Here is a 72,089-nt window from a genome sequence, read left to right as displayed (position 1 = left end):
TCCAAATCAATTTTTTAATGTACATGTGAGATGGTTTTCTTTTTCTTTTTAGAAGCAATGGTAACATATCTAGAGATAAGCTCTTCTAGTCAATTTGGCTTTCTCATAGTAAATGGGTGCCTAGCATCTTTTCTGATCTTATATGATATGTTTATTAACAATCAGCAATGGAATTTGTGTGAGACGATTAATCTAACAATCCCTGCCCGCTCCCTTCTATATTAACTATTACTTCTTAATAACCAAATTCAATTAGTTTAGGATTATGTCAGTCTCTTTAGTTTGATTTTCCAAGTTTTGACTAAAAAAATGCACTAGGTCCTGTTTTAAAATTTACTCAGGGTAGTTGCTTTTTCTTTATTTTGGACATGTTTATATTTGCTGGTAAGTATTTGACGGAGGGAAAGTGTTAGACTTTGGTATTCTTGAGCATGTACATTACTTATTGGCATAATTTTATACTTTCACATGCCTGATTAGTCTGGTTCTAATTTACTTTTGAATATAGCAGTTGGTAATTTATGATTTGAATTTTGATATCAAAAGTGTTCATACATTATAAAGGTTATACAAATGAAATTGAGTATTTTAGTCTAATTTATTCTATCTTGCAATAAATTACAAAATTATTGGTTATTTTAGCTTTTATCTCATATAAAATGTATTATTTCAGGTACTCAATCATTAACACTCCTTTATGTTGTTTGATGAGTAAATATTCGATAACTCTAATAATATGGATAAGAGTTGGATGTGGAAAGATAGAAGAAGTGGTGAATTTGAAAAGGTTTTGAAATTATTCTTAAACTATGCCTTTAAGTATTCAAGTCATGGGAATGGAATGATTGCTTGTCCATGTTCAGAATGTAAATGTGGAGTATGTGTGTCTAGGGCAGATGTAAAAATTCATTTGAAGGTGTTTGGATTTCTTAAGGGATACACACAGTGGGTAGCTCACGGGGAATTTGCATATTCTTCTGCACCGATACAGACCTCAGACAATGTTCCTCATAACGTATCTGATGTAGGTGATGACATGAATGGTCTAGTTCATGAAGCCTTAGGAATACTGCAACAAAATCCTGCTATGGCTGGTACACTCGAATCTGATCAGGAACTACCTAATTCAGTTGCTGAAATTTTTTATAAGTTAATTGATGATTCTCAACAAGAACTCTACCCTGGGTGTAAAACTTTTTCCAAACTTTTGTTCATAATTTGCTTGCTTCACTTGAAGTGTCTGGGTAAATGGAGTAACAAAATCTTTGATATGCTTTTTGACTTGTTGAGAGAAGCATTTCCTGAAGCCATGGAAAAATTGTCTAAATCTTACTATGAGTCTGAAAAATTATTGAAAGAATTAGGACTTGGATATGAAAAGTATAATGCTTGTTCTAATGATTGCACTTTGTATTGGGGGATAAATGGAAAAAGAACTTGTTGTGAAACATGCAAAAAACTTAGATGGGAAGCATCAGAAAATTATCCAACCGGTGAGAAAAGAAAAGTCGCACGTAATGTTTTATGGCATTTTCCACTAAAACCCAGGTTGTAACGTTTATTTATGTCATCTAAAACTGCAAAGCATATGAGATGGTACTCGGAGGGTCGTACTAAGGATGGTTATATGAGACACTCTGCTGATTCCCCAACTTGGAAAACTTTTGATTATCAGCATAGGGAATTTTCTAAGGATCCTCGTAATGTTAGGTTGGGGTTGGCTTCCGATAGATTTAATCCATTGAAAAGTATGAGCTCCACTCATAGACATGGCCGGTGATTTTGATACCTTATAATTTACCGCCTTGGATATGTATGAAACAACCATATTTAATGTTGTCATTGTTGATTCCAGTTCCACATGCTCCTGGTAATGATATTGATGTATATTTACAACCTCTAATCAAAGAATTGAAAGAATTGTGGGAGATGGGGATCAATACATATGATGCATCTTACAAACAAAACTTTCAATTAAGAGCAGCATTATTGTGGACTATTAGTGATTTCCTGGTTATGCAATTTTATCCGGTTGGAGTACTAAAGGAAAATATGCATGCCATGTTTGTCATAAACACACAACTTCACAACGGTTAAGACATAAGGATTGTTATATGGGCCATAGAAAATTTTTGGATCCGGCTCATACTTTTAGGAAGAATTCCCAAGCTTTTAATGGAAAGGAAGAACATGGGAGAGCGCCTGAAAATTTGATGGGGTCTACAATTTTAGCTGAATTGAAAATTTTCAAATCAGATTTGGAAAATTAGTTGATGATAATCCAACATTGCCATTCAGTTGGAAAAAGCTGAGCATTTTCTTTGATCTTCATTATTGGAAAGATAATTTAATTCGTCATAATTCGGATGTCATGCATATTGAAAATAATATTTGTGATTGCATTGTTGGGACATTGTTGAATCTGGATAAAAATAAGGATGATTATACTGCACGTTGTGATTTACGTGACATGGGTATAAGGCCAGAACTGCATCCAGTTGAGAAATAAAATGGTAGATTTTATTTGCCCCCAGCTTGCTTTACAATGGACAGAAAGGAAAAAGAAATTTTTTGTAAAGTGCTAAAAAAGGTGTAGGTACTAGACGGGTATGCAGCTAATATATCTAGATGCGTGAAAGTGAAGCCACCCAAAATTTCTAGACTTAAGAGCCATGATAACCATATTTTGATGCAGCAGTTGTTGCCAATAGCTTTGAGAAAAACATTATCGAAGGTAGTTTGCTCTCCATTGATTAAATTGAGTAGGTACTTTCAAAAGTTGTGCTCTAAAGTCCTTTGTGCTGAAGATTTAGTCCACATGGAGAAGGAGATTGCTATTATACTTTGTCAACTCGAAAGAATCTTTCCACTATCTTTTTTTGTTATCATGGTACATTTATCTGTCCATTTGACCACTGAGAAAAAAATTGGAGGGCCAGTCCATTATCGTTGGATGTATCCTATTAAAAGGTGTGTGTACTCAAATTAAATTAATAATCTTAATAATTATTTATTTGTTTGTTTAATTTGTTTAGTGTCACTTATATATGATATCATATTTCTTCTAAGGTACTTGGGCACCTTGAAGTCTTATGTTCGAAACAAAAGTCGACCAAAAGGTTGCATTGCTGAAGGGTATATAACAGAAGAGTGCTTGACATTTTGTTCATTTTTCTTAGCTGATTATGTGGAGACAAAATTTAATCGATCAAACAGAAATGAAGATGTTGCTAAAAGTTCTTCAATTGGACTAGATTTGTTCTCAATGTCAACTCGTCCATTAAGCAAAGGAATTCCCACTAAATTCAGTGATGAGGTTTTGAGAAAAGCACATCAATATGTCCTATTCAATTGTGACCATGTCAATCCCTATATCAAGTAAGTAAATAGTATTTCAAAAATGTCCTAGTCAAAGTTATCTAGAACTCATTGAATATTGTAATTGCAGCAAGCATTATCAATTGATTCAAGAAAGGAATCCTCGAGTTGGAAAACATGTTATTGAATGCATGCATAGTGAGAATTTTGCATCTTGGTTTACCAATCATGTATGTTAGTAAACATTTCTAGTTATTAGCTGTTTTTGTACTACAAAGTTGTCTCTAATGTTCTTATATATAATATAGATTGAGCACAGTCTAGAATGCAGAGGAGATATATTACTTATGGATTTGAAGCAACTTGCTAAGGGTCCAAATATTGTTGGGATGCAATACAAAGGACTTCTTGTCAATGGTTTTCGATTTCATGCAAGAGAGTTGGAGAAAAAAAGAAAAACAGAAAATAGTGGAGTCATGGTTAACGCCACAACCTCAAGTTTTGCAAGTGCAAAAGATAATAATCCAATGTTGAGTGATTTGGATTATTATGGAATTTTGACTAACATCATTGAGTTAGACTACAGAGAAGGTCGAAAAGTGTTGTTATTTGAATGTGATTAGGTCTCCAAAGGAAAAAGGCTAAAGCAAGATGAGGATGGGTTCATGTTAGCCAACTTTTTGAATGTAAAGCGGCACAATGAACCTTATATTCTTGCTGTTCAAGCATCACAAGTATTTTATGTGGAATATCCCCTTGAAAATGGGTGGCATGTTGTTATCACCACAAGACCAAGAACTGAGTACAACATGGGTCATGTGGGTGATGTGGACATGTACTTGCAAAGTCCAATTTCAAACATACAGTTGGAAGATGACAATGGAGATGTTAGCTACATCCGTGATGATGTTCAACGAGTCGAATTTATTCCCAACTAGGCCAAATTCATGATATGATTCCACTGCATATTCGATGTTTTATTAATTTGTTGCATGTAGACTTATAAAATTATCTCTGGCTATGCCTAATGTTGATGTACCATGTTACAATTTTGGAACAATTTGCATCTTATGTTAGCTAGTAATGTTGTTTAAAAATTTATTTAGTTCTTCTTAATTGCTGAAGTTTCATTTTTACATTAAATGTACTAAATTTTGGTTGTAGTTTATTAACTTTATTAAATTGACTAAATGTTACATGAATTGAGTTTGTTGTTCAGTCATGGCTAGGACTAATAAAGGAAGAAATTCCAGTAGCAACCGACTTATTGATGAACCAATTGATGGGCATATGGAAAATCAATCTATAAGAGTGGAAGAGCTTCAGAACACAGGTATTAGTAAGAGTATTTGATATTTTTAAGTATATTATTGCATATAAAGTAATAAATATTTTCCTTATTTTTTAGATGATGAGACTGATGGTGATGTGGAGGCAAAAAAAAACACGAGGGCCAACATATATGACGAGTGTTTGGGGTCAGCCTACATCTCATCGTTATAAAGTTAGATTCAACAAACTTGGCAAACCGGTGGGTAAAAATAAATCAAGATTGGCTGAGTTCTTGGGTACAATATCAAGAAATAGTTCATATGCCCCAATTGACGTCCAAGATTGGCAAAAAATTGACAAGTCTCAGAAGAAAGACATGTTAAAGATTGTGAAGGTAATAAAGCTTAAATCAGTTTACACATGTATCAATATTTGTTAGTTATTTATGATATGATGTTTGGAATCTAAGCACATGAAATATATTGTAGGAAAAATTTGATGTCCCTTCTAGTGCAAAATTTTGGATTCTTCGTGCTTTGGGCAAGTATTGGAGCAATTGGAAGGCATGGATTAAAGCAACATACTACAAGCCAAATATACAAGTTGAAACTCAAATACTCAATTTAGATGTGCGAGTGGTAAAGATCAATATAAAGTCATTGCTGATTATTGGGAGTTAGAAGATACAAAAGTATATGTATATTCCCTTTATGTAATAGTCTATCAGATTATTTTGGAGTTATTTCTAAAATATTTGGATGTGATATAGAAAATTAGTGAAAAAAAAGCAAGGGCAATGAAGACCTCGAATCATAATACCGGGAAGAAATCATTTGTCCAGATTCGAGCGAACATGGTAAACATTTCTGACTATTTTATTATACTTCATTTAATATTATTTCAATTTGTTTAAACAAAAATTCTTTTTGATACAGAAGAAAAAATTAGGCCGCAATCCTTCACAAGTTGAAATGTTCAATTACTGCTACACTGATAATAAAGGAAACCCATCTAGTAGTGCAGCAGCTAATATCATGGTAAGTAAAATCTTTCATCATACTGTTTACTTGCTTTAAAATATGTTAGAAAAATGTTTCCATTACTTTCTAATCTATATTAGGATTGTAAAAATGTAATCATTATTTTATTCTTTACACTTTTGCAGCTTGCAATGAATGAAAAGGTTAGTCAATTGCCTCCTGATACTGAAGATCCTGTTGGAAAAATGATATATTTGCACAAGTAGTTGGGCAAGACAAGCATGGGCATGTATGGATGTATGGTTTTGGTGTATGTCCAACTAATGTGTAAGGTGATGAACCTAGTCGAAGTGGATCTCAACGATTAGTGTTGGATAAAAAACATGAAATATTAGAGATGAAGGCAACATTTGCTCAGCAAGAGGAACAAATTAAAGATCCAGCAAGAGAACTTGCTAACCTAAAAGCTTATTTAGAGCAACAAAATGGTCATAACTTATTGAATCAATCAAGAATGACTTCAACATCATCTAATCATATGTCAACCTCAAGTTCTAGTCTTAGACCTCTTAAAGTAAGTTTTTTAATACATTTGTTCGGTAATGGCAATCCTCTTTGCTTGATAATGATATGATATTTAGATATGTTTTGCTATTACAATATGAAAGCATTTTTAGTTAAGTTATTTTTATATTTGTTACATGTTAATCTTGAGTAGTTGTGGACTTTTGTAGAAGTATAGTTCATAGTTTTCTTACTATAATGTTACTTAGTACACAACATGGACTGGAATTTCGATGTGACTGCTTTGCTTATGGCTAGTTTTCTGATGTTTCGGGTTTTGCATTTTGATGTAGGAGGGAGACTGGATTTCTCTTTTTAGCTTAGAAGAGCCAACAAAAGTTGTGGCAGTTGGACGGCTTCAATCCCTTGATCCTTCTACAGTAGTTGGGGGCCAAACACTAGGTTCAAATTGGTGTGAAGTGCTAGTTCAAGTTGTGGTTGAACGTGATGAACATTTGATTAGGCCTTATGTGCCTTTGCAGACAATTGCTATTCAATTGGTGCTCCTATAGCTTGGCCAACAAAACTAGTATGTTTTTCCTTTTCTAACTTTCAAATTATGTTAATTATTAATATCTCATATGTTTGTCTCATTCGATAATTATGATGGATTTTAATACATAATATACTTATGCTATAGGTAAAAATTTGCGAAGATTGATGTGCTGAAATTCAAAAGTGGACAAGGTGTTGCAGCATATGGATACTTATCCATTTATGTGGAAAGGCTATAACTGTAAAAGGACAAAGTGTTGCTACATATATAACAAGAAGTTGGTCTACTAGCAGTTTAGTTGATTTTAGTTTATCTGGTGCTATTTAGGTGAAATCGTGGCAAACAATCAGTAGGACATTCTAGCTGTTTCATGAATGTTAAATCAAATATTATGTTTTTTTTTTGCAAGGATGAAAGTTTAATTGGTTGGTTGAAAAGCTACTAGTAGTTTTGAGTACTTTAATTATAATAATTGGTTATGGTGATAATTTGAAAGTGATTTTTCAACCAAATATTGTTGGTTTTGGTCATTGAATGTGAGATGTCCAATATGAATGTATGATTATATTGATACAATAGGAATGTCATATTCACAGTAGTATCCCGTGGCTGGGCATAAAAAAGAAAAAAAATCCAGTCTATTGAGGCACTTGTAACTGTCGCGATAAGGGTTTTTTGTAGTAGAAATTTTCTTATTACATAGCAGGTTTTTGAGGCATTTTAAAACACCTTTAAAGGTTAATATAGAGGCATTTGCTAGTATCTACATTAAGATATATAGTGACACACTTGCGTGCCTCAATAACAACCATTTTCTGACAAATACTACTGTCTCAAGAATAGATTGTTAAGGCATTTTTAAGTGTCAACTTAAAGTTAAGATGACATTGTTTTGTGCCTCTAAAAAGTTGAGTTTTTGAAAGTTGAATCCCAATTAAGCCATTTTTAGGTGTAAGCATTACAACCTTATTATGGCACTTCTAGATGTCTAAATTGTTTTCTATGTTGTGACACTTAATTGTGCCTTTAAAAACTTTTGTGACATAAGTTTTACATGGCACGCTAGGTATGTGCCTCAATATATTAAGTACCTCAACAAAGCGTGACTTGTGACATTTTGATTTGCCTCTATAAGTTGTTTTTCTTGTAGTATAGAGGGTCATAGACTACTCCGTATTCAAAGGACAAGAAACTTTTGCTCGTTGGAACCTAAATATTCGGGTTTTACTGTGTCTGTTCATTTTTTGTCCCAATTGTTGTATGCATTATAAGTTTTGCACAGATATTGGTCTGTAATTTTTTTTGGGTTATTAGTATAGGTTTAGTCTTGCTATTTTTGTATACCATTTATTTATTTTTTGGTTTCCATTTTATATTGATGAATATGATTAAGAAAGAGAGATGCCTTTTGTAATAAATATGATTGATTACAATTACCTCTGGTTGACTAATTTCCCTTTTTTTATCATGATTAATATTTCTACGTTCATGTCTCTAATATCACTACTTCTATCACAACAAAATCTTGTAGGACTCAGAAAATCTTTATTCTCCTTCTACATCATGCTCATATACAATGACTTACAAAACCTTGTAACAATTTCTTCATTGTTTCATTGATAATTACTTCCTTTCTGTTTCCCATTTTGATCTTGTAAATTTATTTTTGATCTTTATTTTCAATTTTTTTGCTATGTTTTTACATATCACATTGTATATTTTCTTACACTGCTGGGCTCTACATATCATCTTCCATTTATAATTATTATAAGATGTAAGAAGATATTCAATAGAAAAACAAATAAAAAACCTTTTTAACCATTTTGTGGAATATAACACTAGAAAATCTATTATTTTGCATGGAATCAAAATTGAAAGCAGTTAAATGTTTTGCTTTTCTATTTGTATGTGTTTTGTATACATATATACCTATCTACTTTTGTATAACAATGGGTTGTAGAAATATTTGATATTTTTATTCTTCATATTTTTTTTTCCTTGCATACATTTATTGATGACGATGGTGTTTCTATTATTTTAAATATAAAATTTCATTAGCACTTAAAATTTTCATCGACTCGCTCATTTTTTTTAATTGATGATTGATTTTGTTTAAATTTTCCTATTATTTAACTCATTTCCACACTTCACACTTATTAGCCCAAAGAAAATGCCAAAAAAAAAATTAATTATATACAAATCATGGTAAACCTGCGCAAAGACTAGGGTATGGCCAACTAGTTTGGATTCTATGGGCTTAAACAACAACTCCGCAAGCTCCCGTGGAACTTGGGTTGATTGCTATTCAAAAAGCTAGTGTTGTAAATGGGCTACCCAAAATGGGTTATTATGAATTGTTTTAGCTGCCACAACAGATGGACGTTGGACCTTTAACCCAACATTAGTGCGCTTATCATCATTTTGATCAAGAGCAATTTAATTTATTTCAGTGAAGACTAAATAAATATACATTAAAATAAGGTGAACTATAGTCGTTATATAAATTCATCATTTAGGTTGATCGTTGACTAATGAGTCAGTTAATCATTATTTCTTTTTTCTGCACCCACTAAACGAATGATTTTACCACTTGGAAACATAAAAACCCTTTTCTCCAAGATTTTTTTCTATAAAAAAGAAAGTAGTGACAAGACATATTTTGCAAGATGTATTTCATCCTTAATATCCCTTTTCCAAAATTTTATGATTTTAATATAGAGTATGATATATTTATTTTTTTTAAGTGTATACCAAGGGGAATAACAAAAAGATTTAAACATTAATTATGACAATCACTAACTTGTATCCTTCTTAAAATCTTTTGCACTGTCAATGTAAAATCTAAAAGGTGACCCTTTCACAGCACATGCACAAAAAGGTCCATTTCTGAAGGTTTGTTTCTTGTACACCAGTTATTGAAAAAGGGAAAATAACAAATGCATGTAATTATTTTAGCCCAAATATGAATGGAGCACGCCTAAGGACAGGATGGATGTGGGCAGTGTTGTCTTTTATGGTCTATCCAAGGTATTAAATGCCACAAAAATTATTTCAGAAAATAACCTTTTTTTTTCGGGTAGAAAAAGAAAAATTACACGAACATTTACCAAAAAAAAGAGGATGCCGTCTTGTTCACATATGAGTGCGTTTTGGCCCAAGAGGATTAGATGGTGCGAAACTACGTCATTGGACTTAAATTGAAGTTAGTCTCTTGATCGTAGTTAGTTAGAAATAACTGTATAAATACCTTTCATATTGTAACAGAAAGGAGTTGAGTAATAATTCCAATTCAGACAATATTTCTTTTTTCTCTCTTTTCTGTTATGCTCTCTCTCTTGTCTCTCTCTTTCTTCTTCTTGTCCCAGTTCCTGCCCTTCTCTTTCCTCTGAATTCCGGCAACTATTCCGGTAATTAAATCTCGACACCTGACATTTGGTATCAGAGCAGCCGATCCTTGGATGTTGAGACGTTTCGATGATGGAAAACACTAGATATCATTCAATAGAGGATCAACTTAAGAAGCAGGAGAGTAGGATACAAGAAATGGCAGAAACCATGGCTGCATTTCAGGCTACTGGTCAAAATAAGTTGCAGCAAAAACTTCATGATGAAATGGAACACAATAACTCTAGGTTGGAGGCAATGACGGGGAATCTGGATCAGAAATTCAACAAGATGGAGCAAAAGTTCAACACACTGTTAAAGGTGATGATGAAGGAGAAAGGAACCAAGACAAGGATGGAAGGGTGCCGAAACCACTTCTACCAACCCTGCCCGCATATTTGAGACTGATGACTCGAAATGAGCTGGTAGGTCACCATCATGAAACTAGGAATAAGACGTTCGTGCCTAATTTGCCAAGATTGGAGCTACCTATGTTTTCTTCTAGTAACCCTAGGGAATGGCTGAGGAAATGTCAAAAGTATTTCTTGAATTATCAAATACCTGCGAACCAGAAAGTAGATTTGGTTGAAATATTTTTGGAGGGAAAAGCTGATAACTGGTTCCAAGAGGTGAAACTAGCTAGGCCTGGGGTATCTTGGGAAGAATTTAGTGAATTGTTGTGTGAGAGATTTTCTAGAAAAGGATCCTTTGACATAGTAGAGGAGTTTAATAAGTTGCAACAAGAAGGGACAGTCGAGGAACACGAGGAAAAATTTGAAGAACTGAAAAAACTAATGCTGACGAGGAACCCCAAATTAGATGAGTCATATTTCGTTTCCAGTTTTATTAGTGGTTTGAAAGATGAAATCAACCCATGGTGAAGATGTTTAAACCACAGTCATTGTCAAAAGCCTTTGAAGTGGCTGAACTACAAGAATGTGCCTTGAAAATGCGACATAAACACTCTAGACCCTCTGGGAAGGTTGTATTGGAACCTAAATTTGGGATGTATAAGAACCATGCCAACTCATACAAGCTTCCTGCAATAGTCCCTAATACCAAGAAGGCTGAATCTGTATACAAGGAGATTGGGAGAATCTCAGCTGAAGAACTGCAGTACAGACGTAAACATAATTTGTGTTACAGATGTGGAGAGAGGTTTGGAGTTGGACACCAATGTAAACCACGGGGCCTGAACTGCTTAGGTGTTGAGGAGAAGGAGGAGGCTGACTTTGAGGATGCAGTAGGAGAGCAAGATGAATAGACAGGCCATTAAGAGGAAGTCAATTATGCCGATGGATAGTATGAGAGGTTTACCAGTTAAGATCCTAATAGACATAGGAAGCTCTGACAGCTTCATCCATCATGGGCTTGCTAACCTGCTACATTTGCCCCATCAAGCTGTAAGTCCTTTCATTGTGACCTTAGTAGATGGGACTGACATAACTAGTGGAGCAATCTGTCCTAGGGTGGAGTGGGTGATACAAGATTACTAGTTCCAGTTTGACTTAAAGGTAATGGAGCTGGGAGGTTGGGATATCATCCATGGTATAGATTGGATGTGCCAATTCAGTCCTATCACTTTTGACTTTCATACTCGCAGCATTGCTCTTAGCAGCAGGGGAGAGCTACTTCACCTCCAAGGCTTCATTAATTAGCCTGCAATGGAGCTAGTGAGAGGCAGGGACCTTAGATCTTTCATTCAGGAGAAGCAAAGGAACTGTGCAACACTACAGGCAGAGCTGAAAGGGGATCAAGAGAAGAAGATTCCAAAGCCAATAGAAAGGGTACTGCAACAGTACTCTCAGGTGTTTGCCACTCCAAAAGGACTACCCCCAAAAAGGAAGCTGGATCAGCAGATTATCCTTAAGCTAGGAGCTAAACCCTTTAAACTCAAACTATACAGGTACTCTCATTCCCATAAAGCAGAAATTGAGAAACAGGTTGCTGAGATGCTCACCAATGGGATCATTATGCACAGTGCAAGTCCCTTTGCCTCTCCTGTATTATTGGTTACAAAGAAAGATAATTCTTGGAGATTATGTATAGACTACAAAAAACTAAATGAACTGACTGTTAAAGATAGGTTTCCCATCCCTAATATTGATGAATTACTAGATGAATTGCATAGCACAAAATATATGTCCAAACTGGACCTCAGAGCTGGTTACCATCAACTGAGAGTTAAAGCAGTAGACACTCACAAGACTGCCTTTCAAACACATCATGGACATTTTGAATTTCTAGTAATGCCATTTGGACTGACAAATGCACTGACTACCTCACAGGCCTTGATGAACAAAATATTTCAGGCATTTTTGAGGAAGTTTGTGATAATATTTTTTGCTGACATCCTGGTTTATAGCCTCACCTTAGAGCTTCATGCACAGCATTTACAAACCCTACTCAGAGTTTTGGTTGATAACCAACTATACTGCAAGAGATCCAAATGCTCTTTTGCTCAAACATCCATAGAGTACCTGGGGCATGTGATCTCTGATGGTGGGGTAAGTATGGACTCAGCTAAGATAGAATGCATAAGGACTTGGCCTATCCCTAGTACAGTCAAGGAATTGAGGGATTTTTTGGGGCTGACTAGGTATTATAGAAGGTTCATTAAAGGGTATGGGATGATCTGTAAGCCTTTGATTTAGCTACTTAAGAAGGAGAGAGTTTTATATGGAACCATGAGATTGTTTGGGATCCAAGCTTTTTGCCAAGTTTGTCTACTACAAGTTTTCTAAAAACTTTAGCTACAGTAACCTCAAAAAATTTCTCAAAATTTTTAAACTATACATTTCAAAATATTCAAAAATCTACACATTTCAAAAATTTTTTAAAAAACTTCTACAGTAAACTACAGTAAAGTTTTAGATAAACTCCCAAAAAACTCACCTTCCAAACAGGGCCCATAATGCTCAGATAGCTTTTGAAGATCTCAAAAGAGCTATGTCTACAGCACCAGTATTTAACATGCCAGATTTTGAACTTCCTTTTATAATAGAAACTAATGCTTGTGGAGTGGGCATTGGGGCAATACTGATGCAGCAAGGACACCTATAGCATTCCTTAGCAACACTTTATCAAACCAGAACTTGGGATTATCTATGTATGAAAAGGAGCTATTTGCTTTGGTGCTAGCTGTGACTAAATGGAAGCACTACTTGGTTGGCCATCACTTTGCCATTAGGACTAATCACCAAGCTCTCAAATACCTATTGGAGCAGAGGCTTACACATCCGCTGCAACATAAGTGGCTCACCAAGTTGTTGCGACTAGACTATGAGATACAGTATAAGAAAGGATCAAAAAATGGAGTAGCTGATGTCCAATCTAGAAAAAAGGGAGAATGAACCAATGATAGCAATACAGCAACACAGCAACACACCACATGTGTGTCATCTCTACAGTACAACCAGCTTGGTTGCAAGAGGCTATTGAGAGCTATAATAGTGATGCAAAAGCCTAGCAAAAAATATCTCAACTGCTAATAGATCCCATTACAAATACAGACTATCAACTGGACAAGAGGGTGCTTATATTCAAAGGAAAATTATATGTGGGGTCAGCTAACAATATCAGGAATACCCCGATCAGAGCCTTACATGATTCAGCAGTTGGAGGGCATTCTGGTCAAAGGGCATTCTGGTCAAAGTGGGTGATTGGGTATTCCTCAAATTGCAACCTTATAGGTAGCAAACAATGGCCATTTGAAAGAGTCTAAAACTAACTGCTAAGTACTTTGGACCCTTACAAGTTATTGCAAAATGGGAGCAATAGCCTACAAATTTCTACTACCAGAAGGAGCTCGAATCCACCTTGTGTTCTATGTTTCTTTACTAGAAAAGAAAATTGGAGCTATGCAGTCTATTGAACCTCCTTTGCTAGCATTGGATACAACTAATCAATGTCTGCTGAAACCTGAGAAGGCTTTTAAAAGGAGAGCTATCATGCAAACTTCTTAGCCAGTTATTCAATATTTGGTGAAATGGAACCAACTACTAGAGTCAGAGTCATCTTGGGAGGATAAGGACTTCATTGACAAACAATTTCTAGATTTTCAAGCTTGAGGACAAGCTTCATTTAAGGGGAAGGGATTGTCAGGAACTTCACAAATAAAAGAGGATGTCGTCTTGTTCACAAAGGAGTGCGTTTTGGCCCAGGAGGATTAGATGATGCGAAACTACGTCGTTGGATTTAAACTGACAGTTAGCCCTTTAATTGTAGTTAGTTACCCAAAAAAATAAAATCAAATTTGTACACAAGCTTCAGAACATAAAATCAAAGATGCCTTTTCATGACTAAATTAACCTGACATGAAAGAAACTTTCCTACCTCTTCTACAATCTTTTGAGCTTTCACGCATACTTTTTCTTCAATAAAAAGAGGAGATTTTGTACAATTAAGAGTCTAACTATCAGTTTAAATCCAACGATGTAGTTTTGCATAGAAAGGAGTTGAGTAATAATTCCAATTCAGAAAACATTTCTTTTCTCTCTCTTTTTTGTTATGCTCTCCCTTTTCTCTCTCTCTCTCTCTCTCTCTCTCTCTCTCTCTCTTTCTTCTTCTTGTCCTAGTTCCCGCCCTTCTCTTTCCTCTGAATTCTGACAACTATTCTAGTAATTAAATCTCAGAACCTGACATATTGCTTCTAAACTCTTTCTTCTTTGACTTTTTGCATTTTGTCCTTTCTTCCTTTGGTCTTTGGTTCCCAATGTATAACAACCCTTTGAGAACCATTCATTTCAGTTTTATCCAATGCTTTTGTTGCATTTTTTGTCGCTTCTTTGGCATTGTTTGGGTATCCTATGGGTTTTACTGTCCGTTCAATTTTTGTCCCAATTGTTGTACGCATTATAAGTTTTGCACAGATATTGGTCTGCAATTTTTTTGGGCTATTTGTGTAGGTTTACTCTTGCTATTTTTGCTTACCCTTTGTTGATTTTTTGGTTTCCATTTTATATTGATGAATATGATTGAAAAAGAGAGATGCCTTTTGTAATAAATATGATTGATTACAATTACTTCTGGTTGACTAATTTCCCTTTATCATGATTAATATTTCTACGTTCATGTCTCTAATATCACTGTTTTGAAAATCGGACCGGATCGGCCGGTTCGACTGGTTGAACCGCGAACCGGCCATGGCACCGGTCCGGTTCTATGCTTGGGTTGACTTTGCCAAAAAATCGGTTAAAACCGTGAAAACCGTTGAACCATATTGAACCGGTTTTCGAGTTCCCCCCCCCCCCCCCTCCTTTTTTTTAAATTTTTGCAAAATGCTTCTATCAAGATTCGAACTCAAGAGCTTTGCAATAAAAGACCAATGTAGTAACTATTGCACCATCACATCTTATTTGCAAACAAGCATCTATATTTCATTTTTTCATTTTTCTTACAAAATCTCATCCTCTCATGACTCTTTCTTTTTAATCTTCAACTTTCTCATTCTCTCTCATCTTTTCTTTTGTTACTCCCTTTTTAATCAAATTTCTTTAGTTTTAATTTATTGATGTTTTCTTCTATCTTTTAATTTTGTTTTTGTCCATTAAATTGAAAAAAGTTAAAAAAGAATTATTTTTCTTTAACCCAAATTATTTAATGCCACAATCACTCACTTTTATCTCATTTTTTGTTTTTTTATCAAGTTTGCATTTCTATTTTCGATTTTCTTGGTTTCTTTCGAACTCCAAACTTTCTTTTTTAATTTACAATCTTTAAATCTCAAAGACGTAAATTAAAATTTAAGTTCACAATGTCAAATTCTCATAGATGTGAATTTTGTATAATTTCAAAATATTGTGATATTTTTGGGTTGGATTTAAGATTTTTTTGGTAGATATAATTGAAATTGAGATGAAATTTATTTGTTTTAACTTATAATTTAAAAAATTTATTTATGAAAATCCAAATTATTCACAAATAGTGAACTTTTCATCATATAAAGTTTTAAATTAGTCCATTGCATGTCTTATTTTGTGCATATATATATTTATATAAATTATTTTTAAAAAAATTCATTGAACCAAGGTTGAACCGGTCCGACCGGTTGAACTCGACCCTTTCACCTCACCGGTTCAATTGACGGTTCAGGTTTTAAAACATTGAATATCACTACTTCTATCACAACAAAATCTTCTAGGATTTAGAAAATCTGTATTTTTTTTCTACATCATGCTCACATACAAGGACTTACAAAATCTTGTAACCCTTTCTTCAATATTTCATTAATAATTACTTGCTTTCTGTTTCCATTTTGCTTTTGTAAATTTATTTTTGAGCTTTATTTACAATTTTTTGCAATGCTTTTACATATCATTTTGTATATTTTCTTGCTGGGCTCTACATATCATCTTCCATTTATAATTATCATAAGATGTAAGAAGATATTCAATAGAAACAACAAATAAAAAAACTTTTAACCTTTTTATGGAATATAACATGAGAAAATCTATTATTTTGCATGGAATCAAAATTGAGAGCAGGAAAATGTTTTGCTTTTCTATTTGTATGTGCTTTGCATGCATATATACCTATCTACTTTTGTATAACAATGGGTTATAGAAATATTTGATATTTTTATTCTTCATATTTTTTTCCTTGCATACATTTATTGATGACGATGGTGTTTCTATTATTTTAAATACAAATTTCATTAGCACTTAAATTTTTCATAGACTAGCTCATTTTTTTTATTGATGATTGATTTTGGTAAATTTTACTATTATTTAACTCATTTCCACACTTCATACTTATTAGCCCAAAGCAAATGCCAAAAAAAAACTAAAATTAATTATATATAAATCATGGGTAACCTGAGCCAACAGTAGGGCATAATCAACTGGTTTAGATTCTATGGGCTCAAACAAAAACTCCGCAAGTTCCCGTGGAACTTGGGTTGTTTGCTAACCAAAAAGCCAGTCTCGTAACTGGGCAGCCCAAAATAGGTTATTATGAATTGTTTTTTCTACTAGAACATAAATAGACCTTGGACCTTTACATTAGTTCAAGACCCATGTAGTATGGGTCCAACTTGCAAACCCAGTATGGGTCCAACTTGCAAACCCACACATTAGTTCACTAATCATCATTTTGATCAAGAACAATTTAATTTATTTCAGTACAGACTAAATAAATATACATTAAAATAAGGTGAAATATAGTGGTTTTATAAATTCATCATTTAGGTTAACCATTGACTAATCAATCAGTTAATCACTACTTTTTTCTATATCCACTAAACGAATGGTTTTACCACTTGGAAACATAAAACTCTTTTCTCCAAGATTTTTTTCTGTCAAAAAGAAGGTTGTGACAAGACATATTTTGCAAGATATATTGCATTCTTAATATCCCTTTTCCAAAATTTTATGATTTTAATATAAAGCCTGATATATTTATTTTTTTTAAGTGTATACCAAGAGGAATAACAAAAAGATTTAAACATTAATTATGACAATCACTAACTTGTGTCCTTCTTAAAATCTTTTGCACTGTCAATGTAAAATCTAAACAGCACATACACACAAAGGTCCATTTCTGTTGGTTTGTTTCTTGTACACCAGTTATTGAAAAAGGGAAAATAACAAATGCATGTAATTATTTTAGCCCAAATATGAATGGAGCACGCCCAAGGACAGGATGGATATGGGCAGACTGTTGATTGTTGTGGTATGAGAAAATCTCCTCTTTCTACTGAAGAAGAAAGATTACGCGTGAAAGCTCAGAAGACTGTAGAAGAGGTAGGAAAGTTTCTTTCATGTCAGGTTAATTTAGTCATGAAAAGGCATCTTTGATTATGTTTTGAAGTTTGTGCGCAAATTTGGCTTTATGTTTTTTTTTCTGTAAATGTTCGTGTAATTTTTCTTTTTCTACCCGAAAAAAAGGTTATTTTTTGAAATAAGTTTTGTGCCATTTAATACCTTGGATAGACAATAAAAGACAACACTGCTATCAATATTGTTAAAAGGCAAAGTATACTCCAAAAGCAACATTATGTTCCCGGTTTATACATTCTTCAACTTTCTGAGATTCAAGAAACATAGTGAAATAACTAATTTCTATTTTTGATAAGTTACTATCACGAGCACATTTAAGCTATTTAATTTTAAATTTAAGTTTGTATTTGTGAAGTTATTAACGTGTAGCATTGAAGTGATGACTATGTCAGAAATTCGAAAAAAAAGGAGAAAGAAGAAAGATCAACGATGAAAATAAATAGAAACAAAGGCAAAAAAGAAAATAAAATAAAAAAAGGGTAAGATGGATAAATAATAAGTAGCTAGGGGTCTCTTTCATTTAAAATAAACTCTAAACATGTCTGATGTGATTTTCTTTCCTTTGAGAAGGTATTGAAAAAAGAAAACAGTAAAAGTATTGATGCATAAGGACATGTTTTTCTTTTATATTGTTTTAACAACACAAGTACAAAAGAAAATAAAAACCACGACAGTGCTATAAATATCTTTGTCATTTCAATTGCTTCGGCAACATAATTATCTTCATTACTATATGAAAAGTGCACAAACTTAAAGCTAGAAATTAAAGTGAAATGTCCTTACTTTTGGGGAGTTTTGCAATACCTTTTTAGGGGTTTCAATATAAGTAAACCATTTGGTTTGGCACTAGCAATAAACGTGTATAAAAGGAAGGGATAAAGTGGCAAAAACAATAATGTTAGGGACTATATTGCAAACTAGGAAATTAACAGTTATATATCGGTGAAAATGACATTATATTGGAAACATAATCAACCCTCATTTTGTTTTCTCACAGGTTGCCAAAGGCGGGTCATCATCTATAGACTTAGCGTATTAGATGATTTTTTAGTTCAATTATTGACTAATAATAAACTGGAAGAGAGATAATCTATAATTTAGTCCATGCCAAAAATGAGATGTTCATTCTAATCAAATTCATAAAGACCATAACAACCATTGGTGAATTGTCAAATTAAACCAATAACATGCTTATGCTAATTTAAAAAAAAGATTATTTTGAGAAGGGTTATTATCACCTTACCCCCTTAAACTATATTACTACTATTAGTTTACTCCCTAACGTTATCTTTTAATCACTTTACCCCATAAGTAATTCAACTCAACATGTTAAGAAATTTTGGACAAAAATACCCTTTTATTTTATAGTATTACTACATTATTATTATCACTTTATTCGTTTAGATCACAGTGATACAATCACTTTAGTTTCTAACATTATTTTCTAGACATTTTTCCTCATCATTAATCTAACTAATATGGTTAAAAAATTTTAAATATATTTACCCCTTTTTATATATAATTAAAAATAAAAAAATTGGAATGATTATTCTTCCTTTCTTTTCACTCTAAGAGATCGAAAAACATAAAAGTAAAAGGATTTTTTCAAATTTCTTTTTTTCATACTTGTTAATACTCGGAAAAGAAAAAGGCATGGGAAAGAAGGAGACAAAAAATTAGATTTTGCAAAGAAAGAAAATAAAGAAAAGTCTAATATTATCGTATTACTTTAAGGTTGTCGAGATTAGGATTGGAATTTGGTAGTAAATAGAAAAGTGAAATAATTTTAAAATAACAAAAGTATTCAATTCTTTCTTATTTATAATTTTTAAAAAAAGAATTGAGCTCTCTCTCTCCCTCTCCCCTCCCTCTCTCCATCTTTCTATTTTTTTCAATATTAATAAGATTGCCAAGAAGAAAGAAATTAATTTTTTGACTTTTTTTCTTAATATTAAAAAGGAGAAGAACCACTCTAAATTTTTATTATTTTTATTATGGAAAGAGGAGGCTATTTGCCTCTAAAGTTTTTTTAATTTGCTAAATTGGTTTAATGGTAAGATAAATTATCTAAAAAATAACTCTAGGGGGTAAATTGATAATGAGACTATAGTTTATGGAGGTAAAGTGATAATAAATTTAAGGGTTAAACATGTCTTTTCACTTTAATTAACAAACTCGGTTAAGTTTGATTGTCAGTTTTGGGGGTAAAGTGACTAAAAGATAACGTTAAGGAAGCAAATTGATAGTGACATCAAACGTTAAGGGGGTCAAGGGATAATAACTCTTTTGAGAAAAGTAGTTAACCCTTGTGATATTTCCAAGTTGCCTATGGTGAACTATAATTTATAGACTTAACGAATTCAATAATTCTATAGTTCAATCTTACAAATAATAAGCCCCGAGGAAAAGTACCCGACATATTGAGATTGGTAAAATTTGACATTTTGAAATTTGAAAATTTGAAACAAATTCAATTATGGAATCATCAACGTCCACTTGTTGACTACTACAAAATAAAATCAATTACAGTAATGAAATGAAACATTACTGTTTATTGCATAGGTTTTTTTTCCCTCCCTTCCCCAAACCTCCTACAACCCTCTATCCAAACCCCTCCCATAGCCACCACCAGCAGATAGTAGCACCGCCCCATCCCCCAAGATCAGAGTTAAATATGAAGTCTAATAAATACCAAAAAAACTTTAATTTCGAGAATCATGTTTTTTGTAATTAAGAATAGATCAGAGTATAGTAAAATATGATACAATGCAATTGGTAAAATTGAAAATTTGAGTTTTTGAAAATTTGAACAAATTGCATCTCTTGACTCATCAACATCATATTGATGTCCATTTCAAATTAAAATCAATTTCAATATTTTAAAATAAAAAGCTATTAATCGCACATGCAGTAAGTCAGAGAAAACAACAAAATCTAATGGGTAGATACAAAACGACTTGAAGTCAATGGTGATTGGGGAAATTTTTTTTTTTTAAAAAAAGCATCAGTAAAGCAAGTTGCATTTCTTGTAAAGGAGAAAATATGGTCATGCAGACAAAATTGAATATGAAGCTTATCCACGAAAAGCAAATGACAACTAACACCCGACCAATTAAAGAAAAAAGGGGTTAATTATACTATATACCTTGTAATTTGTTGATAGTCACATTTGATCTCTTATACTTTAGATATACGCATTTTACCCTAGTATCCTAGGGAGAAAGAGCAAAGTGCCACAAATCCCCACGATCTATTGTTTTAACTACATTGAAACCTTTTGGGGGTAGCAACTTACCGATTTGGACACAAGTGATCCTCAATTAGGGGGGAAACCCAAAATACTTGTAGTAGATGATATGTCCACCAAAGGAATGAAAACATTGTCTTTGGCTAGTAGATTATTTGAGATAATTTTTTTTAAAAAAAATTAAAGTATTTTTTTATGTGATATACGTGAAATAAAAAATAATTAAAAAAATATGTTAAATGGCGTATGCAAATAAAAAATAGTAAATAAGTCACTGTCCAACCTGTGCAGCACTAATCTTTTTTAAATCAGAATTGCCGATGATGGACCTTAATCTCTCTAGCCTTAGAGCGTTGACTCCGAGACTCAAATCATTTCACCAAGTCTTAGCCGCTTAGCAGTTTTCTGCAAAGGATTTTGGAATGGAATCCTCGGTGAGCAATCTGCTGCGCAACATTGGTTCAGCACAATAGTCCGGCAATTTACTTCAAGTCCAGGTGTGTGTGCAAGCTTTTTGAGATTCAGCTTAGCATTTTTTTCTTCTATCTTTCCAAATACTGTTGCTTGATTCTTTGATTCCGTAGCATAGGGTATAATTAGTACTTTAAAAGATCTCATATATTGTAGCTTCAACTCCTGCTGGGAGCTTTTAATTATCTTTAGCTGTGGAGTCAACTGCCTGTCTTCTTGGTCTACCTCAGATTGCTGGATTCGGGACTCTAATTGTAGTCACAAATCTAATCGTAGCATCGACTTAATCAGTAGTTGTTCAAATTTATCTTATAAAATAAAAAGAAAATACTAAATTTTGAAAGGAGCAGTTTAGATTGAGTCCTATTACTAGCAGCCAGATCTGTACTCAGTCCTATTTGCAGTTGAACCGCTGACTGTACTCAGTCCAGTTCATGTACATATACTTACCTTCTTATGGTGGAAATTGGTAAACCTCAAAGCCTTCAAATCCAGAAATTAAGGAGACGGTAAAGCGGAACAGCAATTGTTTCAATTTCTTTTTGTCAGTGTAGTGTTCTGATCGGGATGGATAAGGAGTGCAAATCGATCGTTTCCATCGAGGCAAATTTGCAATCTCTTTCTTCAATGGTAAACAAAAGTTTCTCCATCTAATCTATTGTTTTTTGGTTGAAAATTTGTTTGGTAATTAAAGCTGTAAGTGTTGAAAGACAAGTCAAACGAGTACGTAGGAGATTGTAGGGTATAAAGTGGGGATCGTAGAGAGGAAAAATCAAAATATATGGTGTGAAGGTATATAGATGTTGCCTTTCTTTTGTTGTAGGATTGATTTCTGTTTGATTCTACGAGAATCCCCAACGTAGAATAAGTAAGTCGAGACTTGTTGATGATGGCTTCTAATTCACTTCTTTTGCTCCTTGATTTATCTTAGACCAGCAATTATAGAGCAATGGTGAAAGTGTTCTTTATGGTGTCGTATCACCGATTCTGAAGTAGAAAAGCTTTGTAGCATACTTTGGGGGCTTCATTATCAGTTGTTTGATAAGAAATGAAATCGTACTTAGACGGGGACCTAGAAACAGAAAACTGGACAGAGGATCCGAAGCCGCGAGACTTAGACACAGCAAAAGTATTTCAGACTGGAAGATAAGTCGAATAGGGAAGCAAGGAGCCGGAAAGCAATCATAGGCTGGAATGGAGCATGGACTGGAAAGTGTCCCATTAATTTTTCTTTATTTTTTTAATTTTTTTTTCATAATCATCGAGGACTTCAAGTCTACAAAATAAAAGAAAAAAAAAATGAGGAGAAGTTAAGAGTCGAATTAGGGATTTGATGGTCACCTATCTAATATCTCTACTAAGTACTAACTAAATTGGGTTTTGGGAACGTTCCTTTCCTTTCATTGGTACTTAGTTCTAGAAACCAACATTGTTGATGTATAGTTTGATTAAGGAAAATAGAATGATCTTTGCAATACTCCAATCGACTCAAACCAAAATAAAATAAAATTCAGAGGAGTATATAAAGACATTAGAAATGAAATAAGGGAGTAGTTTTATTTCACAAAATCTATTGTCCAAAAGGGTCGATCTCATTTTTGTTTTTCATATGTATTCAAAGAAATTTTTACCCGGTCAAAATGCCTATTACATTGGTTAGGGGCTATGTTTTAAAACTTGGCTCGGGCAGTGATTTAGCAGAACTCAGGAGTCAGGGGTCGATGGATTCGATCGGTTAGTCTAAAGGTCAAATCGAATGATATAATAAATATGTCATAAAATATATATAAATAATATATACTCAATATAATATATAAAAATTTTCCTGTAATTGATAGTTTATAACTTTACATACATATTTGATGAGTTTAGATTTAACCCAAAAGGATTCCAGTTAAAAAAAAATAAAAGTTATAGGTAAAAAATGTAATTTAAAAAATGTAATAGGTTAATTTTGTACTTTACTAAAACAATATGGGGTCAAAATGAACTTATAAAAAAATTTGAGGGCATCTAAAGCTAATAATTGCTAAACCTAATGCTTCCTTTCGTCAGCAGCCGCCTCTTCCTTCTTCATTTCCTTTTCATTTTGTCTTTGTTTCTTCTCTCTGTTCCTTCTTCTCTCTCCACCATAAGGTCAGTAATTCTCTCCTTTTCTTTTATCCCACACAAACCAAACACATCAAACACATATTTTTTGTCAAAAAGTCAATTGACTTTTACTGACTAAACAAACCTAATCCCCAGAGCATAGTCCAAAAGCCGGCAACTCTTGGAGCAGCCTCAGGAGACTTATCTACCCAACAAACCCCAACCCCCTCCCCGATGTGGGACTATAACTCACTCAACCACCCTACTACTAAGAGTGTACTAACCCCCAAGTGAAATTGAGAAATGAGCTTCGTCTTTTGTCAAGAAGTCAATTGACTTTTACTGACTAAACAAACCTAATCCCCAGAGTATACTCCAAAAGCCGGCAACTCTTGGAGCACATCAAACACATATGAAAACTCTCTTTTTCTTCATTATTTTCCTTTTTCCCTCTTATCTGTTCTCTTTCCCTTCTTTTTTTTTCCCTCCATTTGATTTCAAATCTTTGCAAAGTTAGTTGCATGAAATGGGGTTTAGTGAATTTAGAGAATGAAAAATTTCTCCTAATTTGGATTTCTAGCTTTGTTCGACACTAATTCTTGGTGCTATTCAAATATCAAAGGAGTTGGAAAAAAGGGAAGAAGAAGAAGAAGAAGCAATGGTAGTGAGTCAAGCCCCTTTTTTCCTTTTTTTTTTTATTTAAAGTTTGGATGTTTTGAAGTTATACGACCTTTTTTAAGAAAAATTTCCTCAATTTAGCACAAAGGATGTCGCATGAGATTCTGACAAAAACACAATGCTTTCTTACTGACTTGATTCTACTTTGCTATTTGGTGGTGGTTGTTATTCAAAAAAAAAAAAACATTAGAATGGAAAATTTGGAAAAACCTGGTTTTAACCGATTTCCGGTCAAACTCGATCTTTGATCGGGTCTTTAATTAATGGTTTATTAAAGAGACACGAATCGAATGATTGATTGGTTTTCGGTTCGATCGATCGGACCGACCAGTCCAGCCTGATTTTAAAAACATAGGTTAGGGGCTAAGTGTAACTAAAGTGGATTCAAGAAGGTAATGTATAAGTAACTAATTCAAGAGCTTAAGATAAAAATAATGACTACAAAATATTTCTCTTCTAAACAAAAAAGGGAAAAGTGACATGAATGCTAGGGCAAACGTAAGTGTATGTGTTTGTGCTTGAAAAAATGTATTCGTTGGCAAAATCAATGTGCAATCTTGTATGTAAAATCTATATATGTGGAAGTAGATTTTCTAGCTAAAGTCATGTAAACTAATTGAAAAGAATTAATGGATTAAATTGTCATTTGATTATCAAGTTCGATGATTCAATACATTCTAAAATCCACATTTGAGTGTCAGCTTTTAAAACTCATTGACTAAAAAATCCTAATCTAAAATTTATTTAAAAGAATAAGACTCTGATTGTCACCTGAATTCCCTCCCCCCAATAGCTTAGTTAATAGGTAAATTTTCAAATTTCCACACAACAATGGATTTGTTAATACTTCAATGCTGTATTGTCCAACAAAAATAGATAAGAAATGTAGCTTTAATTAGGAATATCGACTTAAATAAGTACCCGGCAAAACAAAAATACAAACAATCTACAACATCGAAATATGTTCTGCATGTATATAAGAGCAATATACCCGTGCTTGGCGCGGTGTTTGGAATCATTGAAAAATTCCAGTCTAGGATTGCTCAAGATAAGTTTGCAGTTTGCAGGATGCCAGTTCCGCCGCCAGTTGGGCAAGCCGTTGCGGCTGGACACGATGATGCTAAAGGCTTCTTTCTGTACGCAAAGCACGCAAGAAGGCATGTCATAGATTTACCCCACAATTTTGAAATTCTAAATAATCGAGTGGTTAGTCTCTGTTCAAGTTGGAAGGTGCTCAATGACGATATAAATCGTCAATCGGTGACCAGACAGAAAAACGATAATTACGAAGCTTGTCTTAAAGAGAAAGATCGGATATTGAAACATTACCAAGAGAGAATCGTCAACCGATACAAAAAGCTAGTTGGACTTGAATCAGGTGCAAACAGAGAAGCTGGAAACCAAATCCCGGTTGGTGAATTGTCAGCCGCTTCCAAACGTTGGAACAACAGATTTTATATCCGAACATTCTACAGACTTGCAAGGCTCGATAAAAACGTTCGCAAGTTTATGACTGAAGTCACTGAACTCGAAAATAAGATTACACTTGAGCATGTTACTAGTCGGATAAATCCAGAAATTGTTGTAAGACAGAGTGCTAAAGAACTAACTCATGTGCCTTCACATCAAGCGGTCCTTGATAGCCTGGTGGTTTGTTTATGTGACGCAGACTGCAAGAGGATTATCATCCACGGAGAACCACAAGTTGGAAAAACAAATATTTTGAGAAACTTAAATAACCGGTTGGTTCAATGCCCTCCCGGCCTGGAATTGGACTGCGTCATTTGGGTGACCTTTCCAACTCGTCTGCCCGAGCCAGAGGACATCACCACTGACATACAAGACAAAATTCTTCAGCGTCTGGACTTAGCTGGGCAGAAAGGTGGAAGTGGAAAAAAAGAAGCAATATCTAGAGCACTACGTGAGAAATCATATTTGCTGCTTTTTGACGGGTTCTCTCCATCAATTGAGCTTGAGGACATTGGAATCTCTGAAGAACACGAGCACGGGAAAGTCATCATTGAAGCTAAAGACCCATATCTCCTGAAGAATTTTAAATGCCACAAAAAAATCGAATTAGAGAAGCTATCACCCCAAGATTCAAGGATATTGTTTGATAAGATCATTGCTGATGAAAAACTTTGTGAAGAAAATAGAGATCTAGGTGACATGATCGTTGAGGAGCTTGGTGGGCTTCCAGGAGTCATCACATCCATAGCACGATCGCTGAAATGCGAACAAGAAGATTGCTGGGAAGGTTTGAATCAAAGATTGAAAGCAGATGTTAATGTCATTGACCTTCCGGAATTAGGAGGAGTAAAACTGGCTTTTCATATAGCCTATGATAACTTGAAAGAGAATGATCGAAAGTGCGTACTTTATGCAGCATTGTTTCCGAAAGTGTTCCCAATTCCCATAGATATTTTGGTCGAATGTTGGAAAGCTGAAGGATTTCTATGGTGTCCTGGTTCTTCATTTGCTGCTGCACGCAGCGAAGGACGCACTGTACTCAACGAGCTGACAATGCATCATCTCTTGCAGAAATGCTCTAAACGGCATGTCAAGATGCCAATAAACTGCAGGAGAGTTGCACTTGAAACACCTTTCCCTGGGGAGGAACGTGAAACATCATTTGTCAAGTCAGGAGTCCCGGGACACCTAGAAGAGGCCGAATGGAAGAAGGCTAGAAGGGTTTCTTTGATGCAAAGTAAATCAGTAAAGTTACCTGTCAACCCAGAATCTAAGCGCATGTCAACGCTATTTCTGCTACTCAATCCAGAATTGGAAATCATTCAGGAATCATTCTTCAGATATATGAAGACACTTCGAGTTTTGGCACTGAATAGCTTGGGAATGAAATTGTTGTCCACCTGTCTCTCTTCCCTGACAGCGCTTCAGAGTTTATACCTCAACAATTGTGGTAAATTACAACAGCTCCCACCTGGAATACAGAAACTCAGGAAGCTCGAAGTTCTTGATATTCGAGGCACTTTAATCCGCTGTTTACCAGAAGAAATTAGCAGTTTGGTTAATCTGATCTGCTTGAGGTTTTCATTGGGCCCTGGAGCGTGCAATCCCAGTCCGGACCGAGATTCTCTTGAAAGGCAAACATCGGAGACATTTTCCACAGCTAAACACCTTAACAAGCTCGAGGAGTTGACTATTGTCTTAGAAATCAACAACGGAAGCATTGACTACTTTGTTAATCGAATAAAAGCAGGGTTCTCTAATTTTGAAAATGTAACTCAATTTGAGAATGTAAATAATCGGATTGAGTTACTTCTTCAGAGGCAATATCAACCACCGCGGGGAGGGGAAGTAAACTTTTCGAATTCAACTGTTCCTGTAACTCATGGTCATGATGCAATGACAGGAATCGAGTGGCCGCGACCAGACAACGAGGTAACGTTCCCTACCTGCTCAGTTGCTCCTTTTCAAAAACCAAAAGGGAAGGCAAATTACTTGTCTGACTATGATTCTTTTTCTGATTTTTTAAATTGGTTTCATATTTGAAAACCTGCTTATATATTACCCCCTCCCTAAATATTCTTTAAAAACTTAATTCCTTTCAAAGATGAGTTTTTACTTAGTGTTTAATTCCATCTTATAGTACAATGTTAAATTAACTAAATTATTTCTTATTTCCCAAAACAAAAATGACTATAAATTGTTTCTTCAATTTTGATATGGTTTATTGAAAAAGGTTTATGTCCTTCCATGTTGAAAATGCCTCCTTAAATTCTGTATAGGGTAAATCACAACAGTCTCCCCTCTAGTTTGTTAAAAAAAAAAAAATGAAGACCTCCCTTGAAGATTTAAAAATAATAAAAAACCTCCATCCTGGTTTGTAATTTGTAGTTAGACAAATTTACCAACCTTCCCTAGTGTAAATTTATCAATGGAAGCTAACAACATTTGATAATTTCCCAATAAAAGTCCTACATTGAGGTTGTCTAACGTTTCATCAATGGGAGTTAACAACATCTGACCTACCTTCGACTACATGTTTTACCTTTGCATGTTTTGTCCTTTTCTTTTTTTTCTTTTTTTTTCTCAAAGATAGACTTGTAGTGTACAGATTTGGCTCCATTAAAGTTGTCTTATTTCCCAGTAAAAGTCTTACATTGACATCATTTTGAAAAATGGGGGTTTAAGTTACTAAAATGACAAAATTGAACACTACCCTAATGATAATGGATCAAAACAGTCATTTTTATGGTATACATGCCATGCATATAACTAATGCCGTAAGAAGTTTTCATATTCTCATTAGAGCTTCAAGATTTTAATTTTTAAAATAAGGGACTAAAATAGTGGTGATTATAGATAAGGGATTAAATTGGTTAAAACCTAAAACACTAGCATTTAATGTTTAAGTATTTATCGGATTACCAATGTATTTTGTCTTAAATTACCCATTATTCTAAGCTCATGCATATACTTGAAGATTTATGGATGAGCAAGTACTATGTTAAACTTACCCAAGGCCACCTCCTTCTAATATTATTTATTTTAGAAAAGTGGGGTTAGGTCTTTTTACAATCTAAAGAAAACAATTACTTTAATTAGTAAGAGAAAACTTTTGTATTATTTCATTTACCTTTTGAATTATATTTTAGCCTTGAGAACTATTTTGGTCAACTCTGTCCCGTGTTTGGCCATGCTTTTTCCAGATATAATCAACTATGACTTCAGTCGGATTCTAGAATGCATTACAAGTGCATAAGAAGCATGGATGTTTTGGGAAACACGAAAAAAGAAAAAACGGAAAGATGACAAAGGAAAAAAACTAAGGAATGCAAAAGGAAAGTAATAAATTTGTTCACATGCACTTGCTAATGATAATGATAGAAAGAACACAAGGAAAGGAGGTCTTTGTTATTATGAAACTTAAGGGGTGCTATCTAACGTTTCTTAAAACTAAAGCGAGGCTATTATTATTTACCATTTTGTTTACCTACCAGAATAGAGTCCACATGATCTTTTTTTTTCATATAAATTAATCAAAAAAATCATATATTAAATGACTTATGACTTAAATAATAGAAACAAATTAAGATATGACCCATTTTATTGATTTTAGAAATTCTTATAATTGTGTCTATTGCTTAAAAATGTGGTTGATTTATAATCGTTTTTTATAGGTGGACTCATTAATCGCCTTTTCTAATGCTCATGTTATTCAAACTAATGGTTTCCCCCGTTTTTTGGGTAGGTATAAGAGATTCACTTTAGGCATGGATATAGGAACATTGTTTTGCACCCTAATATTACTTTTGTATAATTTTACGATAATTTTTATTTCGTCAATTTAATCCTTAATCTTTTACTATCGACCCAAATTTATTCTTTGAATTTTCACAAATCAAGTAGGCACGTTTAGCAAAGTCATGGCTGTTATCCTATTCTTGACTTTCATACATTTACCACATTCACCAAGCATTATTAAAAAACAAAGACATCATGGTATGAAACAAAAGAATATTCCAGTGCACCTAAGTTACAAGACAAATACAATGGTAACAAATTAGAGTAAAACGAACAGTGTATATATTATCATTGTTGAATTCATGACATGTATGTAAAGTTGAATTTCAAATTCAAATTTTATATAGTATTATTCATCCAAAACTAACAGTTTATAGGAAAGATTAATTCAATAAACTACAAGCTATCAATTATATTTGGCTTTTTTTAAAAAAAAACAGAATCTACATGGCATAATAAACAAACTCTTAATTTAGTGATGACAAACTATCAGCAACAAATTTATGAATTTTGTTTCAAATACGTGTTGAAACGATTGCTGTTTGACCTTAAATTGACATAAAATATTTAGAGTAGAAACTGGAAAATATTGGATTAACATCAGATATTTGTTTAAGAGAAACTGAAATTTTGATAAAACTTTAGAATAATTTGACGTCTAACTGGAATCTTGCATAAAAGTTAGGAACCTTCACATTAATTTTACTTGGCCTAAAGTCTTTATTTTCCATTAGTTGTAAAAGGCTAAAAATCGTATCTTATTCCGTGACCTGTAACTGTGAGGATGATAAAGCTGGCTATTGTTGTCTGCCCCATCCGAACACTGAGCATAAATTACCAGAGCAATTATGTCTTTAAGTTTCAAAATGCCCTTCAAAAGTCTAATATATTGACTTTTTTTTTCGTGGTCGAAACGGTAGTTGTATTAGTAAAGCCAAAATATACAATATATGGACAATGGTCCAATGAGCAATGGACAAAGGTCCAAAAAACTATACAGAAGTGCCTGATGTATGCACAGAAGCAGGAATAACCCATTCTTCATCCTGATGTATGCTTAGAGCATAATTGCTAAGAGATGTAATAATATCATTTTTATCTGCGTACAAAACACACAAAAGCACTGTGAAAATAGTAATCCGAGGGACTTGATGTCTTCACTTCTATTCGTGTGCTTCTTCACCCTTGCTCAGCTGTTTTAATGATTACTAGCTTCACTGCCTCTGCATGATCTTGCACCAGCTTCCCTTGCTTCCTTTCCTTCATTGTCTAGCCTGTTTTGACTTGGCCTGATTGATCCCTTGCAATGATTCCCATTCCAGATATTTGACAGTTCTCTAGCTGCTGTACATGAAGTTTAATACTACACACCTGTGATCCACTTAGTGATTTAGATTTGTTCTCTTTTGTGTTGCTGTTTCCTGAGTGCTCCTCTTTTCTTTCCTTCCTTTGATTGCATCATCAAACTCCATCCATTACGTACATGTTTTCCCAATGATTTTCTGGGGCTCCTTGTTTTTGTGATTCAATTCTATGTCATTTCTGGCTTTCCAGATTGCCAGAGAACATTAATTGTGAGGGGAAGTGATCTAATATACTGACTAATTAATTGAAAATATCAAATATTTGTAAATACTAATCAATCAGTTAGATACCAAACAATCATGTGGGTCCCCTTGTGCTTCTAAGCATCCTACATTTGTATGATCAGCATTAATGGAAGAAGCAGAACACTGAGAGATGAAATTGTGTATCTCAATGTTCTTTATGATTTTGACGTCCACATTGTTTGAAGAAGTCGACCCTGTGCAACGTCATCCTTTATAAAATAATTGTAAGAAGAGAAACCTAATCATATTATGTTTTCTATCGATTGAAGGTGTATAGCAATTTGCAACCTTCAGCTTGGACTTTGCTAATTTGACTGTCGTAGCTGAAGAGATCCATGGAATCAATGCTTATGCAAATTTCCATAAATTAATAATAACATCAATTTTTTGTGGGTTTTTAGCTTGTATGAGAATTTTCTGAACTTTTACTGTGAAGTACGTGACTGTAGCACAATTGACAAACGCATATCGACTAAAGAAACCAAAACAGTTGAATATACAATCTTAACAATTCTACGAGTTGACTCCATATCCACTTAGTGCAAGAACAAAAACATACCCATTCATTTTGTACTTGAATTTAAATGTGCATAATTCTTTTGATCTTAAGAATTATTCAATCTTCTTATTAGTGGAGATAACATCATTATACAATGGCATTGGAATGAGGGAGAAATTTTGGTTTGAAGACAAGGACGAGAGATAGAGAAATAGAGAGGTGGGGGTGAGTAACAGGATGAATTATCTAGAATGAGCAAGAAAGAAGGGGAGTGTTCCCCCCTTTCCCCAAAAAAAAAATGGAGAGTATCAGGATGGAGAGTTGGAGTGTTATAAAGAAAAGGAAAATAGAGAAGAATGAAGGACGAGGAGGAGAGAGACAACTGGAATGGAAAGAGGGAGTAGCGTTCAGAGAAGCAAGAGAACTGAGGTCATTGGACCTGGAATCAAGGAGGATAGTAAAAAAATTAAGTTTGCTAGCATAGGTATTCACTTGGTATAACCTGCTACAATATTTCTGTTCAAGTTAGTCCTTGATGCTGCTATTTACTTGCAAAAGATGAAAATTCATGTCAGGACATATGTCATATCATTAGCATAATTTTATGTCACTGTTGGAAACCGAAAATCATCCATTGGCAATATCTTTCCTTTGCCTAACGCTCTGTATCCACCCCCCATTCTCCCCCTCTGTTTGAGACGGTTCAGCTAGAGGCTGGTCCAATATGTCATTTGTTTTACAACACATATGTAATGATTAGAATGTTGATGCTCAGGCACTTCCATATTTTCAGGCCCGGTATAGAGGTGGGGTATCTGGTGCAAATTATCTGGCAAGCGTGAAGGATAAAGGGAAGGGAACTGAAACTCTAAAGGATAAAAGTGCTATTCTGCAGACTGGGGAGCCTTTAGAAGCAAATGCAAATAATTTTGAAGAAAACGTTGCCTTGTAATTTTCCTATAACCTTCTACCCCTCATAAGCTTATAATTAGGTTTTTGCTAGGTAAGTGATTGTCACATTTGCATTCCAGGGAGGTGCCGTTGACGGACCAATTTTCTAACCTGGAGCAAGTACTTCAAGAACCGCCGGTGAAGCAGAGCATGCCATTGAATAACTGGTCTCCTCCACTCGATGAGAGAGTGCAAGCTCCATTTCAGAACTATGGCTCTGCCTCTGTGAGGTTAAAATGATTTTGTTATTGTCTGTGGGGAAAACTAGTATAAGGGATGGGCTTGGATAGTTTTTTTTCCCGAAAGGAATGGGCTTGGATTGTTGGATCCCTAATTAATGTGCGTGACTATTTCTCATGAGAGAGAATAATTCGTACGGACTCCCGTGCAAAATTTACTACTATTTCTAGTCGACTGGTGTGTAGTATTTTGTGAAACTATATAACTGGCTTGTGTAATAAATGCTAGCATATATTACTCGTATTTTCTTTATCATCTCTCCTATTATCTTGTTATCTTTTGTAATTGCTATACGATTAGGATAGAATTAATTTTTGTATTCCTACATGATAAAGATAGAATTAGAGTGTGCTTGATAAAATTAAAGTTTGAAAACTAAAATCTGAAATTTGAAATCTAAAGTATGAATCCGTTAAGTTATTGAATTATTAAATATTAAATCTAATACAATTAACTGTATATCACATTCAGTGATAATTATTAACTTATCACTTAATTTTAGAAGCAAGTTTTATCTAGAAAATTTAATACTACTTAATTAATTCAAATATTTAATTTTTAGTTATTAAACGCATCTGAACATGTTAAAATTTGAATATATTAAGTTTAAGTGTCGAATTTGGTTATCAAACGTGGTCTAGTTATGTGATAACAATAGAATTAGTGTGGTATTCCAGTACATTAGATTAGAAGTTTGTAATTTATCTTTGTTTATATTCTCGACTGTACATGGCATTATGTAAACTTTTTGACATGGTATCAGAGTAATGATCTTGCTTGCTCTTTTTTCCATATTTGAATTTGTTATTATTTCCTCATGTTTTAATCTTTTGTTATTCCTTCTTGTCGAGTTCTTGAAACAATGGCGGAGCAAATTAAACCACGGAATCCAAGAAATTCCTTGACTGGTGATGTGTTCTGTGATCCAAGTTCAAATGATATAACAAATTCTTTGGTTTCCACTACTTCAATTAGCAATTAAACAGCCGTAAACTATGAGCAGCTCCTATCATTTTTGAACCGTGAAAAAGTCTCTGGCCCGGTTAATTTTGCTAGTAATACAACTCATTTTTGACTCCAAATTCCTCTCTTGCTTCACTTGGTCACTAGACACAAGTGCTACTCATCATTTTCTAGGATATAAAATCTTCTTGTTTGATCTAGTGAAGTCCAAAACACCTAATAATATATTCTTACCCGAAGGCACTATGAAACAACTTCAAGAACATGATAGTCATCATTTAAATTCTCTGATTACTTTGCATAATATTCTACATGTTTCAGGTTTTCATTGTAATCTTATTTCTATTAGTCATCTCATCAAAGAACATAATTGTGTGGTTATATTTTTTTTCCAATTTTTTATGTTGTTCAGGACCTATGCTCAAGGAAACTGATTAGGGTAGGTAAGGAATGGAATGGTCTTCACTACTTCATCACAAACTATGCCGAGTCTTGTCATGTCAAAACTAATGTAGTTTCAGGATCCAATTTTCTATGGCATCAAAGGGTATGACACTCTTTACACAATCGGTTGGTGTCTATACCTAATTTTTCTCATATTCGTTTTGAATAAAGTTGGCCAAGAATGTACTGTGTGCCCTTTGGCAAAGACTTCTGGGCAAGTTTTTATCCAAGTATTAATAAATCTGTGACTCCTCTTCATTTAGTTCATATTGATATATAGGGGGACTTATCAAACACCTTCAAATTTTGGGACTCATTTTTTTTAAACTCTTGTGGATGATTGTACTAGAATAGTTTGGATGATTGTGACAATCAAGTTGCACTTCATATTGCTGACAATCCTATTTTCCATGAGCGTGTCAACACATATTGAGATGGATCGTCACTTTGTTCGTGGGTGGATTCAGTCCAACGAGTTTTGCACCCATTTTATCCGTTTAGAGGATCAACCTACAAACTTGTTCACAAAGCACTTGTTTTGATCTTTCTCATCGATTATTGTGCAAGCTTGGTGTGTCGTTCCCCCACACTCCAGCTTGCGGAAGGCCGTTAGCATATATCACTCTTATTTTCTTTATCATCTCTCATGTTATACGATTGGGATAGAATTAATTTTGTATTTTTATACGATAAAGATAGAATTAGTTATATGACAACAATAGAATTAGCGTAGTATTCTAGTACATTAGGTTAGAAGTTTGTAATTTATCTTTGTATATATTCTTAGTTGCACATGACACTTATGTACAGATTAATAAAATTGTCACTTTTTTTTACAATAAATATGCAAATGTTGTCCATCCTTTCGGATGGACAGCCAGGATTACCTCGAGGAGATGAGGAAAAATTGAATTTGACTCCAACCCTTCTTTGACCTGTATATGAAGCAGCAATGCTCTATTAGCAATGGCTTCGGTTGACCTACACTATATATCTAGCTAGATAGAAGCTTATTTTACTACAACCTACATTATTTATCTAGCTAGATAGAATTATATTTTATCAAGTTAAATTATTTTCACTACTTGCAAACCTTAAACATGAAGCTTAAATAAGGTAAGTGTAAGCATTATTGTGATGTTAATTTTATTATTCCAATTATGCCCTTATTAATTGATTAATGAAGTTTCATGTTATGCCCTTTTAATTTATTGTGATGATTAAAAATTCATTATATCATATCTATTGATTTAGATGAAGTTAATGGTTTATTATTATTATTATTATTACTACTACTACTACTACTACTACTACTACTATATTAAAAGTACCATGAATAAAGTTGCTTTGAAATGTAAGTGTAAGCATTATTGTGTTTGTAACTTTATTATTCCAATTATGTCCTTATTAATTGATGATTGAGATTTCATATTATTCTCTTTATAGTTTTTAATTTATTATGATGATTAAAATTCATTAGACCATATATATAGATCTAAAAGAAAATGATGGTAGATGACTAGAAAAGACATTAAGCATTAGAGACTAAGTGGGATCTAGTCTTATTTTTTATTTGTCCAAAATAACTTTCTCCCTAATAATTAAATTTATTGCATTTCAATAAAAATAATAATTGTAGCAGTTATGAAAAAAACTATAACCTTAATTAAATTTGAATAATGAAGACAATAAATAAAATATAACACTCCAAAGTAATGTGATTCTACTCTAATTTTTTTTATTTTCATTAAAAATTCTTGATTAGTTACGTCTTAATTGAAATTTTAAAATCTTCAAAAATGCTAGTATTGATACCAAAATGAGGTGCTTTTAGGATAATAAAATCTTTATCATTTTTGCTTTATGTCAGATTTTGTCCAAAAATTAAAAAAAAAAAGAAAACAAAAAAAAAGAAAAACTCAATTATCTCTACCAATGAAATTTTAATTCTCAAAAAAATGAATAGTTAGACAAAAAAAATTTATATGTAGTGGATCATTCATACTCCATTATTAATACGAATAGCATATGAAAAAAATACAAAGAGTTTAAATTCAAAGAATATATATATCTTCATTTTTCAAAAAAAAAAAGTGCATATAACTCCATATTGAGAAATTTCATCAACCAATTGACAAATTCAACTTATGTAACATGAAAAATAATAGTGGTAGATCATGCAATAGATATTTATGCAAACAATTATTTTATTTTATTTTTACCCTCCCATCCCTCCGCATATTTTTTCTATTCCTAGCTGTTAAGTGTAGGATTTGAATCCTAAATTTAAAATCGAAAAGAATTCTAAGAGCTCTCTTTTCACCTTTGGGCCAAGTCCAATGATTAGTAAACAATTAACTTTTGCTTAGCGTGCAAATTCAGGTCATCTAACTTCAAAAAAATTTAAAAAATTGTTGGAATATCTAATTAAAAATAAAAAATTGTAATGGTATTATCATAATTTGTTTGTCTTGGAAAACAAAAAAAAAAACAAAAGAACAATTAGAAGTATTGACATGGTACAATCCATTCAAATATTGTTAAATTTTCATCTTCTTTAATTAATTGTCAATGTATCCTCATTTGTTAAAAATTCTTTCGATATTTTATATGAATTTATAGATACAACATTTTGTGAACCTTTTTTTTCTTTTAAAATAATAGTTTTAAGGACAATTAATTAAAGAAGATGAAAAATTAAATAAAAAAAGAAAATAGGGAGAAGGTTAGGTTGAGTCGTATGGCGGAAGGAATTATCAGTAGGAGGTCCTCGGTTCAAGACCTCCCATTATTGAAAAAGATAAAAATAAAATAAAAGGGAAAATAAAAAAATTCAAGTATTAAATTTGTTTAAAATTTTGATGTATAAGAAATATTATAGCTTATGATTTATAATCATATGCAAGACATATGACCTGTTACTAGTTAACATATAAAGTTTCATCATGTTAATTTTAGTGATCATCATCTTAATTTTCAATGTCGTCCAAAAAGTATTATACCACTTGCATGCCTTAGACATGACGCTCAAAAATGATCGTTATAAAAAAAACAAAACTCATATACCATACAAGTATAAATCATGGCAGCAATAAGGCATGAATCAAATTATTCAATGTTCCAAAAATTTTTTCCATACAATTTGAAGTGGGCTAGGGGACTAGGGACTCCTTGACAAGTTTGATCATTTTGTATGTTAATTCGTGCAACTCAATACTAACCATTAAGACTTTCAAGAAAATTTACTTTTTCTAATTGGTTCTTGGCAAATACTATATATTGCCAACTTCAACTCCCAAGTTTTAAGGAGCGTAGAAGAAAGACTAGGAGGGTGTAACCGCGCTATGCGCGGTGGATCAATGCAATTATACCCTGACTTGTATTGGTCATTGAGAGTTGGTATGATGTTAGAATAAGAAGAAACATGTAAACTGTATAGGTTGTTGAGTTTGGATTAGGATAAATATGGAATTATTAAGGTGAGAGTTGGGTGTGGAAGTGAAATAGGCTGAAATCATATAATGAAAAGTAAAAACAAGAAAGGAGTAAATGTAGGAGAGTGGTGTATATGATAGCTGAAAATGTTAGAATGGTCCAAGCATTAAAAGTTATAAATGGAAAAGCGGTAGAAATGGTTTGTCAGTTGTTGATGTTGATTTCATTTATATGTAAAGTTTTATTTATAAAGTAGAAGGTGATGATTTGATAAATTGGATATAAAATGGTGGATAATGGTAAAATATATTGCGGAAAATTTTTTGCTTTTGAAATGTATGGTATCACATTCCAATATAAATTTTTTTGGTAAAATAAATGACAGTTATATATGAAGTTATTACTTGAGTTTGCCTTTTCAACTACCAAGGAATGAATATCCTCTTAAGTCACTCTTCCAATAGAGCTAGTTGCCTCTGCAGAAGGGAGTTCTTCTTTTTATTATTCCCAAGTGGAACTAAAAAGAAAAGATGCGAAGCTAAAGCGAAGAGAAGGATGTCTCAAGGAGGCATCCGAACGAAGCACTCAATACTTTAAGATGAAAGGAATGTATAATACCTTATAGTGGTGGAGAACGGAGGCAGGATAACACCGCAATCGTTAGTAGGTTAGCCTTGGGTAATTTCCCGCTTGAAAGCATGCCATCACCAATTGAATACCTTCTTAACCCGATTAATTTATAATTGATTTTTTTCTTTTTTTAGTATTTTTAGCTATGAAGCCATGTTTATTGATTAATCACAGAGTATTAATAAATAAGGATAACATAGTTTATGAATAATGTTATAGATACAAAAAGTTAATGACTAATTATAATAATAAATTGGCTAATTACAATAATGGATATGAAATACAGGGTACCAAGGGAAAATGTTTTCAACTCCATTGCTGTCAAATATTAAAACAGTAAAGATGGTCTTCGATTCTGGAATGAAAATAAGGACGTCATTGTGTTGGAGTTGATGTTGAAGAATGAAAGCTTTCCAATTTTTTTTGAGCCGCTTGCCTTTCATTCCAATTTCTGTTATGTTATCTCCAGTTTTGAGAGCTATAAGTGGAGTTTTTTGTTCATTGAGAAAGTAGTCAAAAAATCGTGGGATTTTCTGATACAAAAAGTAAAAGTTAGGGAGCTGAGTTGAAGGAAATAAGTTAGGTAGGGAATAATTTTAAGGAAAATATGATGAGGGGAAATATGATAAGGATTCTTTACCAATGTATACGGGTCGGCTGAGTGAAAGCTTTGATAGAAGCCTACTGAAGTGGATAAATCTTGTGAGAAATGAGGTTGAAGTGAAGATGTCACTATTTCTTCATGAATTGGTGGACCGGCATGAGCTGCATATAAGAAATATTTTTGTTGGAATAAAAAATGTAGGATTGGAACATTAGTATGAAATAGAAAGGATAAAAATGTATTATGAATGTCTACAATCTTGCTGAAGATGAAGGTTGGTTAGGGGCACTGTCCAGCTGAGATTAACTTGTTGTTGTAATTCACAAAAATTAATAACATCAAAGAATAAATTCCCAATATGTCGAAGCAATAGCATGTGATGTTCGTTAGTAATATTCTGTTCACAATATTCATCCCATCATGCTCCAAACGAGTCATCATTTACTGTAATATTCCATTGTTTTGTTCCATGCGTGAAGATAATTGTATGACGGCCATGTTGAGATAGTAATGATTTGAATAGGAGGTAAAACCTGCATATGATATTAAGATAACATGGTTTTTAGATGAAATGTAAATTAGAGAAAAATTTGGAAACATATGGTATTGAACAAAAAGGAATGTACTTGGCCTCTATTTTTGCATCTGATGAGAAAGCAACATCTTTGTGAAATAGTGCTTGCCATTTTGAAGAAAGTTCAGGTATGGATTTGTTGTAGTTGTAGTAAGGTTTAAACTTCAAGTGAAAGATGAGAGTTTAGAAATGAAAAAAGATTTTGAATCTGAAGGAGTTATGAATGTATGGTAAGAGTAGAGTTAGAAAGACTGGGATAGAAAAGATACGTATATATAGAGAACGAAGAAACTTAGAAGAAAATATTTTTTAACGTAATGAATGTATAAGAACAGGAATGATTAATGAAGATGGTTGAATATATCAGTTTATAATTTAATTGATACACAGTTACAGTTTGACAGAAAGTAATGATAGGAGAAAATGAGTTGGTGCATATTGTCAGACTAATAAAAATGAGATAAGGTTGCCGTAAATGAGAATGATTCAAGAAGAAAATATTTTTTAACGTAATGAATGTATAAGAACAGGAATGATTAATGAAGATGGTTGAATATATCAGTTTATAATTTAATTGATACACAGTTACAGTTTGACAGAAAGTAATGATAGGAGAAAATGAGTTGGTGCATATTGTCAGACTAATAAAAATGAGATAAGGTTGCCGTAAATGAGAATGATTCAAGAATGAGCACGTGGTTTGTTCTGTGAATCTGTATTTTTATACGTGTAAGAAAGGTAAATTGAAGAAGAAAGATAAATGGAAACAATTTTGATAACATAAAACATTTAACTTGACAAATAAAGGATTTTGCGTGGACAAGAAAAGATTGTTATGTAATCTTGAAACAAGCAACAGTATAGTTTCTGTGGCGATCCCACTCCCCCCTAAGGCGAACCAGAGGGTTGGCGGGCCGTCTGCCTAGCTCTCACTAGGACTCACGCAAGCAAACTAGTCAAATCCTTCCGAAGTATAACCTATATACAACATCGTTTCTCTCCAAATAAACCAATTACTAAAACCACATTAACTTCAGAGATAACAGTATTATAGGATAGCTAATCGTCGATTCTTAAACCTTACGCATTACAAACCACTGAATAAAATCCGACAATCCCAAATAACAAATTCATATAAGCCACATAACAAGTCTAGGTTTTACACTTTTCCAGCTTCAAGTGGCAATCCAAGACAAAAAGTCGCCTAAACTTAACATATTCCCAATCCGATCTATGACGTAAATATAATTATACATTACAAACCGCAAAGCGAAGTCATCAGATTCAATTACATTCATAAGAAAATACAACTAGGTTTCAGATTGCCCAATTGCCAGGACCTGTCAAGAAAAATAAATGATGTGGGGTGAGCTACACAGCCCAGTGAGGATCCAAGACACTCTAACAATTCAAACAAATCAAGAAAGTCGGGCATATCATATGCATGGTTCAATGTTACACAATGGCATGTTATCATGAGGTGATAATCATTATACGGTAATTTGAGACATTTATCATAGTATGAGACATTTAGCATGTATAGTTCATGATTTCATGTTGGCATTTTAGCATGAAACAATTATCATGATACAAGGTAAACATATATTGTAGGATACGGTGTTCCAATGGAACTCTGTCGGTCATCTGCACCTTATGACTTCCGGATCCCCTCGGTTTGACTGGCCATCACCTTATCCCTCCAGTGGTAATACTCGAGTATACCGAAACGGTGGCCCAGGGTTCCAACCTACCCAACCGAGCCCAGTTCTGCCTTGAGTAGGTCAGTAACCAAGGGCAGGGTCCAAGTTCAGCTTAGAGCCTACAACATGCACAGGTAACCAAGTAATTCGACAAAAGATAGAATTCATCATTTGAGTAGGTCGAGTGAGGTAAAGTACACACTCGCCTAACAATGATGGACAACTTCATATAACATGTGATTCATGATAATCAAGTAATCAAGTGGATACTTAGCACGTAAGCAATACAAGTTGATTTCATGGGAGCATGTAATTCACGGATATCGAATAATCATATAGATTGGAAATCATGTGAGTAAATAGTCAAGTAATCAGGTAGTCATGTGGGTTGGTAAACGGTTCACGGTTAACGGTTGACGGTTAACGGTTGAGTAGTGACGGTTATTTGGCAGGCATTTGCCATATTAATAGGCCATCATTGGCCGTTATCCAATTTTTACCATGTGAGAGTCGAGGAGATTCACTCCAATGACGTATGCAACCATAGCATACCAAGTCATGTTATTCGAGCATTTTCAAGCATGGGTATGGTAAATATTTAACACATAGTACTTAACACTTAGTAATCATGAAATGAGCATGTCCTAGACTTATTCCATTACGTATTCCTATATGGAACACTCACCTAGCAACAAGAGCAATAGGTTCAATTTGAAGTTCAAACGTCCTCTGTCGGATCCTCTTGAAGGTCCTCATGTGCGCCTGAACAAATAGTAATAGTCTATCATTTACAATCCCTACTATTGATGAAGATCGTATCATAGTACAATCTTAGGAAAAATCTCGTGAAACAAGCCTTAATTATCCTAAATCGAGACTCTCAAGCGGGGTTTCAAAGTACAAGAGAAATTAAGTCTACATCATGAAAATCAAGGATAAAACATTTGAATAATATCGAAGGAATAAGGAGTACTTGAAAAACTCCATTTCCGTGGAATTCGGAAAATTTTCAGTTTTGATACGATATTTTGAAAAATCGTATCTCACATTCTACATGTGAAAAATTAGAAAGCTTGGTACCGTTGGAAACCTCTTCCAAAGTATTAAAAGTTCCTAGAATACACTTTTCTAAGATTCCACATGGAAAACATTCAAAAATAAGCTCAAAATCTCTGTTTTGGTTCCTAAGGCAGATTTAGGTTGGTTTTTGGCCAACTTTGAAAATTCGGAAATATTCACTTGATTGGAACTAGCTTTTGAAATTTGGAACTCTATTTTTGTTGTAATCCAAGAGTATAACAAAATAGACGGAATGAGAAACAGAGTTTTTAGCACCAAGATACGGTAGCTCAAAGTTACTAGAATTTTCTTGTTAAACAAGGGTTTTCCAAAATCAAGTCTCGAACTTTGGTAATTTAGTTGGGCAGCGAAATGAACTCGGATTGGTACCAAATTTGACATGATTACACTACGATATAAGGGCTATTCCTCTGTCAAATTTCATAGAAAAATATGCACGGAGAGTCACTTAACAAAATCACTCAAGTTTCCAAAATTTTAAGGCAAGGCTGCCTTGTGTATGAAAATTTCCTTTTCTAAACTTTTGGCCAAGAGAAAATCCTCTAAACATGGTTCATTTGTATAGGCAAAATCTAAAGAACATTCATGGTACCTTTGGTGGGTGTTTAACACCAAGAAATTTAATTATCAAGTCTATGCCAAGCCTTGCATCAAATCTGTCCAAAAGTTAGGATTTCCAAGAGCAGGGCAGGTTCCGTATTTTGATCACCACTCACTCAATTCAACTCAGAATTGAGCATGGTTGGTGGCGTTGGAAAATAGATTTGTAGGGCTATAATTTCACAGAAGAAACCATTTTCAAATTCCATTCACAAACAACTCGTTTTTGAGCATCAAGATACAAGTCCTGTCTTGTCTCCTGGAGAGAAACGAAACAGGACAGTGATTTTCAATCGAATGGTGTGGCTCACTCAAGTGGAACCAAAATGTGCATTTGGTACCAATGGAAAGCTGGGAATGTCTAGTTTCAAATGCCACTAACGGCACTCAATTTCGACATCGGAGTACAGAGTTATGGCCAAAACAAGGGGCTGCCTGAGTATTACGGGAACAGTTTTCCAGATTTGGCAGATTTTAAAACTCAACATGCACTCACCCAAATCACGTAAAATTTTGAAGAAACTTTAAACACAACCTATATTTCACATTTTTATCAGAAACAAGTCAATTGGACTTCAAGAAAATACACTAAATTGCACGAAAATAGCAGGGCAGAAACGGCATATTCACATGCAACTCCGCATTTGACTTCCTTTTCATTTTTGCCACTTAACTCTACTAAATTAGCACTTAATCAACACAATCAGCATCCAATCCTAGCTAATCAGATCATCCAAGTCATTGTGAGATTTCATAGAGCCACTCACCAATTTTCCATTAAAACTCAAAAGAGCCACCATCGGTTAAGCTGGAATTTTTCCAGCGGCCATGCAGTCCTCCAAACAAGAATCCCAGCAACAAAACTCAAGCTTGTCACCATAAAACTTACATGCACCACCCTATAAGCATTCTACAGGACATAAAACATGGATTCTAGTCATAATCTAGCAAAAGTTTTGGAGTAAAGAACCAACACTGCAGCTTTTCCCTCTCGTTTTGCTGTCCAAAATTTTCCAGTTTTGAGATTGCTTTAAAAGTCAATATTTTCTTGCTTTTAACTCCTCAAATACCACATGCATGTCTAGATAAAAAAGGTAAATGGTATATGAAGTGAGATTTTTGACCAAAACCAACAAAACTTTGAAGTTAAAGCTGCAAACCCTCAACTCTACTCCAACAGCCCTCTATTATCAATCATGATCGGAATTTTCAGCAAAGTTTCCTCAACGCCAACACTTATCTCACTTGGATTCAAGTCAAATGCTACATGTAGGTCAATATTAATGTATTATAAGGTGTAAACAACAACAATATGCAGTTTTTCAGTCAAAATTCATGGAGAAAACTGGAAAATTCTTTCTTTCCCTCTTTCGGCCATCTCAACAGATTTCCAGCAAGTTTCTTCAACATTTGCAGCCAAGTTTGCCAACGTTTCACTAGTTTCAAAGATAAAAATCTTATAAGTCAAGAGATTAAACATATATCATGCATTCCTAGTGAAATTTCTTCCAAGTTTTTGAATGAAAAGCTGTGAAACTCCAGCTCTCCTTCCCTCGGCCAAAACAGAAATTTCCAGCAATAAATCAATCTTTAAACAAGATTTTTCTTCAACAAAACTCACTTTTCTTAACTAAAAACCAGCATGCAATATGAGTAATCAAGAGTATTAGAAGAATGAGGGGTTTTAATACAATTTTTTTTACCTCCCTTTTCTGCAAAAATCTCAGCTGGAAAATGCGAACAGCTTACTTCATCTCTCTCGGTTCCTCAAGCAAATCGCACCAGGTTTTCTCTTCTTTCTCCCCTCGATACAGCTAATATGAACACCAAGAAACCGCAGTCTCTTCCTCACTCTCAACTCTCTTTTGTGTATCGAAATGAGAAGAGAAAATGGTTTACTCTCTACCTCACTCTCTCGGTTGCAGCTGGGAAACGAAAGAAGGAACCAGAAATTCTCTCGGTTTCAAGACAATAGAAAGGCAGCTGGTTGCATGGTTATTTATTCAAGTATTGAGGCTTTAATGGTCTTTTAACATTAAAAGTATTTATTTCCTAAGGAGTTGGAATCTTATCATCTTCAAATATTGCCTCAAACTTTAGTTTATTCTAATTTACATACCCCTATAAGAATTTTTCTCACACCATCCTAGGTATTTCCATATTCTTGATTTACAAGAAATTAAATTTAATTAATCGTATGGTATATGAAATGTTTTTTTTTAAAAAAAACACAAGAAAATAAAATAAATTCAAAATATATGTAATTTCTCGAATCGATTATTTACTCCAGTCGTGTATTTACTATTTTCACTTAACGAGCCTTCAGAAATTAAATTTCGAAACGAATCGCTTTAAAAATATAACTAAGCTATGGATACATTTAATTAGGCCTAAAAAGGTTAGAAAATAATAATCGGAGAAATCGGATGAGTAAATACATGTTTGAGCCCGTAAAATAAAATAAATAAAATAAGCAAAATTTTCGAGTCCTCACAGTTTCGGACAACAAGAAATCATTATGTAATTCTGAAACAAGGAACAACATAGTTAAATAGCAGTCATTTTATGATTTCTGGGAATCATAAGTTGTTGAACAAAAGACAACAGCAATATTATGATTTCTTAAAATCATAAATTGCTGAACAAAAAGCATAGAAGAGGAATTTAGTTTGAAAGTAGCAATCCTAAGTTTCAAAAGAAACTATAGAACATGAGAACTTAGGTCAGTTTTGGCTTCTTGCTGCTGCTAGTTCCTTCAAGTTGAGAAGCATTCTTTTCTGGTTCTTCAACCTGATTAAACTTTTCATTCAGTGAAAGACGAAACTTTGAAGTTGGATTGTTTTCTTCAATAGTTACAGTGCCTAGAGAACAATGACATTAATTTGGAGTAAGAAAAAAAGATTATTTATCTGTGATAAGTATATTCATATACTTGAAGTTGTGATCTGTGAAGGGCCATCCTGATCTGAACTGATAGAAAGGGAACAATTGATTCATTGACAGAGGAAATTGGGGTAGCAACATCGACAATTTCAGAATAATAAATGATTGTATATCGCTGCTTTGTGTCTGCAACTTGAGTTTGTACTGGCTTAATGTGTATCAAGAACCACTTTGACTCAAGATCTGTGTGGACAGTTTCAAGTGGAAGTTCAATGTTCTGTGAATTAGAAAGTATTTAAGCAAAAGTTTTCAGAAGGTAGAGAATATGGTTTCAGTTTATGATTTAGCATAAGTAAATAATATAGTATTGTAATAACAATTGTTTTGTTAATAATTTGTTGGCAGTTGAACATGAACCTGCTTAAAGTGTTCCATTATTTCAAGAGCATTGAACGTCAGCAGTTGTTCAGCTTGTTCTCCAAAGATAGAAGCTGTGATAACTCCAGTATGATCCCATAAATCTACATCAAATCGACACCTACAAAAATGTTTGTAAATAAAAGCTTAGCATGTGTAAAAAATGATGATGATAGTAAACTGTAAAGCTTTTTTGAAAAAAAAAAAGATTGGTTTCAGTAAAGAACCTTGGCTCAGCAGGATGTTTTTCTTTACAAGTATTATAGCTAAAAATGACTCCATGTGCTGCTGCAGTACCTCGATAAAATTTTTGCAGCTCATATACCAGTATTTCTGAAATATGTGCTAGAAAGTGAACTGTTCTTTGACCCATGTACTCTAAACTCAAAAGTAAAAAGTATGAATATGTTGTTTGATAACTAAATGTACCGTAAAATAAGCTATCAGTGAAGATGTTTATACCTTGTGGGAAGGATTAACATTGCAACTTATGGTGGTCTTCTGATCTGGTTTCAATGAAAGTTCTGGATTGTATCTAGTATAAGTTTTCTGTTCCAGAATAACTGTCAACTCCTTGCTATTTCTTATTGCCCTACAATAAAATAAGGTTACAGATGTAAAGAATAAATTATATAGCATGAATCATGAACTACTAAGAATGATAATGAAAGGGAAGAAATAAATCAAAACCAATTCTTTAGTTCCCTTGCTTCTTGAACAGGAGGATCAACGAGGATTGCAGAATCAAACCACGTGGATAGGGAAATGCCTACAGAGAATACTTATTGACTTAGGACCATTTGTTAGACAGAGTTATATATGTATATAAATGTATCAGATGATGGTTAGGGATTAAATTGTAAGTTACCATTGTAGTTGTTGACTTTTATCCTTCGGGCAATAATAACAGGATAGTTGTTCATGGCAGAAATTATCTGTTGTCCTTCATTTTTGATGAAATCATCCCAACTAGAAAGTACAACAGTCTGCGATCAACTATGAAATAAATAATTAGTATTTAATAAGATATATGTAATAGGAGAAATTATAACTACTGATCGTTATATATAAGACAAGAATTGGACATCTTACTTTTCATTCACAAGGACAAACTTTTGAACAATTGACTCTCTGTAGTTTGTGGTAATTGCCTTTTTCTCCAAGGCTTCAATAACTATTCCAAGGACATCTGCAAAAAAGGAAAATTTGCCAAATATTTCATGCAGAGATATACATAGTATTTATATAGATCAAGTAACGAGATATACCAACTGATTTAGTCTTATCATCCATATATTGTGCCAAATCTGTAAACTTTGTATAGTTGAACTTGACAAGCATCATATCTTCATCATCAATAACCTCTTCAATAACAGTTTTGCTGGTGATTGTCCACTGATGAGTTATTTCAGTAGTCTGATATTTTGGTAAGATCGGCTTCACTTCAGCATTGGATATGTTGTATTTCTTATAAACTTGAAGGATTGAGCTCATTCTAGGGATGTCATTGTTGAGAATAATGCCTTCAACTTTCGATCCTTGTTGTATTATAACATAAGTTTATGTTATTCATGTTTATTTTTTATGAAATTTAAATATGCATATATCTAATATAGATATTTTTGGTTGTGTACCTCAGTGTCAATAAATATGAACTTTTGTTTTTTTTGTTGGGGTGGACATTGATTGAGTAACTTGCTGTTTTTCCTGAACTCTGATTTTGCATGTCCAACTTTGCATTTCAGGCATAATTTCTTTTATTGTCAACAACTTTTCCATTCTGCATTTTCATGGATTGAAGAGAAAAAAGATATCAGAAGGATTCATATATATAGCAGCAATCATTCTTGAAAAAAAGAAAGTTATTATGAACATAAAGTACCATATCAGTCAAAGAATAACATCAGTGCCGAGTTAGCTGAAATATTTCTTGAAATACAACATTTCTAGTCTTGCAATCAACTTTAGTGTCTCCAAAAGTTCCAGCCACAATGAGAATTTTAACTACAGCTGATGTTTTAGCTCTAGATAAGGCTACGTACAACTGTCCATGAGAGAAAACCGGCTCACGAAGGTAAATCCCCACATAATCAACAATTTGTCCTTGAGATTTGTTAATTGTTAAGGCAAAGCAAAGCCGAACAGGAAATTGTGTTCTTATAAATGGGAGGCCATTCTTTTCACTATCAGATGTTTGAAGAGGAATTTTAGGCAAAAAGATTCTTTTTTCTTGGTGCTGGCCAAAAGCTATTTTAGCACAGATTGTATGCTGTTTGAGCTCACTACATATGAGACGTGTACCGTTACACAATCCTTCTACAGGGTTCAGATTTCTCCAAAGAATGAGGGGACAATTTTCTTTAAGCAACAATTTGTGAGGATAAAGACCTTTTGGGTTTTATGAATTGAGAAAATCTTCATAATCTCCTTGGTGACGCTAATCAACAGCTTTATTAGAGCTAACATAAACATGAAGATTTTCGGGAAATCTTTTTATCATGATATCATTTAGCTGATCAACTGAGCTGTTTTTTGGAGTAAGAATGCACATATTGATCATAGTATAAGGATCATTTGAATAAGCCAATAAATTTAGAAATACAGATTCTATCAACCTGGATACAAGAAACGTAAGTCAAGACACATATAAAGGGCAAATTTAGAAAGAGAAGAAGTAGTAAACAGAGACATAGCTGAATGACAATTTTATAACCTGTTTAGAGATTCTTCTTTTTCATAATATGGAATGACCATGTCATTCGGTAAGGTTATTGCCCTGTGCATCAACAGGCTCTCTTCCTTCACCCACAATTAAAAAAAACTCTGAGAATGTTGGGTCCAAAATGGCGCGCATATTTTCTGTTAGTTTCAACATATGAAATTTATTCCATAGAGGTGAATTAGGAAGGCTAGCTTCTATGAGAGTTTGTTTTGAAGCCTGCTCAATCACAGGTAAAGTTTGTCGAAAATCTCCTCCAAAAACTATCACCTTTCCTCCAAATGGTAGCTCAGATTCTATTATGTCTCTAAGCAAATGATCAAAGGCTTCAATAGTTTCTCTTATGGCCATTGATGCTTCATCCCACAATATCAGTTTTGATTCACAAAGTAGTCTTGCAACACTATCTTGCTTACTGAGCTGGCAAGTTTTATTTGTTGATAAATCCAATGGTATTTTAAATCTAGAATGTGCTGTTCTTCCGCCTGGAAGAACAGATGCTGCGACACTGGATGTTGCGACTGCAATAGCAACATGTCCTTGAGATCTTAAAGTAGCTAAAAGTGACCTATAGAGAAAGGTTTTACCAGTTCCACCCAGACCATCGATAAAGAAACTTTGGCCAACAGAAGAAGAAATTGCATGTAGAATTAAATCATAAGCATGCCGTTGCTGAGCATTCAATTTAAAAGGTAAAAGCAGATCTTCTGGTAATACTTCAATATTCCTTTCACTGTCAATTTCTTTTGTTAACTGTTCATGATATGCACCTCTAAAAGTATCTAGAACTAAATGGTAATCATCAATATTTTTACCCATCTGCTCAAGGAATCTGCTGATATCTTTCAAGACTTTATTTCTGATTTCAGCACAAGAATAGTGATAAAGTTCTTGTGATCTTTGATAATCACTACATAGCCGTTGTTCAAATTTGTCCCAGAGTAATTTAGGATCGGTGGGTGAACAATGAACAAGAACAGTAGCAAATAACAATCTCAATGATGATGGCGTTTGAAAAACTGCTGCTTCTTCAAGCGTATCTTCTATATATGTATCAGACTCTAATAGACCAAGGTTCAAAGCAGCTTCTCTGAAGCAATTCATTTTCTGACCATTAACAGTTAAAAGGTCATCAAATGACGTAGGTGCTCGGACATGATTTAGCAACAGTCTAAGATAATATTTTTCTCCTTCCTTAGGAGTAACAGTTACTAGTCTTCCAATAACCTTTTTACATTTTATCTCAATCCAAATTTTAAATTTAGTGGACCAAACAAAATGCTCAGGAAAGTCTCTACAAAAGCACTTCAAATTTTCAACTTTTGAGTTTGCTTTGTTCATTTCAAAGAATTCGGTTAGCATGGTCTTTGAAAAATCAATCTTTTTCATCAATTCCAAAAGATTTGAATTTTTGTTGAAACTGATAAGCTGCTGACCAGGAAGATGAACTTGAAGAGAATAAACTGCTCATTTAGTCGAAATTCATAGATTCGCCAAAATGCTTCATGGGGTGAAATCCATCTTCCCTGCTGGAATTCTTTTATTTCATCGACATCATCAGAGCTTTCTCTAGTAACAATCTTAAAACTAACAAGATCATGCCCTTTGAAGACATATTTGTATAAATATTTCACTAGCTTCAAAGTAGAACAAACTTCTACATTCATGTGGCAATCAAAAAGGGCCAATAGATAAGGACAATATGGAATAACCCATCTATTGTCAAGTTGGTATCTACGTACCTTTATCTTTTTACCATTATCTCTCATCCTATAACATGGATAACTGTCTTCAACATGGACTGTTTGTTCGCAAAAATTTTTTGGATAATGATTCTTGCATGAACCATTCCTCATACATGGGCTAGTTTGGTCCATAACTCCGCATGGACCATGGATCATGTGTTTAAGAACAAGAAAGTATAGATGAGGATATTGATGAGGATTAGGCAGCTCGGCAGATACTATCCTATCATAAGATTGAGGATTCAACAACTTGAATTGTGGTTTCAAAATTAATAACAAATGGGCATGAGGAAATCCTCCTTTTTGGAATTCAATAACATAAACACATGCAGCTACTTCTCCAAAGATTTTCTTATCTAAAAGTTCAGATTTAAGCATTTCAAATTTTGCTCTGAAAACTCTAGATAAAAGACCTGGTCTATCTTGAGGTTTTTCTGTAAATTGCAGATTGTCTTGAATTTCTTTCCACATCGGATTACATGTCATCGTAAGAAAAATATAAGGTTTTCCATACTTTTGAACCAAGGCCATGGCATCAAGATATTGATGCCTTATATCTTGTGGTCCGCCTATGAATGAAGCTGGTAATATTACTTTACGACCAACCTTTGAACCTTCAGTCTGGCCTACTGAAAGACTATCCAACACTTCCTCAAGAATTTCAGTACGAATATCGTTCTGTCTTTTTCGTTGAAAATCCAACCTAGAAGTTTCAATTTTTACATACCCATCAATAGAAAATTGCTTTAATAATCTAAGTGTCTGCAGCAACATGGATTCATCGTTATCTCTAATATGAAATCTATAACAGTAATATTCTCTAGCCAAAACAGTGTATTCCTCTTTTTGCCACGGTCAGTAGCTATAAAAAGGAAAGAAATAGTATATCAATGAAGAAATGTATTTATTTTAAATAATATTCAGAAATTTGGAAAGACAGCATGTGCATTTGCCTCTTCTTTCCAGATCAATCAAATCAGAGGAGTGCTCAACAGAAGATGGATCATATTAATTTCATCCTCACATAAATCATCACCTCTCTTTCTCTTATAGACTCGTTTAATTCCATGGTACCATCCAGATTCACCCCGAGAAAATAATAAAGGATATTATAAAAGGTCATAACATCCGTAGTAGTGTTGAATCCTATGACTTGTATTTGAGTGACTATAGACCAGAATACGTGCTTGTTTATCAAGAGACTCATCATCACTTTCAATCCATATTGCAGCAACTTGGGAAGTAGAATGGAGATTATATACACGCTGGTCTAGACTTGGATAGCAGCTAAGAGCAATGTTGAAGTTGTTAATATTTGGCACATATCTGAGATCTTTGAAAAATCTAGCATAAGGATTCTCAGAAAGAATATCCATCAATAACCTTAAAGTGCTCTCGCGCAACTTGTCACAGCTAGCTACTCTTCTTTTGAGCTCCTCATCAGTATCAAAAATATATAGCTGAATTCCAGAAGACCTATCACCTGATTGTGATAAGCCATTCAGAAATTGATAAACTTGACCTTGAACACGAAAAGTATAAACACCCTTCGTATTCTTTGTTAATTCGGAATCATATTTTGCAACAAAAGCTGTGAAAGCCAAGTTATTATTATAGGTGCAAGCTAATTTTCTAAAATGCTTGCTTTCTTCATCATTTCCTATGAAAAGACGTATGAGAGCATAAGGCATGCGAGGAGCGACAATAGAGATTTCCCCTTTGGAACAATAAAAAGTAGGAGATTCTAAATTGAACCTCTTAGCCCCACAATATTGACAGTCAGGAGCATCAGGAACGAGTAAAGGTGCATCGGGAATATGATCAATTCTTGAAAGATATGTCCTGGCACTATTACCATTTGCCCCTGTAGATGGATCAATACAGCGGATAGAATAACAAAGTCCGGTTTTGCAAGAGGAGGAAGTATAAAAATGACTTAGATAGTATTAAGGCCACTAATAAACGCAATGCAACCTGGTACGCGGGCTCTGTTACGGATAGGATGGCTACATTTTGGCCTGCGAGGAGTAATAGTAGCAGCAAGATTAGAGCGATTTCTATGTCTTTTTCTGCTTTTGGCAGCATCAGCCTTTGCTTGATGTTGCAGAGCTGAATTTTCATGGCAAGGCTGGATAACTGCAATAGTAAATCTTAATAAGATCTCCATTGCAGAATATCTTGCCATAGATATGTTACAGACATGGTGGATAGAACATTTTCTTTTTTTTCTTCCGTGATCAGAAGAAACCTGTGAGGACTCGCAAATTTCTTATATTTTTCTCAAAAATGCCTTTTTATTTAGAAATTATTCATTTATTAAAGCCCTACCACCCAATCACACCACAATAAGTGCAAATGAACATGAAAGTAAAGGTTTTCACTTTTCATTTTCAAGATTGGAGCAAATTAGGGTTTTCGCGATTTTTCGCCGGATGATTTTTCGGTACGGAGCAAGGATCAAATTTGGTGATTAAGAGTGACTTTTAAGTGAGAAATAATATGTAATTAGGAGCAATGATATAAGGTTAGTGAATAGGAAGTAAAAACTCTAGTACGTGTGTTTTAATGAAAAACGGCGCGAACCGACGTGTACCGTGTACTACCGATTTAACCACCACTTGATCACCACTTTCTTACCATACAAGCTCATTACTAATTGACCAAAATATCTTTCCCCTCATGATTATCTCTTGACCAAAATATGTGGCCCAAAATGCAAGGAAAGAAAGAGAAAATTGTGTGGTTGAGGTTAAGCCAAGTGTTGACCAAACTTGTGGTTAGAATTAAGTCTTATCTTTCTACCTTCTTATAAGACAAACTAAGCTCTTTCTTCTTCATTTTTTCTTGCTTATGGATGAAATTTTTGAGAGAGAAAAGGGAGAGCAAGAGAAACCATTTTTTTCTTCTTGATTTGCACTAACCAAGTGAGGAAATCAAATTCTAAACCGATTAAAGAGTGAGTTGTGATCTTTGGAAGCTAGGGGAACTAAAATTTTCAAGAGGAGGTGAAGTGGTACTCTTGCAAGCCTTCTTTTGAGGTATAAAATCTGATCTATGGCTTTGATCATTTTACTCTTGTTTAAGATGTTAAATAGTTCTTGTTTTGGGTTAGATTACAAGTTATACAAGTTGTTGTGATGATTTTTAGATGATATAAGTGAGTTAGGATTTGATAAATTTCTGCCCAAACTTGCTATATGGTTACTATATGTTGAAAATAAGATTATACAAGGGGCTTTGGTAGTGATTGGAACAAGGAATTGAAGAAAGTTCAATTGAAAACCAAAATTTCCAGATTTCTGGAATTTCATGTTTCACTTCTGCCCGGTTTTAGTACCCCATGTTAGAGGCCGAATTGGGCTTGGAATAAAACATAAAAGTTGTAGAGAATGGTATTTTATAGGTGCCTATAAAATTTCAGCTCAATCGGAGCGACGTAGCCTGTGAAAAGACCAAAATACCCTCACTGTTTTAAGGTTTTTCCCAATAGTCCGTTTGGTCAGTTTATCCAGTTTATCATGTTTATTCACTAGGATCTGTACTGATTTAGCCTTTTTCCAAAACATGAAAGTTTTAGTACCCTGTCTTAGCTTTTCAACTCTACCAAGAACGTCTCAAATGGACCTCGGTAGACTGAGATATGGTCATTTGAATGCAGTACGGTTGATTAGCCGAATAGTTAGAACCAGGTTATATGAACTGGGAATTTGATTAGGTTACCCTGAAAATTTGACTAAGTGCTCTTCATGGAAGTTGTAGGAATTCATCTTAGTTTCGAAACGGTATAAGTTACATACTAATCCGATAAGCGTAGCCCCGGATGTGTTCTTTCCGCAACCACACGTCAAATCTGTCTTTTGTAACTTCATTTCCGCACTTGTTATCACTTGATTTTTGTTCTTATGTTGTTATGAGCCTATGGAACGGCTATTTACTTGAATCTATGATATGTATGACTTTGGGCTGGATTGAGTAGAAGAAGGAAGCCAAAATGGCTGGAAAATTAGGTAAACACAAAGGGCATGCTGCCGAAATTTACGCTCGAGGACTAGAAGATTATACTTATACTTTGTACTAGTAGTTATTTGGATTTTCTTTAGTTTACTTAAACTTTGGAGGGGTTTAACTGTAATATTTTCTCTTGGCTATTATTAGGGTTTCTTGGCGATTGAGAGTGTTATCCGGAAGGATACTTTGGACATTTTTTGCTTAAATAGGTGAGTGTTCTATATACGTTTTGTTTCTATGACTATGTGGATTGTTGTGACTATGTGGTTATTTGTGAACATTTGATTAAATGTTAATTGTTTTCTATGATTTCTAAAATGAACTTTTGCTAGGCGAGTGTGTACTTTATCGCACTCGACCTAAATAAATATGAAATTTTCGGTGATTAAATGTTGAAATACTAGTTGCGCATGAATGTAAGCCTTTTTGGCTGAACGGGGCCCTTGCCCTTGTTACCGATCGACTCGAGCCAGAAGCGGACTCGGTCGGGCGATATGGTGACCTGGGTGAATTTGGTATACTCGAATATTACCTTGTAGTCCGGCCACGTCCGGATGGGTGGAGTCCTGCCAACGTCCGGATGGGTGGAGTCCGGCCAACGTCCGGAAAGGGATGAATGAACGAACGCAGGCACGAGGGTTTTACTTCTCAAAAAGGAAATTTTCAAATCATTTGAAGAATAAGGGGAAATGTCAAGGGAACGAACGAACGAACAAATAGCTCCTTGTGAGCCTGTATCCTTTTAATGAGTGTATTATCATTGCTTTATATGGGACATGTTTTCTGGATTATTTGTTATTACATGATTAATGTCCTTGTCCAATTACTTGTTTTTGTATATAGAATATCACTGAGCTTTTAGCTCACCCCTTTAGCTGTTTTCCTTAATAGGGGAAGGCGAGCAAGGACGGGAGCTCGGTTTAGACTAGCCTAGACTAGTTTTTTTTTGATTTTGTAATGGTTCTCGCCCTAGTACTTGGCACGGGTTGGATGTGTGGTGAACTGAGAATTTTCGTGTATTCAATGTTCGTACTCCCTTTTGGGATAGTAATGTACATAAGTTTTGCGTTAAGTTTGGATCGTCGTTATATTTATTCCCGTGATTTATTTCGATTTTAATTGAGGATTGAAGTGAATGAGTGAGTCCTGGCGAGAGTTGGGCAGGCGACCCGCCGAACCCTTTGGTACGCCCTAGGGGGAAGTGGAGCCGTCACAGGTGGTATCAGAGCTTAGGCTTCAGATTCCTGTAGTGTATCCTAGGCTTGAAGTTTAGGATGCCGAACTGTAGATTTGATTTGATTTGATTTGACTTGAAAGTTAAGCGATTGAGGGATAAAACCTATAGCTGCTTCGCGTGGTCTCGGCGCAGAGTGACCCTGGACTAAGTGGTGAATAAGTATGAGGAACTAAGTGAAGCTATGAATTGCGAATGTTATAGGCCTTAAATCTTTCTCATGATATCTGAGGATCATAGATAGGTATGTCAGGTAGGAATTCCGATTGTAGATAGTTTACTCTTGGGACTACAGCTCGAGATGTGAATTATCTTATTTCAGATTCTTGTGCCTGAGTACTCCAGAGTTGAGCTAAGTACTTGAAACTTGCATTTTGAGAACATGAACAGGCTTTGTCTGACTAGAATGAGCACAAGAGGACAGGGACATCTAGCTTGGATAGTAAGTTATGTGAGGGACTGGACGGGCTGATATTGGGACGATTTCACCTTTTCCTTTTGATTTACCTGTATATTGTTACTACATGACGTTACTATACCTGTGTGTACATGGTTATCTGTCCAACTTGATATGTATTTGTGTATTTGCTTATCCGTCTTCTTGATATGGCATGTTACGTGCGTATATGTTTATTGGTGTATTTGGAATACTAGAATTTGTTACTGTAGTCAATTTATTGTGTTTATTTACTAAATTACCTTTTTGGGGAAAAGAAAAGAAAAGAGAGAGGGAAAACATATATATGGACGGGAGACGTAGTCATGGACGTGGAGTTAGTCGTGGCCGTGGAGCTAGGCAAGCTCAAGAACCGAGAGAAGAAAGAGAAACAATGGCCGAGCAAGAACAGGGACCGAGAGTTGAGGCTGGAGATCAAATGGCAACGGCGATGCAACAAATGACAAATATCCTCGCACGACTGGTAGATCAACAGGGTCAAATGCCAGTGAATCAACCCCGAAATCCTGAGATAGGAGAGGATAAGACTCTTGAGAGATTCCAAAAGTTTCTACCTCCGAAATTTCAAGGAGGGCCTGATCCGGATATAGTTGAGCAGTGGTTGGAGGCAATGATTAATATCTTCGCGGCTTTGAATTACACGAAGCAAAGACAAGTAAATTTTGCTGTATTTCAATTCGAAGGACCAACCCGCGCGTGGTGGAATGTAATTAAGGCCAAGTGGGAAAGAGAACAGACGGTATGGACATGGGCGAACTTTGTAAGGGAATTTAACGAAAAGTATCTCCCACCTTTAGTCCAAGAAAGGAGAGATGACGAATTTATTGGCTTGCGTCAGGGAACCCTAAGTGTGGTCGAAAATGAGACCAAATTTACTAGACTATCTAAATTCGCTTCCGAATTGGTGGTTACGGAGCGACGGAGAATAAGACGATTTGTACAAGGACTAAATTTGGAAATCCAGGAGGCATTAGCAGCAGTTCAAGTTAATACGTTTACAGAGGCTCTTGAGAAGGCCCAAAGAATTGAGAATGTGAAAGCCCAAGTAAAAACCTTTCAAACGCGGAAAAGAGATATATCCAGCAGCACACCTGAGGAATTCGGAGAAAAGATAATGCTCTCCAAAGTGCAAAAAGTGAACCATTCACCCCGCCTACCTTGGACAGTAAGAGCATTTGATGAAAGGTTTACGAAAGGAAGTCAGATCGGATCAAATGATATTTCTCGAGAAGATCCAACAGTAGCTCCTCGATTGGCTTGTGGATACTGTGGAAAGGCAAATCACACTGAGAATGATTGTAAGCGGAAAGGGAGAAAATGTTTGATTTGTGGAGATAGCAATCATCAACTTAGCAATTGCCCGAAGAAACAGCCACGAGAGGGTAGTACTCAACAAGTGGAAGGAACCAAACCGAAACAAACTAATGAAAGAGGAAACCGAACAAAAGGATCAGCACAGGTGTATGCCGTAGATCAGCAACAAGTTATGGGGTCCTCCGAGGCGACGGAAGGTATGAATTTCGAGGTCGAAATTCTTTTAAGGGGGAGAAAGTGTGAGGACTCGCAAATTTCTTATATTTTTCTCAAAAATGCCTTTTTATTTAGAAATTATTCATTTATTAAAGCCCTACCACCCAATCACACCACAATAAGTGCAAATGAACATGAAAGTAAAGGTTTTCACTTTTCGTTTTTAAGATTGGAGTAAATTAGGGTTTTCGCGATTTTTCGCAGGATGATTTTTCGGTACGGAGCAAGGATCAAATTTGGTGATTAAGAGTGACTTTTAAGTGAGAAATAATATGTAATTAGGAGCAATGATATAAGGTTAGTGAATAGGAAGTAAAAACTCTAGTACGTGTGTTTTAATGAAAAACGGCGCGAACCGACGTGTACCGTGTACTACCGATTTAACCACCACTTGATCACCACTTTCTTACCATACAAGCTCATTACTAATTGACCAAAATATCTTCCCCCTCATGATTATCTCTTGACCAAAATATGTGGCCCAAAATGCAAGAAAAGAAAGAGAAAATTGTGTGGTTGAGGTTAAGCCAAGTGTTGACCAAACTTGTGGTTAGAATTAAGTCTTATCTTTCTACCTTCTTATAAGACAAACTAAGCCCTTTTTTCTTCATTTTTTCTTGCTTATGGAAGAAATTTTTGAGAGAGAAAAGGGAGAGCAAGAGAAACCATTTTTTTCTTCTTGATTTGCACCAACCAAGTGAGGAAATCAAATTCTAAACCGATTAAAGAGTGAGTTGTGATCTTTGGAAGTTAGGGGAACTAAAATTTTCAAGAGGAGGTGAAGTGGTACTCTTGCAAGCCTTCTTTTGAGGTATAAAATCTGATCTATGGCTTTGATCATTTTACTCTTGTTTAAGATGTTAAATAGTTCTTGTTTTGGGTTAGATTACAAGTTATACAAGTTGTTGTGATGATTTTTAGATGATATAAGTGAGTTAGGATTTGATAAATTTCTGCCCAAACTTGCTATATGGTTACTATATGTTGAAAATAAGATTATACAAGGGGCTTTGGTAGTGATTGGAACAAGGAATTGAAGAAAGTTCAATTGAAAACCAAAATTTCCAGATTTCTGGAATTTCATGTTTCACTTCTGTCCGGTTTTAGTATCCCATGTTATAGGCCGAATTGGGTTTGGAATAAAACATGAAAGTTTTATAGAATGGTATTTTATAGGTGCCTATAAAATTTCAGCTCAATCGGAGCAACGTAGCCTGTGAAAATACCAAAATACCCTCACTATTTTAAGGTTTTTCCCAATAGTCCGTTTGGTCAGTTTATCCAGTTTATCATGTTTATTCACTAGAATCTGTACTGATTTAGCCTTTTTCCAAAACATGAAAGTTTTAGTACCCTGTCTTAGCTTTTCAACTCTACCAAGAACGTCTCAAATGGACCTCGGTAGACTGAGATATGGTCATTTGAATGCAGTACGGTTGATTAGCCGAATAGTTGGAACCAGGTTATATGAACTGGGAATTTGATTAGGTTACCCTAAAAATTTGACTAAGTGCTCTTCATGGAAGTTGTAGGAATTCGTCTTAGCTTCGAAACGGTATAAGTTACATACTAATCCGATAAGCGTAGCCTAGGATGTGTTCTTTCCGCAACCACACGTCAAATCTGTCTTTTGTAACTTCATTTCCGCACTTGTTATCACTTGATTTTTGTTCTTATGTTGTTATGAGCCTATGGAACGGCTATTTACTTGAATCTATGATATGTATGACTTTGGGCTGGATTGAGTAGAAGAAGGAAGCCAAAATGGCTGGAAAATTAGGTAAACACAAAGGGCATGCTGCCGAAATTTACGCTCGAGGACTAGAAGATTATACTTATACTTTGTACTAGTAGTTATTTGGATTTTCTTTAGTTTACTTAAACTTTGGAGGGGTTTAACTGTAATATTTTCTCTTGGCTATTATTAGGGTTTCTTGGCGATTGAGAGTGTTATCCGGAAGGATACTTTGGACATTATTTTGCTTAAATAGGTGAGTGTTCTATATACGTTTTGTTTCTATGACTATGTGGATTGTTGTGACTATGTGGTTATTTGTGAACATTTGATTAAATGTTAATTGTTTTCTATGATTTCTAAAATGAACTTTTGCTAGGCGAGTGTGTACCTTATCGCACTCGACCTAAATAAATATGAAATTTTCGGTGATTAAATGTTGAAATACTAGTTGCGCATGAATGTAAGCCTTTTTGGCTGAACGGGGCCCTTGCCCTTGTTACCGATCGACTCGAGCCAGAAGCGGATTCGGTCGGGCGATATGGTGACCTGGGTGAATTTGGTATACTCGAGTATTACCTTGTAGTCCGGCCACGTCCGGATGGATGGAGTCCGGCCAACGTCCGGATGGGTGGAGTCCGGCCAACGTCCGGAAAGGGATGAATGAACGAACGCAGGCACGAGGGTTTTACTTCTCAAAAAGGAAATTTTCAAATCATTTGAGGAATAAGGGGAAATGTCAAGGGAACGAACGAACGAACAAATAGCTCCTTGTGAGCCTGTATCCTTTTAATGAGTGTATTATCATTGCTTTATATGGGACATGTTTTCTGGATTATTTGTTATTACATGATTAATGTCCTTGTCCAATTACTTGTTTTTGTATATAGAATATCACTGAGTTTTTAACTCACCCCTTTAGTTGTTTTCCTTAACAGGGGAAGGCGAGTAAGGACAGGAGCTCGGTTTAGACTAGCTTAGACTAGTTTTTTTTGATTTTGTAATGGTTCTCGCCCTAGTGCTTGGCACGGGCTGGATGTGTGGTGAACTGAGAATTTTCGTGTATTCAATGTTCGTACTCCCTTTTGGGATAGTAATGTACATAAGTTTTGCGTTAAGTTTGGATCGTCGTTATATTTATTCCCGTGATTTATTTTGATTTTAATTGAGGATTGAAGTGAACGAGTGAGTCCTGGCGAGAGTTGGGCAGGCGACCCGCCGAACCCTTTGGTACGCCCTAGGGGGAAGTGGGGCCGTCACAAAACCAGACAAATAGCAAAAGATATTGGGAAAGATAACAATTTAAAGGACCAATATTATACCTTTAGAGAGACATCTAGGCTCAGAATTAACTTGAGTAGAAGAAGATGCAAGGTCTGTTGAAAAATGATCCAAAGATTTGTAGTTGATAACATTATTGATTTCAGAATTTAGCTCATTCATATGATGAAAAGCATTATCTAAATTCTGATTTTGAATATTAAACCTCTGGTTAATCTCATTAGGCAGAACTGTATTATTTTGAGGACCTCAATTCAATGTTTTTGACAAAGTGTTCTTGCGTTGCTGCCTAGAAGATTGAACAGTAGACCAAAGATTAGAAAATGGAAAGCATGCTTCTTAGCTGAGGATCCAATGTAATAGAAGAAGGAATAGAGTTTGCTGATGAACAACTTAAAGATTCAGAGCTGATACATGTTTCAAGATCAAATTTTGGCTTTTTCGTAACTTGGAAAACATTATCTGATTTATCTCTCTAAAGATTGAAGACTTGCTTGTTCTTGGCAGAAAGAATAGCAGTGTTTTTTGAGACATGAGATGGTTTTGTCAATATGGTATTCATGTACCTTTTCCTAGAAGACTGTGCTGCAGGATAATCATGAGAAGATCTACATTGTTCTTCTCTTTGCATGATGGCATCAGTTTTTTTTCAACCTTTACCACTCCCTAGCTCACCAATAAGCGAAGTTTTTGTAATGTATATAAATTAAAGGCTCGATTTGTATCAGGATAGGATGCCTAACTAAAAATAAGGCAAAATACTGGTATAACAATAGAGTGACAAAGACATGGCTGATCTGTAGGGAAAAATCAGGCTGGATATACCTTCAGGAATAATAAGAAATGGATTTGATTCAATGGGAACAACAGAAGAAGGAGCAGGACCAGAAACATTAGTGACAGCAGCTCCACTGCTGGTCATGTAGTTCAATCCCTCTCTTATCAGAACATCCTGATCATTAGCAAAACCAATTGAGCTATGTTGTAACATTTCATTAAACGTAACATTGTCATTTCGACTATCCTGATGGTACTGTCTCCACGCGAAGAAGCATTAGGGAAGAATACACCTGTTTCTACATAACCAAGTGGAACGCTACGAACAAAAGAACGCGATGATTCTTTTCTTTTCTTTGCAGCTCTAGCTTCACTTCGGCGGCGTAAAAGTGCAGCCTTCTCACTTTGGGGCATTTCTGCATATCGTTTTCGACGTATTGCATCTCTATCCATCTAACTTAATTAACCAAGAAACAAGGAACAGAAAATAATTTATAAAAGCATAGGCAAAGGAAAAAGAAGACAAAAGAGGGAAAAGTAGTATATAAAACCAACACAGCAATGAACAATAAAACTCAACTAACAGAACCAGGAAAGAAATAGATATACAGTAGAAACAGATGTAAAGATTAATATCTATTGAGAGCAAAAGGAAAATAAAGGAGTAAACGAAAACTAATAAATAAGCAACATCAAAATACAAAAGGCCTGTTGAACAATTATCAGACAAATTCATATCATTTTGCAAGACTTTAAGAAGAAACAAAAACTGCGAGAACAAAAACTGAAAAAGGGGAAAAAAAGAACGAACATATAACCTACAGCAAAATAAAAAAGAAAAACAGGTTGCAGAGTATATAGAAAATGCCGAAGAAATAAAAAACTGGTAGAACAAAAATCTATATAAAAAAAAAAAGAATGTTCAGCTAACCTGAAACAATACAAGCTGCAGATATAAGAGAAGATAACAAAGAAAGAAAGTTCCGTACAGCAACCACTGACGAAGAAAGCTGCATGCAAAATGTAAAGAGGAAATAGGGGAAAAACGTAAAACACAAATAAGAACAAATAATGGACAATTAAAAGGTGAAACAAAGAATCAAAGAATGCAGAAAATTTAAAATAGGCTTACCATAACGTAACGCTAAAATACAAAACACCCATAAACAAAGTAAATACAACTGAGTTAGTCCATGAATGACCAACCAAAAAACATATCGGAATAAACCGCATTATAGACGGAATAGTTCAGTAAAAGGAAAAGCTCACCTGACCAATCTTTATGAAGGAGAGCAAAATGAAGAAGCAGCTTCGGAGGAACAGAGCAATAAAAGAAAAAATAAGAATCGAAGAAAGCAAAAAAGGAATGATACAAAAAAGGAATGCAAAAACTTAACATATCACTAACCATTAGTATAAGCAGAAAATCCCGGTAACAATCCATAGCTTTACCTGCAGCGGGTTGGACAGAACAAAGAAATTGCAGTGGGTTGGACAGAACAAAGAAACTGCCATAGTCCTTCTTTCAATAGCCGTCAACAGTGAAGGAATTATGATTTTTTACAAATACAACCCAAGGGTAAATAGAAATTGACCTCCTGACATGAGCATGAAGAAAACGGCAAAAACAAAACCAATTCGTTGTGGCTGGTAAGAAAAATATAATAGGAGGGCAAAACTGTAATACATTGTTCTCATAGTCAACTAAACTGAGTTATTGCAATGATACAATCAAGTCCCAATACATATGGGAAAAGGCAGAACAGAAATGGAAAAGAGGTCCAATCGGATACAACCAAAGTGAAGACAATAAATGTACCATTTATTTAAAAAATATAATAATAGCATTCCCATTTTAGATTTTTTTTTGCACAAACATTGCAATTGGCACATGCAAGGACGACCACAAATTGTCCAATAACATTTTGCCACATCAGAAAAAAAAGAAACGGTCTCGGCAACACCTCTACACACTTAGTACATATGTGTTAATAATAAGCAACAAGATCGAGACCATGATCAACCAAGGCCCCTCGGGGTCAGCTCAGCCGGTGAGGCCATGGGGTAATCCTCATGGTGGCACAGGTTCGAGTCTGATCTCACATACCGCTTGGGTGCTCTTGGGAGGCGGGGTATTTCAGGCACAGGGGATTAATCGGGCGCCGTAAAGATTGACCCGGACACCCCTGTGTTGAAAAAAAAAAAAAGATCGAGACCATGATCAACCAAGACTTGACTTACGTGACTGCAACCAATCGCATATAGCTTAGAAAGGAGGCATGTAGTCTCGGACGTCATGGTCGTACTGAAAATTTAATAATTACTTTGCTTTCCATCCTTTCAAAAATATATCTCTATTCCCCCAACATGATTATTGTCTTGCCCAAGCATGATTATTATTGGTTATTTTTGTGTTTCTTTAATTTCTCTTTATAAAAGTGTCCTACAATAAATCAAATGCTTAGTTTTCTTATGTCCTTGTACACTTTGTATAACTTCTAAGTGACAATAAAATGAATACCAATTTCTCTTACAAACCAACGCTTAATTTTTTTTTGGTATTATTTATAGTCAATGTTTTCAATTACGGACAGGTAGGTGACTCGATTGACTTACAGGTTATGGTTTTTCCCGATTCAACTAACCAACTCAGTAATTCATTGTTTTTTATTTTTTTAAAAAAACTATCAAAATTATCCCTTTCATTCTATGGGCTGTAACCATTCTCTAGATTCCCTCACCATCCTTATCAAATGAGAGTCACATACAACAAATGTAATTTTTTTAGTACCCTCTTAAAGAAAAACCCAAAGCATCAAGAGAAATCTTTCCATAACATGAAGAATCAAAAAAATAATTTTTTTAAAATGGAAAAAAATACTATGATATCTTCAAAACACAAAAGGCAGGAAAGAAAACTTCAGAAACAAACAAATTGTTATTCAAGAAAAGAAACTTCAAGCAAAAGAAATTATTCAAGAAAAGAAACTTCATCATCCAAGAAAATAAGAAAAAAAAGGAAAACTTCAAACCAGAAAAGATCTATTGGTTTGAAATTAGTAACAGAGATAGCAATGGAGTTGGACTTGAAGTCCACGTCACTTTTTTTTTAGTGTAACTAGAAGAATTTGAAGTCCATGTCACTTTTAATATAAATAAGAGAATTTGAATTCAAAATATCTCATATACACTTTTTTTTCTCCAAATCACTCAACATATGGCTTTGCCCCTTTCCACATCGCATGATTGGTATTTGTAGGAATGAAATGGATGGCCCACTGCAAACAAGTCCAAACTCGGGCCATTTTGTGAAGTATAAATTAAAAATCACAGTTTGCAGTTCAATCGATTCTCGACTAGTTTAGCCCTTTTTTCCGGGTCTTGAAGACTTCCATCAATTTTCGCTATTAGCATTGAAGCGGAGTGGAAGTACTATCAATTCGCGGTCAAACCGATCGATGGGTTAATCAGGTCCAGTGACAAGATTCAGAAAAGTAATTCTTTCTCAGTATTTACGAAAACTGTTCTCTCTCATTTTACAGATATTTCTCCAATTGAACACATTCGGACGCAAATTCTTGATAAGTAATTCTTTTGTTTTGCATGGGACCCCCCCCCCCAAAACAAAAAAACCATACCATTCTTGAAACTGACAAAACCGCAAACTTTACTTTCTTCGCCAGAGATCATAACTTTACTTTCTTCGCCATCTTCATTTTTTGAGAAGGATTTTTGGAGATTTTCGGAGGTGGTTTTAGGCCGAAGGGATGGGTTGCAATCGAGGATAGAGAGGATGGTATGGAGGATGAAGGGGTGGAGAACGGTAGCCACCTCAAGGACTTGAAGGAGTTGGGATGTAGTCAAGAACTGAAGAGTATTGTGAATGCATTCTCCTTCTTGTTTCTGAAAAGTCATCAAAGTATCAACTTCGTTAGTTTTCTTGAGATTAGGCTTTGGATTAGCAGTAGAGTTAGAAGTAATGTTGATTTTGGGAGAAGTGACTGGAGAAGAATTAGGAAGGCAAGGATTGGAGATACTGAACTTGGAAGAGAATACAAGTATTCTACTTTTGTGAGAGTACAACTGCTTTGAAAGTCTAATTTGGCTCATGTTTTTGTCTTTAAATGCTATTGGCGAGAATTGAAGAGCGGAAGGTATAAGGATGGGCAAGCTCAGCCTTGCAAGAGAAAGATTAACCGCGGTGGTTAAGAAAAAGGAAAGAGTCGAAAAAGAGTTGCAGGTAGGATTCAATTGCCGAACTTGAAAAGGGCATTGACTGAACACCTTCGCCAGCCCAACCTTTGCTACAAGATACATAGTTGATAGCAAGTTTTACAATCATAGGAAACTACAAACCCATTGATTTCAATTTAGCAGTAGTATTTTTCATTTCCATCAGATGTTGGCATATGTTACCCTCTCTGGTGAAATACAAATTAAGTTCACTCAAAAGTTCTCCAAAGACAGCCTTTACACGCTCAATGAACATCTGGCCTATAATTTCCAGAAATTTTGATCTATTCTGATAGTCAAATGTCCCCTCATGAAACTCTTCAACAATTGTGCTCTTCATGTAATCCAGACTTAATTTATTTTCCCTCTCCCACTTATTAAAAGCAACCCTTTCAGTATTTGTTCTATGAGTAGTAACTCGGTTGAGATGGTTGGGACTCCGTAATCGCAGTAACAATATCCATAAAACCGAAAACAATAATTATCCTGCCTTATTGTTTCTTGTGATTGGTTACGTCCAAGTGATTTAATGTTAGGAAAATGAGCAGGCATCATAGTTATATTATAAACTGAAAATGATACACAATAATTACTAAATCAAAATACCAAGACAAAAGTTGATATGTAACGTTTAGGGCTCATGCTCATGTTCTGTCCCAAAGCTTTGAAAAATAGGAAAAAATTTTTGGGAAATCAGTAGATTAAAATTTGAAAAGTCAGCCAAAAAACTTGAAATAGTGTGCAGAGAATTGAACATGAACCAAGATTTATAGTTGATCCTTTTGATCAACTTGTAATTTTAAGTGTCAATTAATATGCATGACTTGAATAAGAAATTGGAATGTTAACTGGTGTAACTTTGAAATTCTATTGTCCAATATTTTTTAAAAACAAATTAGAACTGTGATTGAAGTAAAAATGAGAACTTGATTGCTCAATAATTTAAAAAAATGGTTTTTTTTATTCTGTGCCCTTAGTTGTCCAATGGTTTAAAAAATTTAGCATGAGGATTGCAATAAACTGAGAACTTTTTTTTTGTTTTTTGAGAATAATAATTAGATGTGCATCTATATAGATTGCTAAACATGGCCACACTTACAGAAAATTGAAGAGGCATTTGACAATATACCACCCTACTGTCTGTCAACCTTCTAAATTTGTTGAATTTCAGGCAATGAATAAACTAGATCGCACCAGCTATTTAGTTGAAAACTGCCGTGCATGGCACCAAAATACTGGCTCATTCCCTCTTTCAGTTTAGAAAGAGCCAGAGCAACAAACGATCAAAGTAAACTAAAGGATTTGCGAACTTTTATCCCTAGGACTGAACTGACGTCTAAGAAATAAGGGTAGTTACAAGGGTGCATTATGCCGAAGAATCAAAGGTCACATCTAGGAGCTTTTTGCAATTTTGCTTGCAACCTTTCGAGTTTCAAATGATTCAACAGCCATTTGAAGGGATACATCTCTAGACAAGTTTCTACCATTCAATAACCGTCTAAGAGACATGAAATTCTATATATGCATCAATTTGTGTTCTTTTGGCTGCAGACAAAAAAGACCTACAAATTCTAGAAAAATTTCGGGTCTTTTGGAGGTTGTAACAATTTAGCACAGAGTTTTGTAACCAAACATTATTTTATCCTAGAGGATGTTTGTCCTTCATCTTTTGCACAATATAGTGGACGAATAAAGTATTAAGGAAAGTGATTTGTAGTAATGATTTGAAACTTTTTTCTTGTTAGTTTTGCAGCCGTTTCACAGTATTCTTTTTTTGTTGTCCAAAAATCTTAAGGCTTTATTCCTCCCTTGAAATGGAAAGCACTATAAAAGATTTGGCTTCCAATATTTGTTAAACTTGACCGTTTTGATGGAGGGAATTTCATTCGTTGAAAGAAACGAGTGCATTTCTTTCTTTCTTGTGGCCCTCAAAGTGGTGTATGTTCTAACTACTCCAAGGCCTGCAACAAATGATGAAGAAGAGATGTGGGATGACATCCGCAATAAGCAAAAATAGGACACGGATGATGAGATTTGTAGGGAACATATTCTCAATGCAATGAGTGATGGGATTTTTTATGTCTATCATTCGGTGACAACTGCCAAGGAACTTTGAGGCACGTTAGAAGCAAGGTACATGAGGTGGGATGCAACAAATAAGAAATTTCTTGTCTCAAGTTTCTTTAACTATAAAATGGCAGGCAAAACGTCTATTATGGATCAATTTGCTGAATTTGAAAAGATGTTTAATCATTTTTCTCAACACAATATGTTCATGGATGAAACAATTGTTGTTAGCCCTATAATTGATAAACTACCACCCTTTTGGAAGGATTTCAAGAGAGATCTCAAACATAAAAAGGAAGAGATTGCTCTTGAAAGTCTTGGTAAATCTTTTTGTGTTGAGAAAGAGTTTAGAATACAGAAGAACAAAGATGTTCAACTGAAGGAGGAAGAAAAGGACACGCATCCCACTTCCAAAGTGAGCATGATTGAAGAGGGACAAATAAGCAAGTCCAAGAATAACAACAAATCCAATCAATCAAAGAGTCAATCCAACAAGAGCAAGAAAGGAAGAAAAAGGGGAAATGCTACCATTGCAAGAAAGAAGGACATTACAAATATGAATGCAAACTTCTCAAAAAGAAGAAGATGGAGAACCCTGATTCTTCAAACAATGAAATCGAGAGTCTTGTGGCTATGATTTTTGAACTCAACGTAGTTAAGGAAGATTTTTCTTGATGGATTGATTCTAGTGCTACCCACCATGTATGCAAGAGCAAGGACTTCTTCTAGTCTTTGAAAAAAGTGGATGATGAACAATCCATAGTATACACGGCTAATGCTGTAACTGCTATTAAAAGGGTTGGAGAAGTAGATTTAAAGTTTACATTTGGACATATTGTAACTCTTACAAATGCACTGTTTGTTTCAGAAGTAAGAAAGAATCTAGTTTCGTGTAGTTTGATGAATAAGTTTGGATTTAAACTTGTGTTTGAGGCTGATAAGTTTGTACTCTCCAAAGGTGGCATGTTTGTAGGCAAGAGCTATCTATGTAATGGCATATTCAAACTAAATGTCATGCCTATTAATAAGATGAATAAGAATATTTCTTTTGGTTATATGCTTGAGTCTACTACTATTTTATGGCATAATAGGCTTCGACATGTAAATTATAGGAGGAGACATGATATGATCAAACTTGATTTGTTGCCTAAATGTATCCAAAAGGAGGATGGTAAATGTAGAACATGCTTGTTAACAAAAACAAGTAGAAAGCTATTTTCAAATATTGAAAGGAAAACAAATAAGTTAGATCTTGTTCATAGTGATATTTGTGATTTGCATGATACCATATCTCTTTAAGAGGAAACAAGTATTTTGCCACCTTTATTGATGATTGCACTAGATTTATTTTGTATATTTGTTACATTCAAAAAGATGAAGTCATGCATATGTTTAAGATATACAACGTAGAAGTAAAACTTTTACTGGCAATTTAATTAAATGCATAAGAATTGATCATGGTGGTGAGTACTATCAAAAGGAATTTTTTGAGCCCAGTGGTATTAAGAATGAAGTCACCACTCCATACACACCTCAACAAAATGGTGTAATTGAAAGGAAAAATAGAGTACTTATGGAAATGGTGAATGCAATGCTATCAAATTTTGTTTAAGTCAAGGTTTTTGGGGAGAAACTGTACTTATAGTTTGTCACATATTAAATAGAGTTCCAAACAAAAAGAACTCTATAACTCCTTATGAACTTTGGTACAAAGGAAACCCGAATCTCAAATATTTGAGAGTTTAGGGCTGTAGAGCCATTGTCAAAGTTCCTGAATCTAAGAAAGGGAGATTAGGTGAAAGAGGTGTTGAATGTATATTCTTAGGATATGTACAAAATAGTAAGGCCTATAGATTCATGGTAATAGAACCCAATGATTCAATATCAGTTAACACAATTATTGAATCAAGAGATGCTATTTTTGATGAGAAAAGATTCATCTCAATGTCTAAAGAAATTGACAATGCGCTAAACCAGAATGAATTACCTAAAGATAGCTTAAATGATGAAAATAAAATCATTGAACCTAGAAGGAGCAAAAGAGCTAAAAAGGTGAAATCTTTTGGTTCAGATTTTGTTATTTACCTTTTTGAGGGGACAAGTGATGAAATAAGTAATACTACTCCTTATTGCTTTAATACCGAAGCCGATCCTAAAACAGTTGATGAAGCAATGAAGTCACATGACGTTTCATTCTAGAAAGAGGCTATAAATGATGAGCTGGACTCAATTATGTGATCCTATATCTTAATTGGATTATGCCAAAGTTATTGGATGTTTGATGTATATAATGACGTGTACAAGGTCAGATATAGCTTTTGCTATAGGCGTGTTAAGTAGAAACACAAGCAATCCAAGCAAACAGCATTGATTAAGTGTAACTAGAGTCTTAAGGTATCTAAAACATATAAAAAACTATGGCATTTGCTATAGTGGCTATCCTTCAGTATCAAAAGGTTACTCGGATGCTAGTTGGATAACAAATGAAGATGATCATTCTTCTACAAGAGGTTGAATCTTTCTATTAGGTGGAGAAGCAATTTCTTGGGCATTCAGGAAGCAGACATGCATAACTAACTCCACCATGGCAGCTGAATTTATAGCCTTGGCTTCAGCTAGCAAAGAAGCCGATTGGTAGTGCTACTATGCTTGCTAAAACTTATAGCCAAGTGTACAATGACAAGTCTAGATATGTTGGATTAAGGCATAGTCTAGTAAGAGATTTGATCACGAATGGTGTGATAACCACAGATTTTGTAAGATCAAAAGAGAACCTAGCTGATCCTTTAATCAAAGAATTAACAAAGGAAGTGATGGTTAAAACATCTAAAGGGATAGGGTTGAAATCCTCAATTCAATGCTAGATATAACAATTAGCCTTGAATTCAATGAGTACAAGTATATTGATATAGTGGTTTGAACACTATAAAACATCCCAGAAGGTGTAGTGTGATTTTTGTTGGGTTTGGATTTTATCCCACCAATCGTTATTTTGTTGGACTTGGGCAACCATGAGATAAAACCCAAGCCCAACAAGGTAACAGTTGGTGGGATAAAACTCAAATCCAATGAAATAACGGTTGGTGGGATAAAACCTAAATCCAACAATTTTTTCTGCTTGAAATTGGAAGATTGAATTTAGAGTTCTTAACAAGTCTTGTAAAATGCTACAAATGGCAGGGGCATTAAGAACTTGCCTATATGAATGTTGGATTGATGGCATCCATAAAGTTTTGGATTTAACTTTGAACACATTCATGAAAGGATAGGGATACAAGACTATCACTTGTATAAACAAATTGAAAAGAAGTGAATCTATATGTGTTAATTTATGTGGCTTGTTACATATACTCTTGGTTCAAAACTTGTCTACCAAGTAGTATTAACAAATTAAAATCAATTAACACTAAGATGGTAGTTTAATCAAAAGATACCATTGTTTATGCATAGATTATCAAATTTTTCAGTGATCTATAAAGAAATTTTTAATAGATTATAAATGGCGGGGGATTGTTGAAGTCAAAGGTCACACCTAGCAACTTTCTGCAATTTTGCTTGTAACCTTTCAAGTTTCAAATGATTCAATCGCCATTTGAAGGGGTGCATCTCCAAAGAAGTTTCTACCATTCAATAACTGTTTAAGGGACATGAAATTCTATATATGGATCAATTGGTGGTCTTTTGGCTGCAGACAAAAAAGACCTACGAACTCTAGAAAAATTTCTACTCTTCTCTTCTTTGTTCTTTGGGGGTTGTAATAATTTAGTGCAGGGTTTTGCAATCAAATTTCATCTTTATTTGAAGGATATTTGTCCTTGGTTTTTTGCACAATATAATGGATGAATAAAGTCTTAAGGCAAGTGATTTGCAGTCTCGATTTGAAGCTTTTTTCTTGTTAGGTTTGTAGCCATTTCATAGTATTCTCTATATTGTTGACCAACACATTTTGCGTATATGTCCTCTCATAAATACCAATCACCTGGTCAGCCACAGGCCACATAATGGCTTTGGCCAGGTGGGATCCTCATAAGCCTGGGTAGCAAACCCTTCGACAAGGCAAGCAACCTTTCCTCTGCATATGTCATTGAGATAGCATGAAACATTCCCTTGTACTTCAATTCACCAC

At 34.5% G+C, this 72,089-nt stretch overlaps 2 protein-coding genes and 1 pseudogene across 2 annotated transcripts; 1 reads left to right on the top strand and 2 right to left on the bottom strand.

Annotated features, from left to right (window-relative positions):
* Nucleotides 1–17,633: 17,633 nt before the first annotated feature.
* On the top strand, nt 17,634–33,090 carry LOC113766791 (disease resistance protein At4g27190-like). The gene is made up of 4 exons (XM_027310942.1): nt 17,634–17,756; nt 25,156–27,681; nt 32,450–32,604; nt 32,688–33,090. Exons 1-4 carry the CDS (start codon nt 17,634–17,636, stop codon nt 32,845–32,847), a joined length of 2,964 nt encoding a protein of 987 aa, XP_027166743.1. The 3' UTR covers nt 32,848–33,090.
* Nucleotides 33,091–48,614: 15,524 nt separating this feature from the next.
* On the bottom strand, nt 48,615–52,826 carry LOC113766790. The gene is made up of 6 exons (XM_027310941.1): nt 52,616–52,826; nt 51,817–52,505; nt 50,333–51,403; nt 49,167–50,123; nt 48,891–48,976; nt 48,615–48,792 (listed from the first exon to the last, which is right to left on the bottom strand). The coding sequence occupies exons 1-6, from the start codon at nt 52,824–52,826 to the stop codon at nt 48,615–48,617; spliced, it is 3,192 nt and encodes a 1,063-aa protein (XP_027166742.1).
* Nucleotides 52,827–71,858: 19,032 nt separating this feature from the next.
* LOC113766789 overlaps nt 71,859–72,089 on the bottom strand; it is a 2,687-nt pseudogene continuing 2,456 nt past the window's right edge.

The sequence above is a fragment of the Coffea eugenioides genome, chromosome 3, assembly GCF_003713205.1.
Source record: "Coffea eugenioides isolate CCC68of chromosome 3, Ceug_1.0, whole genome shotgun sequence".
Lineage (NCBI taxonomy): Eukaryota > Viridiplantae > Streptophyta > Magnoliopsida > Gentianales > Rubiaceae > Coffea > Coffea eugenioides.
This window is presented reverse-complemented; position numbering and strand designations above follow the sequence as displayed.

What these genes read in the sequence shown, in the direction of transcription:
- LOC113766791 (XM_027310942.1), top strand. Translation starts at nt 17,634, where the DNA reads ATGGAGCACGCCCAAGGACAGGATGGATATGGGCAGACTGTTGATTGT. An exon ending in CTCAGAAGACTGTAGAAGAG is followed by an intron (nt 17,757 to 25,155) that starts GTAGGAAAGTTT and finishes CAACAAAAATAG; the next exon opens with ATAAGAAATGTAGCTTTAAT. An exon ending in GGCCGCGACCAGACAACGAG is followed by an intron (nt 27,682 to 32,449) that starts GTAACGTTCCCT and finishes CCATATTTTCAG; the next exon opens with GCCCGGTATAGAGGTGGGGT.
- LOC113766790 (XM_027310941.1), bottom strand. Translation starts at nt 52,826, where the DNA reads ATGGCAAGATATTCTGCAATGGAGATCTTATTAAGATTTACTATTGCA. An exon ending in ATAAACAAGCACGTATTCTG is followed by an intron (nt 51,404 to 51,816) that starts GTCTATAGTCAC and finishes ATGTTGCTGCAG; the next exon opens with ACACTTAGATTATTAAAGCA. An exon ending in AGCTACCATTTGGAGGAAAG is followed by an intron (nt 48,977 to 49,166) that starts GTGATAGTTTTT and finishes TTGTGGGTGAAG; the next exon opens with GAAGAGAGCCTGTTGATGCA.